At 42.2% G+C, this 72,089-nt stretch overlaps 1 protein-coding gene across 8 annotated transcripts; it reads right to left on the bottom strand.

Moving 5' to 3' along the window:
• Nucleotides 1–20,252: 20,252 nt before the first annotated feature.
• Nucleotides 20,253–49,637, bottom strand: LOC101041957 (paternally-expressed gene 3 protein). Of its 8 annotated transcripts, none has more exons than XM_074385862.1 (11): nt 49,474–49,637; nt 44,783–44,870; nt 43,223–43,264; nt 42,751–42,785; nt 34,618–34,780; nt 33,962–34,048; nt 32,927–33,010; nt 31,845–31,948; nt 28,778–28,880; nt 27,924–28,016; nt 20,253–27,756 (listed from the first exon to the last, which is right to left on the bottom strand). In XM_074385862.1, the coding sequence occupies exons 3-11, from the start codon at nt 43,236–43,238 to the stop codon at nt 23,789–23,791; spliced, it is 4,653 nt and encodes a 1,550-aa protein (XP_074241963.1). In that variant the 5' UTR covers nt 43,239–43,264; nt 44,783–44,870; nt 49,474–49,637; the 3' UTR covers nt 20,253–23,788. The 8 variants fall into 8 exon arrangements, with proteins under 8 accessions (XP_074241963.1, XP_074241959.1, XP_039321653.1 ...); XM_074385858.1 differs by having other exon boundaries at nt 49,469–49,557; XM_039465719.2 differs by lacking the exon at nt 43,223–43,264 and adding an exon at nt 42,096–42,226 and having other exon boundaries at nt 49,469–49,557.
• Between the last annotated feature and the right edge of the window lie 22,452 nt (nt 49,638–72,089).

Below are 72,089 nucleotides of genomic sequence, written 5' to 3'. Positions count from 1 at the left end.
GTGTAGTCACACTAAGGAATAGTATTCTAGCAATAGAAATCAATTAACTACAGTTATATACAACAATCTTGGTAACCTAAGTTGAATTTAAAAGGCAGATACCATATACCCAAAGGAAAATAAGCCATCCTACCAAAAAGACACATGCACTGGTATGTTCATCACAGCACTGCGCACAGTAGCAAAGACATGGAATCAACCCAAATGTCCATTTATAGTGGACTGGATAAAGAAAATGAGGCACGTATACACCATTGAATATTATGCAGACAAAAAAAGCAAAACCATGTCCTCTGCAGCAACGCAGACGCAACCAGAAACCATTATCCTAAGTGAACTAATGCAGAAATAGAAAACCAAATACCACGTGTTCTCACGTATGAGTGGGAGCTAAACACTGTATACACAGTCATTAAAAAGGGAACAATAGACACTAGGGAATACAAGAGAAGGCAGGGAGAGTGGAGGGAGGGTTGGAAAAAGCCACCTATTGAGTACCATGCTTACTACCTGAGTGACAGATTCATTCATGCTCCAAACCTTAGCATCATGCAATACACCTCTGCAACCTACATATGTATGTCCTGATTCCAAAATAAACGTTAAAAAGTAAAACACAGACTGACATCTTCAAATCTAACATTATCCTAAGGCAATAGGATTCTTACCTTCCTTAGCAAATCTGAATGTCTACTAACTAGAAAATTGTAACATGTATTAGAAAATGCATGGGATCTCCCCACTCAAATATGCTAATCCAATAAGCAGTCTTTATAAACAAGTAATGACAAAAATTAAAAATTAAAACTTGCTAGCCATTTTGCTCAAAATGTTATAGCAGTTAATGAACTTTTCTGTTGTTTCTAGTTGTACTTTGGCAATGAAAAAAATGATTCAAAGCCAAAGGTACATTGTTAGGCTGGGGTCTTAATCTGGCAATCATGGCTTCTTACGGCTGAGCTTTGCAGTGCATGTGCACCTTTCTGGAAGAGAAAAATTCCAAGTTTCTCAAAGGAGTCTGACTCAAAATATTTAGAATAGAGAGCAATCTCAGTTTTTCATAACCATTTTTTTCTTGTGCTTTATTTTACTTAACTAATACAGTTAATATTAGAATTAATTATTAATTAATAGTTAAATAACAGTTAATGTTACAATTAATAATACATTAATATGCTACAATGTCTTCAATATAATGGATAATCATTATTAGACAAAAAAAGGCCGGGCGCAGTGGCTCATGCCTGTAATCCCAGCACTTTGGGAGGCCGAGATGGGTGGATCACGAGGTCAAGAGAACGAAACCATCCTACGCAACATGGTGAAACCCCGTCTCTACTAAAAAATACAAAAATTAGCTGGACATGGTGGCATGTGCCTGTAGTCCCAGCTACTCCGGAGGGTGAGTCAGGAGAATTGCTTGAACCTGGCAGGCAGAGGTTGCAGTGAGCCCAGATCGTGCCACTGCACTCCAGCCTGGCGCCTGGCAACAGAACAAGACTCTGTCAAAAAAAAAAAAAAAAAAAAAAAAGATTGCTAAAAGAGAAATGTTATTTGATTCATTGTAAGAAAACTGAATTTAGTTCTAGAAAAGGTATTTATTTCAAGTAAGAAACACTATATGGTCAGTCATAATTTTCCAGTCACAGTCCATATTTAAACTATGGTGGTCATGTGGTAGTCAGAGCATTTTTTTTTTTTTTTTTTTTTTTTGAGACGGAGTTTCACTCTTGTTACCCAGGCTGGAGTGCAATGGCGCGATCTGGGCTCACCGCAACCTCCGCCTCCTGGGTTCAATGGACATTCAGGAGCTCACAGTTTCTTTTTCACTCGGGTCTCTGGATGCCTGTCGTAGGGAAGGTATATCAGGAGGGGAAGAGTCCTTTCTAGAATTTTCTTTCAGCAGGTTTACAATTGAGCTTACATTTTTGACTGTGAACATGAACAGGCTGTTTTTTGCTTTCTGCTTTCCAGACCCCGCAGCAGAGCACTTTTCACTCACTTGGGGAGGTTTCAGGGCGTCTTGTTCTCACCTTAACTCAGCCAGAAAGAGTCCCTAGTTGTGATAAAGGGAACTTGTGGAGGGCGGCCCCGGGGCCTCTCGACATCTCTGTCCTCCCTGCGCTGCTTGGCTGGTCACTGTTACTCTCACTTCCCGGGAAAAGTGCTCAGAACTGCTGAGCAGGAACTGGAAGGGGATCCATTTCGGGAGCTGCCCCGGTAGCAGCCTGACTGGGTGCAGGCAAGCTTGTGTGGGACAGGCCCTGGCAGAGCTGGTGCCGGATGTAGGCTCAGGTCCTGGGCATGACGGACCAAGCCACTGTGGGTCCCACCGATTGGACGGTTGTGTGAGCACCGGGCTGCCGCATGGCACTGGCCGCTGCCTGGAGCTTGTCTGCGCCGCAGGGCCTGCTACATGGGCAAGCTGCTGCTTTCCTTCTGTGCCGTTTTGTTGCCGAGGCGGAATGAAAGTCCTTAACTGGGGACTCTTCCTTGACCCCTCCTTTCGTCCCTTCCTTTATCCCACATATGCAATGACTTTTAATTTTCACTTTTGTAGTTTAATCCTTTGTATTACAACATGAAATATAGTTGCATATATGAAAACAGACTTGGAAGGACAGGTCCTGAATGTCCTTTCTCCATTGTAACATGTTTTACTCACAAATAAAATTCTTTAAGCAAAAAAAAAAAAAAAAAAAAAAAAAAAGCCTCCTGAGTAGCTGGGATTACAGGCACGCGCCACCACGCCCAGCTAATTTTTTGTATTTTTAGTAGAGACGGGGTTTCACCATGTTGACCAGGATGGTCTCGATCTCTTGACCTCGTGATCCACCCGCCTCGGCCTCCCAAAGTGCTGGGATTACAGGCTTGAGCCACCGCGCCCGGCTAGAGCATTTTTAAGACTGCTCTCTTACTGTTCCCAAATGTTTTCCTACTGTAAACTCTCCATTGACCCTCTTACTTTTATTTTTTCCATCTCATCCTTTCTAACTATTAGAGAAAATCATGGGAACAAACCTATACTGGAATAAAGAGTCTTGAGTTCTGCTATTAGCTAGTTGTGAGATATGGGCTAATTAATCTTCAATTCTCATTGTCTCATCTTTAAAATAAAGAAATCCACTACATTATCCTAAAGTTATTTAGACTCTAAAATTTTATAATAAAACATATAAAATCTTTTGATACTACAAAAATAAAAAGGCAGATATCAGAACATTACATAATACTATGATACTCATTTTATTAATATACAACTTTTGTGTTTTAACTGAAGATTTCTAAAACTTTTTATGCAAATCAACCACGAATGGATTAAATTAGGGCTTATATACTGGCTGCCCAGCACCTTCAGATGTGTTTATTTGACTCATGTGGTCCTTTTATCCTTTTTAAAAAAATTTATATTTGCTACCATAACCAAAAAATTCGGAAACGTCATTATTAACTAGTTTTGTAGATTCTGATTTAAAAAATTAGAAAAGTTCTATACTGTGTGTTATTGTTTTGTTTGGTTTTTTTTTTTTTTTGAGATAGAATCTCACTCTAGCCCAGGCTGGAGTGCAGTGATGTGATCTTGGCTCACTGTAACCTTTGCCTCCCAGGTTCAAGTGATTCTCCCACCCCAGCCTCCTGAGTAGCTGTGATTACGGCATGTGCCACTATGCCCAGCTAATTTTTGTGTTTTCAATAGAGATGGGTTTCACCATGTTAGCCAGGCTGGTCTGGAACTCCTGTCGTCAGGTGATCCTCCCAGCTTGGCCTCCCAAAAGTCTGGGATTACAGGTGTGAGCCACCATGCCTGGCTTGAAATTCTTAATATTCAAACATAAAGTACAATCAACATTTAAAATTTTTGAATTTCAGATAAACAGCAAATAGTTTTCTTGCGTAAGTATGTCTTAAATATTAAACATTGCATATTTATGCAAAAAATTATTGTTTCAACTTAATACGCTAAAACTTTATTCATACTTACATGAAAAATTTATTCGTGGTTTATCTAAAATTCAAATTTAATTGGGTGTTGTGTATACTTGCTAAATCTGACCAGCCTAAGCTGGAGTAATAGTACTACATTAGGCAGCAATAACTAAGTGGTTAGGATTGTGGACCCAAAAGCCAGACTGCCTGGGTTCATATCTTAGTTGTATTATTTAACAGCTCTGTGACCTTCAGCATATTACTTAGACTTTCTGCCTCCACTCCCTCATCTATAAAAAGGGGTACAATAATAATGTAAACCACATAAGGGTTTTTTGAATAAAATGGAACACTGAAAAAAAAAAACAATTCAAAAGACATGAAAAGAGGAAAAATATTAAATATACAGTATGTGGGATGGTGATAAGTACAACAGAGAAAAGTAAAGCATGGAAGGAGGATAAAAGAATCAGAAGGAAACAGAGTAGCCAGAAAAAAAGGCTCAGCAAAGTGATAGTTACATAAAAACTTAAAGGAAATGAGGAAGTGGTTTAATTAAATTAGGAAGTCCACAAATTAGGAAAGTAAGATCCTCATATTTGATAATCATGTCAGAAGAAAGCCTGACTCACCTGGGACCCAGCAGATGGTGGATTGTCTAACATCTCTGTGTTCCTCTTTTCTGCAGGGACAGAGACCTGAGCAAGGAAACCTAGAAGGGAGAGAGGAATAACCATGGAATTAAGTCCCGTCTGGCAGTGCTTAGAGACACAGTGGCCTGCCACCCTGTCCTGTCATGGGAAGGAATAGCAGTTCTAAGTTCCTATGGTGAGAAAGATGGAAATCATTTCTGAACTCAATATAACAAGTTCCAAAAGTGAGCTCTGGTTATTGCCCAGCTCTAAATGCTTTAATGGGTCCCAGAGCCTTCAAAATATAGTAAAAGCTCCCTCTAAATCAGTCATTTTGGGCCTCACTGTCCAATCAAGATCACCACAGAACCTCTGTTTCTCAACTGTAAAGAAGAAATAATGACAAAACCACTTATCTGAGGTTTTGCTTTCTGCAGTTTCAGTTACCCAGGGTCAACTGGGGATCAAAATTATTAAATGGAAAATACCAAAAATAAACAATTTATATGTTATAAATTATGTGCCATTCTGGTGATGAAATCTCACACTTTCTCTCTCTGTCCCATTTGGGACATGTATCATCCCTTTATCCAGTGTATCCACTCTGTATACACTAGCTACCTGTTAGTCACTTATTTGCTTGTCTTGGTCATCAGGTCAATTGTCATGGTATTGCAGTGCCTGTGTTCATGTAACCCTCATTTTACTTAATAATGTCTCCAAAGCACAAGAATAGTGACGCTGACGTGCTGTTATAATTGTTCTATAAATAGTTGTTAATATCTCACTGTGCCTAATTGATAAATTAAACTTCATCACAGGTACGTATGTAGAGGAAAAGACATAGTATACACAGGGTTTGATACCATCCACATTTTCAAGCATCTACTAGGGGTATTAGAATGTATGCCCCTCAGATAAGGGGAGTATACTATACCTCAAAGAGTTCTTGTGAGGATTAAACATTACATACGTAAGGCACACAGTAGTACGTTTTTGGTAAATGGCAGCTCTTATGATTAAGCCTTTCCTATATATTTTTCACTCATTGATTACTCATTAATTCAACCACCACCTTCCCTCCAAGAGCCTTAAGTTTGATGGCCTTCCTTGCCTATATCCAGTATTCTCTTTTCTGGGTGTACCCTTCATTAATCTGTTGTTTCTTTCTGGTACCCTAGGGAACTGTCTTTCCTTCTCACTGAACTCTAGCTTCATCAATAACTCAGTGCCTCTAGCCAAGTTTTTAGCCCCTGGAAAACACCCACTATATCCATATAAGGCACTCACTGCAACACTGTAATTAAGAGTACAGATGCTGGAGCCGGCAGCCTAAGTCTGAATCCTGACTGCCAATTATTAATATAAATTGTGGAACCATGGTCAAGTTACTCAAACTCTTTATGCCTCTGTCTCCTGGTCTACAAAATGAAGGTAATACCTATTTCACAGAGCTATTAATAGAGGAAAATGAATTAATATGTAAGAACACCTATGACAATACATTAAAACATTCTAAGTGCTCAAGTGTTCATTATTAGCATTTTAAAAATTCTTTTAAGGAATGTGGGAGCACAGAATGGGATTAATCATAATCCCTAGTTTATGATGTGCTATCTTAATTGAGCCATGCATAGCCTTCATCGTTATTTTAAATTTATTTGTTTATATTTTTAAGTATAATTAAGGTCTGTGAATTTACTATCCAACCCAAAACTAGAACATTCCCAATAACTTACATCTGCCTGTGTGCTTCTTTCATGTTCATGCTCCATCCAGCCTCCCCTCTAGAGATAACTATGGTCTGAGGTCTTCTGTTTATATTCATTGTTCCCTTGCTATATATATGCCCCAAACAATACTTCATTTTTAGTTAGTACTATTTTCTTCAAAGGACTGTAAGGGTCCAGTGGCTTTCTTCTCTCATTCTTGACATGTTTCCTTAACTCTAATCCAATAACTTGAGTTTCTAAGATACCAGTCAAATTTCGGCAGAAGTTGAACTTCCAGGCATTGTATCTCCCATATTTTACGCCCACTTGCATAAAATTTAGCTAATCATTCTTGTTCTTAATAGAAAGGCTAAATAATGTAAAGACAAATTTTTCCAAATTTACACTTAATATATTAATGCCACAAGCAATCCCAGGAGATTTTGTTTTTCTGTTATGTGTGTTGTTTTGTGTTGAAACTAAGGTTTGCACTGGATAAGAAATGTGAGGGGAACAAAGAAATGTGAACAAAGCTGGTACACTCCGAGAAATAGGAAATGTTAAAAGCAAAAGCCAAACCCACGCAGCCATAAAAAACAATGAAATCATGTCCTCTGTAGCAACATGGGTACAGCTGGAAGCCATCATCCTAAGCAAATTAACATAGAAAAAGAAAACCAAATACTACCTGTTTCTGCTTGTAAGTAGGAGCTAAACCCTGGGTTTAAACTACATGGACTAAACTACATGGACGCTAAGATGGGAACAATAAACACAGAGAATTCCAAAAGAAGGTAATGAGGAAAGAGGACAAAGGTTGAAAAACTGCCTATCCAGTACTATGTCCACTACCTGGGTGACAGTGACAGATTCATTAGAAGCCAGAACTTCAGCATCACCCAATATACTCAAGTAATAAACTTGCAAATGCATCCCCAAACCTAAAACAAAAATAAATAAAAAAAAAACAAATTTCTTTCATCTCAGAGGAGATTAGGCAGATGAGACTGAATGTATAAAATTCATTGTTTCATTCATTCACTCAGCATATTTGTATTCAGCTCCTATTACATGCCAGGCATACAGCAGATATTCAATAAACAGAAGCAGCCAGTTGCTTCCTCCTTCTCACGTTCCTTCTCACATGCCTGAATAAAGTCTGCCACCATGGTTCCTGCCTCCTTGCTGTTCTTGGGCTGTTTTGACCTGCCGCATGTCTGAATCTCCTCTGGCAGGGTGCTCAGAAACTGTGCCAGCACTATCATGTGCTCTATCATGTGCTCCTTGGTGTGGATCTCTGGCTGCACCCATTGCCAACAGAGCTCCTGGATTTGGCTCACAGCTTGATGAGGCCCATTGACTGACAGGTACTGAAAATCCCCAAACTTTCGATGAGAAACTTTCAGTGTCTGTTTCTAGTTTATCCTTTTGACCATGCACATGAAAGATGTAGGGATTCCTCAAGATGTCCGAAACCCCTGTCACATGTGGCATCTCTACACCTTGGTCCTTTGCAGGAAAGAGCTACTCTTAAAGGCAGACTACTCGAGAACACAATGCTGTGGAAGATGGTGGGCAAACTTGTATTAGATAAAAGGATACAAAGACCTCAGGACCTGCAGAAATTACATAGAGAGACAACTAGCCTGAACAGTTATGACTGGACAGTGGAGGACTGAAGATAATCTGAACAAGTATTACACAAAAGATGACAGCTAAATAGCCAATCAACACAAAACAAGGTTAAACTTCATTAGTTATCAGAGATATAGGAATTAAAACCACAATAGGATATAACTGTCCACCCTCCAAAATGTTCAAAATGAAAAAGTCAGATTATACCAAGTGTTGGCAAGGAGACAGAGCCACAGCAGGATGTTATATTTGTATACTGGAACGCTAAACAGGAAATATGAATGTACACTGCTCTTGAATTAAAGAAACCAGGCTCAAAAAAAGGTCCATATTATATGATTCCATTTATATAAAGGTCAAAAATAGGCAAAACCTAAAGTGTTGGAAGTCAGAATAGTGGTTGCTGTTTGGGGGAAGGGTGGTAATGACTGGAACCAGGCATGAGGGCTTCTGGAAAGCTAGGAATGTTCTATTTCTTAATCTAGAAACTCTTGATGTGGACACAGTGTATTCACTTTCTGAAAACTGAGATACACATTTGTGGTTTGCGCCCTTTTCCGTATGTATATTTTGCTAAACATTTTTTAGCTACATTATAGTTGTAGGAAAACATCTAGGTCATAATATCAAGGGGAAAAATACCTGTACATAACAATATATGCTTAACCATACAAAGCACAGAAAAGGTGGTAAATCAAAACACTGCAACAGCAGTTTACCTACGAGCAGTAAGATTATAAGTGAATTTTGTAGGTGATTTTGTACTTTCTCTCTCAAAACTATTTTCTAGCTTCAAAATGTTCTACAACAAACCTTCATTTCTCCTTAAATCAGAGAAATAAAATATACTTTTCTTCCATAAAGGCTACACTCACTCTAAAGAACCATGAACAAAGATGCTACTTGGGGGAAACATTTTGATTCTTTTCTTCTCTTCACTAAAACTTTTATTTCTATAATTTAACAGCTTTTCTATTTGAAAGCGTTTATTTTTTTCCATTATTATAAATCATAATGCAATGAACATCACTGAAACCAAGTATTTGTTCCCATCTCTGATATTTCCCGTCTAGGATATATTCCACGAAGTAAAATTACCTAGACAAAAGGCATAAACTTTTTTTAAAAAAGTTATTGACACAATCTGCCAAATTTTGCTTTTTTTTTTTTTTTTTTTTTTTTTTTGAGACGGAGTTTCGCTCTTGTTACCCAGGCTGGAGTGCAATGGCGCGATCTCGGCTCGCTGCAACCTCCGCCTCCTGGGTTCAGGCAATTCTCCTGCCTCAGCCTCCTGAGTAGCTGGGATTACAGGCACGTGCCACCATGCCCAGCTAATGTTTTGTATTTTTAGTAGAGACGGGGTTTCACCATGTTGACCAGATCGGTCTCGATCTCTTGACCTTGTGATCCACCCGCCTCGGCCTCCCAAAGTGCTGGGATTACAGGCGTGAGCCACCGTGCCCGGCCTAAATTTTGCTTTTAAAGGCTTCTACCAACTTCTTCTTCCAAACTCAATATATAAAATCACAAGTCTCACTCAGTCCACCTTACAAGCCAACAGACCAGCTTCACCAGCTTGTAATCAGGGCAGTCACAAGGGTCCCATTCTCACAAAGCCCACAGGCCTAGTTTAATGCTTCACTGTCACTCTCTTGAAAGGTTTCATAGTTTCTGAGACAAGAAGCCCTGCTTTTTCATTTTGCACTAAGCCCTGCAAATTATGTCACTGGTTCTGCCAATCGAGAACATTATCATCCCTCAAAATCGGCTATTAGACAGATTTAAAAATACATTGCTTCTTTATTTATTTATTTATTTATTTATTTATTTATTTTTTTAGACGGAGTTTCGCTCTTGTTACCCAGGCTGGAGTGCAATGGCGTGATCTTGGCTCACCGCAACCTCCGCCTCCTGGGTTCAGGCAATTCTCCTGCCTCAGCCTCCTGAGTAGCTGGGATTACAGGCACGCGCCACCACGCCCAGCTAATTTTGTGTGTGTGTGTGTATTTTTAGTAGAGACGGGGTTTCACCATGTTGACCAGGATGGTCTCGATCTCTTGACCTCGTGATCCACCCGCCTCGGCCTCCCAAAGTGCTGGGATTACAGGCTTGAGCCACCGCGCCCGGCCCATTACATTTCTTTTGATTAATAATACGACTTCCTTTGTTTCATATTTACAAGCCAATTACAAATTATTCTTGTTCTCTGTGCTTCTTTCCACTGAGGTATTTCTTTTTTTTCTTTTTTTTTTCTTTTCTTTTTCTTTTTCTGAGGCAGAGGCTTCCTCAGGCGCCCAGGCTGCCAGGCAGTGGCGGGATCTTGGGCCACCGCAGCCCCTGCCTCCTGGGCTCAAGTGCTTCTCAGGCCTCAGCCTCCTGCCTTGGGGTGGGCTCCAGGCCCCCAACTGCACAGGGCCGTCCTGGGTCCCTCCCTGCAGGGGCAGCGATTTTCGGGTAATCAGACGCAGCCCTCGCCTCTGAGGTGGCTTTTCCACCGCAAGCACCCAACAGGGCCCAACACACAGCCCCCCTCACGAAGCCCCACGCCGCCACGCGCTGGATGCGTCTCGCGCCCTCACGGCCACCGTGACCCGGCGCCGCCCAGGCCCCTGGCTGGGCTGCCCGCACACCAGCCACCCTCCTGGCGTGGGCCCCGCAAACTCACCTCGCATGCCTGATGCCCTGGCCTGACTGAGCGTCTCCACGCTCGGACTGCGTGCAAAGTCCGCAGCGCATGCGCCGTGGCTTGCTTGCGCGTGCGCTCCGCGATGCGCGGGCTGAGGATGGGCAGCCGCTCGCGGCCGAGCGCCCCGTGAGGCACGAGGACAGCGCTGGGACGGCGAGGAGACGCAGGGGGGCGCTCCTGTGACCTTCCTCCTTAAAACTAATGCCTTATTGAAGTTTCGGAGAGTTAATATACTACTTAGAACTTGGGGATAAGTGGCAAAAATAAAAAAATCATAAACTAGTTAATTTCAAAAATTTGAAAATAAGTGGGAGTCAAAATCCTTCCTCGCACCACGTGTGATCCATCCATCAAAAGTTTACCCCAAAAACATAGGTAACCACTGTAGCTTATCTAAAGTATCCTACTAAAGTTTCTTCATACCTGTAGAAAGTGTGTATATGTATATGTATATGTGTGTAAGACCTCCCTCAATATTCCTGGGGGATTGGTTTCAGGACCCCAGGATATCAAATTTTGTGGATGCTGAAGACTCTTGTAAAATGGCACACTATCCGCATATAACCTATGCACATGCTTATGCATACTTTAAATCATCTCTAGATTACTTACATTACCCAGTGCAGTCCCTACACATCACTTCATTCTTGTGGATTTGACAGTACTCAGCACACATGGCAAATCTAAGTTGTGGTTTTTGGAACTTGGTGGAATTTTTTTCCCAATTTTTCTTTTTCGTTTTTTTAACTTTGTTAGAGATTATGTCTCACTCTGTCACCCAGGCTGGGGTGACAGAACAGTGGTGCCCCTAAAGTTGGAAGCCACTGCTGCAGGTTGGCCCCACTCATGCCTCAACCTCAAACTGGAGGCTGATCCCTGCTGCACAGAGGATGGGTCCTCTAGGCCCAGGAATGACTAAGCAAAGCTTCCCCTCTGGCTGCTCAACCATTGGCAAGTGAGGCGGGCTAGCTCAGTGAATCTCCTAAAGGACCCCCAGGTGGTGGGGAGGGTGGGGTGGGGAGGCTGACCATATGCCCAGGATGAGCAGAACAAAGAGCAGGCAAATCAAAGTGCTACCAGAAAAGGGTCTTGATCCAGACCTCAAAAGAGGGTTCTTGGATCTTGCATAGGAAGGAATTCAAGGCAAGTCACAGAGCATGGTGAAAGAAGCAAATGTATTAGAAGCTATTCCATTACAGAACAGGGCAAGCAGAGGAACACACCATTTTCGTTTTAGGTTTTTAGGGTCTTGTCTACGTAAAGACTAAACTAAGCTGTGACTACGTGAGGGTGAGCTGAAAGCATGACAAAATTTATTATTCTATCGATTTAAAGAGGCTGGGAATGGTGGCTCGCCAGACATGGTGGCTCACGTCTGTAATCCCAGCACTTTGGGAGGCCAAGGCAGGCAGATAACCTGTGGTCAGGAGTTTGAGACCAGCCTAATTAACATGGTGAAACCCCATCTCTACTAAAAATATTTAAAACAAACAAACAAAAATTAGCTGGGTGTCGTGGCACATTCTTGTAGTCCCAGCTACTTAGAAGGCTGAGGCACGAGAATGCCTTGAACCTGGGAGGAGGCTGCAGTGAGCTGAGATCGTGCCACTGCACTTAAGCCTGGGCAACAGAGTGAGACTCTGTCTCTAATAATAATAATAATAATAATTAATAATAACAACTAAGCTTTGACTATGTGAGGGTGAACTAAAAGCATGACAAAATTTATTATCATTGATTTAAAGAAAACTGTCCTTAGAAAGGTGAGAGAGGAATTGAAGGGTTGACAGTGTAGACTACAGAACCAGGAAATGACCTACCAGCAAGTCTTTATGTGTGTGTGTTCTTCTCTATTTCTCTCTGTTTATTCCTCTTAGTGTTTGTTCTCTTATGCCTGTGAAAACCTCCTACCTGCCAATTTTTGTGAACTCAAGGAACTTGAAATTCTCCCTTCTTGAAAATGCCTTTCTTCTTCTCCTCCTTGTTCTCCCCCTCCTCCTCTGCCTCCTCCCTGAGGCCCTAAAGGCAAGGAGGCCTTGGCTGCTCTACTAAAAGGAGGACGATTCAGAGGCTTTGAGGTTAAGGGACCACTTTTTGGGGATTGGAAGAAATCTCCATTATGACATTAAGGTACCTATGGGAGACTATCTGAGACAGGGTGCCAGGGACGCCCACTTGGCCTCAATAAGACACCAGAGATGCCTGAGTGCAATGGTCAATACTGGTTTTGTGCACAGTAAGGAAAATTTAGAGCTCAGATGGTTAACCTGCTACTACAGAGTTAAGTAGAGTCTCCTAAAGCTCTGTATCTTCCTCTATTTTCTTTTCTGCTGGCTTTAAATATGCTGAAGCTGAAATAACACTTATTATTTATGGTCTAACTGAAATGGAAACGCTGGAAACCTGTTTTGAAACTGAAGAAAAAATGAAAAAAAAAGTTTTTACAATCAAAACTGCCATGACACAGCTTTCATTGAATTACCTATCAGGGTGAACAGAGAGTTTATCCATGCGAACAGGTTCCAATTTTGTTAGAAATAATCTGCATCCAGCTATCTTTATACAATGTTAAGTTTGTATTGCTATCTCATGGCTAAAATTCTGAGGTAAAAGCTTTTGGATCTGTGTGTGTGTGTGTGTGTGTGTGTGTGTGTGTGTGTGTGTGTGTGACAAAAACACGCAATGGGGAAAGGAGTCCTTATTTTATAAATGGTGTCAGGAGAACTGGTTAGCCAAATGCGGAAAATTGAAACTGGAGCCCCTCCTTACACCATATACAAAAATCAACTCAAGATGGATTAAAGACTTAAATGTAAAAACCCAAACTATAAAAACCCTAAAAGAAAATTTAGGCGATACCATTCAAGACATAGGAAAAGGCAAAGATTTCATGACAAGGATGCCAAAAGCACTAGCAACAAAAGCGAAAATTGACAAATGGGATCTAACTAAAGAGCTACTGCACAGCAAAAGAAACTATCATCAGTGAACAGACAACCTACAGCATGGAAGAAAATTTTTGCAATACATCCATCTGACGAAAGTCTCATATCCAGCATATACGAGGTGCTTAAACAAATTTACAAGAAAAAAAAAACCATTAAAACATGGGCAAACGACATGGACAGACACTTCTCAAAAGAAGACATTTATGTGGCCGAGAAACATATTTTTAAAAAGCTCCACACCAGTGCTCATTAGAGAAATGCAAACGAAAACCACAATGAGATACCATCTCACACCAGTCAGAATAGCTATTAATAAAAAGTCAAAAAACAATAGATGAGCCAGGCGTGGTGGCTCAAGCCTGTAATCCCAGCACTTTGGGAGGCTGAGGTGGGTGGATCATGAGGTCAAAAGATCAAGACCATCCTGGTCAACATGGTGAAACCCCATCTCTGCTAAAAATACAAAACATTAGCTGGGCATGGTGGTACGTGCCTGTAATCCCAGCTAATCAGGAGGCTGAGGCAGGAGAATTGCCTTAACTCAGGAGGCGGAGGTTGCGGTGAGCCGAGATCGCGCCATTGCACTCCAGTCTGGGTAACAAAAGTGAAACTCTGTCTCAAAAAAAAACCAAAAAACAAAATAAAAACAATAGATCATAGCAAGGTTGTGGAGAAAAACGAATGATTTTATACTGTTCGTGGGAGTGTAAATTAGTTCTACCATTGTGGAAGATAGTGTGGTGATTCCTCAAAGACCCAGAGGCAATCTCATTACTGGGTATATATCCAGAGGAATATAAATGATTCTATTATAAAGATACACGTGCATGTTCATTGCAAAATGTCTTTTCCAGGGACCTGGATGGAACTGGAAGCCATTATCCCCAGTAAACTAATGCAGGAACAGAAAAGCAAATACCACATGTTCTCACTTATAAGTGGGAGCTGAATGATGAGAACACATAGACACACGGTGGGGAAAAATACATACTGGGGCCTGTTGCAGGGTGTGGAGTAGGAGGGAGAGCATCAAGAATAGCTAATGGATGCTCGGCTTAATACCTAGGGGTAGGATGATCTGTGCAGTAAACCACCATTGCACATGCTTACCTGTGTAACAAGCCTACACAACCTGCACATATACCCCTGACCTTAAAAGTAGAAAATTTAAAAAACCCTACACATATACCTACTACATGATCTGGTGATTTCATTTTTTTTTTTTTTTTTTTTTGAGACGGAGTTTCGCTCTTGTTACCCAGGCTGGAGTGCAATGACGCGATCTCGGCTCACTGACCTCCACCTCCTGGGTTCAGGCAATTCTCCTGCCTCAGCCTCCTGAGTAGCTGGGATTACAGGCACGCGCCACCACGCCCAGCTAATTTTTTGTATTTTTAGTAGAGACAGGGTTTCACCATGTTGACCAGGATCAACCTCGTGATCCACCCACCTCGGCCTCCCAAAGTGCTGGGATTACAGGCTTGAGCCACCACACCCGGCCCTGGTGATTTCATTTTTAAGTATTTACCCAAAATCTGGAAACAGCCCAGGTGTCAATCAATGGAAGAATAAATAACCAAAGTATAGTAGATTGATATGATAGAATATGACTCAGCAAAATCTATACATGCAACAAAATGGATGAATATAGAAAAACATGCTAAGTGAAAGAAGAGTTACATAAAGAATGCATACTGTGCCATTCTATTCATGCTAATTCAACAACAAGCCAAACTAATGTATGGTGAAAATAAGTTAATGGTTGCCTCTAAGGAGATAGAGTTGGAGACTTATTGATGAGGAGCATATGGGAATTTGGGGATTGATAATGTTGTTTTGTATATTTGTTAATAGAGATTTAAGTTACTCAGGTGTACGTATTGTCCAAAACTCACTGAATAGCTTTAATAATTGTGTGTTTTGATGTATGTAAATTTGACCTTACAGTAAAAAAGAAAGAATCCTTAAAAAAATGAAAGAACTAGGTACATATAAATGGGAAAAATGCCTGTAGACAATCTTTTCATGTAATTAAAATGTTGTAATTATTTTGAATTGAATAATAAATGCTCATTAGATGTTGGGTTATTTCCAATAAAAAGGGATTATAATATGAAAAAAACAAGTTTCTAAAAATTATAGAATGGTTTCAGCTATAAAATGCTAACATCTGACAAACAGTTCAACATTTATTGCTTCCTGAGATTTCACTAAAATTTAAGAATTATAATAATTATGTGATTTGTATTCTTACTGAGAAAATAATTTTATGTAGTTTAGAGGTTATTTAAAATGATTTATTTAAAATGGCAGAAAGGAAAGAGTAAGTAAGAGAAAGAGATAAAAGATTTTTAGGTAGGCTGGGCGCAGTGGCTCATGCCTGTAATCCCAGCACTTTGGGAGGCTGAGGCGGGTGGATCATGAGGTCAACAGATCGAGACCATCCTGGTCAATGTGGTGAAACCCTGTCTCTACTAAAAATCCAAAAAAATTAGCTGAGCATGGTGGCGCGTGCCTGTAATCCCAGCTACTCAGGAGGCTGAGGCAGGAGAATTGCCTGAACCTAGGAGGCGGAGGTTGTGGTGAGCCGAGATCGCGCCATTGCACTCCAGCCTGGGTGACAACAGCAAAACTGTCTCAAAAAAAAAAAAGATTTTTAGATATACGTGTGTATTTTTGGTTAAGAAAAGTAAATAATTTCATATAAGAAAACAATTTCATATGGTGAACTTTTGTCCTAAAATAAAATAACCGATTATTTTAAGAGGTATTATAGAACAAATCAGAAGGTCTAAGCATGTTATAGATGATCTGTGCAAGTCATGATAAGGTCTGTGGAAGAAAATTTATCAAGGAAATTTTGTATATAATTAAGTTGGCTATAATTAATAAGAAATTATTCGTCTTTCTGAGATTGGTTGCCTACATTAAAACAAGGTTTATGATATTAATTTACTGTTAATGAAATTATTAAAAGCTTTGATTTTTAATTCTATAATCTTTGACCTACAGCTCCCTTATCCTCAGTGACCTCTGCAGGCAACACACTCCCTTTCTACCAATCACCTTCAGACTCCTCTCAGGGACTCAGCCCGGCCAGTACCCAGAGTGGGGCATTTACCAGCCTTACTCTATGATGACCCTTCCAGCAATTTCCCAGTGGGGTAAGAGAAATGGTTGCTGTACATTTTCCCTTCACAACTTCAGAGGTTTATAACTGAAAGTCTCATTCTAAAGGACTAAGGGAAGATCCTGAAGGGTTTAAAAACCTCATTCAGAATATTTTCAGACCCATGACCTCAATTGGGCAGATGTCCAGTCCCTTTTAATATTCTCTTCAGTGAAACAGAAAAATACCTCTGTTCTCAAAAAGGCTAGGGAGGAAGCGGACCAAGCCCAGAGAGAAGAGACAATCTTATTTTAGCTTTCAGAGCACAGCAGACATTACACATAAGCTCCAAAAAGTAAAATTGGAACTCAGTGCTCCCCTCTCAAGACTAGGAGACCTGGCCAGTAAGGTGTCTAACAACTGGGATAGGGAGAAGGAACAGAAAGAAGACAGAGAGGACAAATGACAAGCCCACTGACTGGCTGTTGCCCTTGAGTACCAGCTGGATAACTCACAGGATACCTATCCATAGAGTACCACAGCTCCAGTGAGTGATCTTTGGTCCCCTAACTAACAGAAAGGATCCAAAAGACCTAAGGGACTAGGACCAAACCAACGTGTCCTCTGTAAGGGGGAGGATCACTGGATCCTCCAAGTCTTAAGGGAGGGGGAAGGGGACAGGTCCCTCCCAGGTGCCTCACAGAGGCAGATGGTCCAAATAGAAAAAAGATTAACAGGGCCTGTTAACAGGGGACTCACCGATTTGAGTGGTCATTATTTAAGGCTTCAATGTATTTAGATATTTCTTTCATTCATGTAATGAAGAGCCCCCAATTAACAGATGCTTAAATATGACAGATGTTTATTTTTCATGTAAAAGCCTGGATAGGTAGTCAAGAATCATCAAATATAAACTCTTAACTCATTACTCTAACATCTTCAATACATGGCTTCCATCTTTTGATCCAAGATGGTTGCTCCAGTTCCTACCACCACATCTACGTTCCAGCTTGTAGGGAAGGGGAAGGAGAGAGTAGAAAGCTGGTTGTGACCTGGAAATGACACATACCTTTACTGTGCTTATCTCATGGGCCAGATGTTAGTCACATGCCTATATCTAGCTGCAAGGAACGCTCAGAAAATATTTACTTATTCTAAATAGCCACATAACTAGCCAACATTTAGGAAGAACAGAATGTATATTGGGAGATAATTAGTTGCTTTTGCAACTGCCTTCCTCCCCATACATACTGCTGTGGTCTGAATGTCTGTGTCCCCACAAAACACTTATGTTGATGTTCAAACCCCAGCCCAATAGTATTAAGAGGTGGGGCCTTTAGGAGGTGATTAGGTCATGAGGACTAAGCCAGAAACTGGATCTTATTGGAATGACATTGTGTAGCTTAAAATAGTGAGTAAAGAGTTAACAATCAGTCCTTCTAGTAGGACAGAAATCAGGGAAGACTCATCAATCTCAATAGGGGGAAATAATAGGCGGTCTTTTCTCACTGTGCCTGTAAGAATGACTCAGCTTTGAACATCTTCAGTCCATGTATTGCTGTGCTGAAGATTTAAATTCTTGGGTGAGGAAGTCTGACTGGCCTACCCTAAACTATGTAATTATCCCTTTGCTGGGATGAGGGAGGGACAGAGATAGTGACTGGAAGGAACAGGGGCAGGATAGTTCACCAAACCCATGCAGTGTGCTGTTATTAAAAGGATGTTGGGCATACAGAAGAGCTATCCCGGACAATTCACCCTTTGGCTTTGTGAAAGAAACCGTGCAATTATCCTTCAGAATCTTCTTGAACTACTTTGCTTGAGAGTAGTCTCCCCAGACTTTTTCCATAGTCCTCCTTGCCACTACATATGGCATGTAAGTGGTATGAGGCATTCAGTGAGTTGGCAGACATTCATGAGGCTGATGGGAAGGAAAAGAAAAATCTAAGCCCAGAATGATTTTCTATTCCATGAGACTACAAGATTGCCCTCTCTCTGGTTAGAAGGGCTTGGTACAATCAATCTGCCACCAGCTGTCTGCCTGGTATGGAGATATAGCACCAGTCCTGGCTTCTTTCTCACTTATGCCTTTCTAGAGAAGGAGTGACTTAAATTCCTTGAGCTGGCTAGCCCAGACAGCGTATGTTTACCCTGCAATGTTCTGATCCTTAGTCCATTTACCCAGGTAATCCATTTACCCTGCAATGTTCTGATCCCTAACAAATAGTGTTTAGATTTAACAGCCACTAATCCTTGAGAGGTTTGTCAAAAAATGGATTAACCATGTAACAAAAACCCAAGTGCAGGCAGTTCAGCCAGACTCCATAAGGCACTGGGGTAGGTGAGGCACCAGGAACTAGGATTCCTTCTGGCTTTATGGTTTATTTCCTTCCAGGACTGTTTGTTCATAAGTATATCCAGTCCAACCCATATGACCACCTAGGTAGCTCTCAGTCTCTTTTGAATCTGACTGGACACAGGGACAGGGAACCTATGGGCACCAATCAAACGATAGATACCAGGGAGAGGTCAAGTCTAACAGAATAAGCATAGCAGTAGGGGAACTTCGTTACCCCTTGAACTGGGTGTGGGGTGGAGGACGGAATTGCCCAGTATAAGGACTGGTCAAGCAACCCCTAATGACACTCACTTCATTCCCTTCCTTTACAAACTTCTGTAACACATTATTTAGGAAACGCATCCTTAAAAAGTCCTGACCCTCCCATCCTGACCTATGCTGATGCCCCCGTCACAGAATGACCATGGAAGCTGTGACCAAAACAGTCAGATGGCACAAGAGATAAAGTTCTAAGAACATGAAAGAATGCAACACTCCATCAAATCCTACTTAGAATTAATGACAAGTATACTTTTGTATCTTAAGAGCAAAATGCAATCATTTGACATGAAGGATATTAAAAGGGCATGAAGTACATGACCATCTCCTCTGACTTAGGGAACTGGGGAGACAGCAGCCACAAATTAGGTATGGTGCTACCCACTGTGGTCACCAATGGGGTTAGCAAGTTGGTTAAAAAGCTCTGATCATTACGGAATCACAGGCATGTTAAAAGATTACTATCACGGATGATGACCTGCTGAATTGCATGGGATGTTTCTGGTGGGGAAGTCAGGTTAAAGTGTGGTTAATGAACTTGGGGCAAAAACAGTACAGAGATAACCCCCTCAGGATAATTACTTTTTAACCTCAGGCAAGTCAGAAATAAATACCTGAGATTCGGTAACATAGTATTAACACTTAAGTGTTCATTATTGTCTGTGATTTTATTTATGTTTGAGACAATCCCACATTTCCAATTAAAAACACCCACTCAAGTAACTAATATATACTTGTGGTTATTATCAAGTTTAAAAAAATTGCTGGAATGTGTTTTAAAGGGCAGTTATAAAAATGCGAAATCAAACAGTATTTAAAAATCCCTTAGAATTAATTGTTGAAATAGATAATACTTAAAAATACAGTAAGATTTGTAAACCAAACTTTTTAGGCTTAAGGAGGGGCTCAGTTTTGGGATTTGTATCTCAAGAAAAGAACATATTTAACAATCCCAAACACAAAACAGACAAAAGAAGAGACTGAGAAACATTTATTTTTAACTTTATTTTTATTGTTGACACTATTACAGATAGATAGAATGATCACAACCATATTAACAAACCAAAAACCTGTGCACAGAAACAAGATGAAGTAAGATGTTAACCATGGTTTTTGGATGGTGAAAACATGGGTGAGTTTCTCTTCTACATTTCTGTAACTTCAAATTTTCTATAATGAACACATATTTCATATATAATGGAGATATATGTAATAAAGGTGGACTACCAAAACACTAGAATGATGAAGACCTTTTAAGGAAACCGAGACAAAATAACCATAATCCCACAACAACCACACAACTATTTGTTGTTTTCCATCTTTCTTCCCATCTTTGACACTTATGCATACTTATCATTAACAACCTAATAATCACAGACTAGTGTACAGATCAAGATGTTAACAGTAATTGTTGTTGGGTGTTGGGAATATGAATGAATTTTCCTTTCTTTACTGAATTTCCAGTTTTCTGTGAGTACGTATTATATTTGTAATGGAAAAGTACACACATAAAATTTATCACCAAAACACTGAAGATTATTTAAGGAATTTGAGACAAAATATTTAACCAAATTCCCACAATGACAACACTGTATTAGTTATTTTCCACATCTTTTCATTTTAGACTTTATGCACACATATTTAAAACTGTTATAATCACAAGCTTGTGCACTGAAACAAGATGGAGGAAATAGATCAAGATGTTAGCAGTAGTTGTTGGATGGTGGGAATATGGGTAATTTTTTTTTTTATAATTTACTGTATTTTCTAATTTTTCCTCTGGGTATGTATTACGCACGCAATAGAGACATAATACACTGTTATAAGGACATTATTATAAGGAGCATTTGAAAAAATTAAGATAAAAGTAACCATAATTCCACAAAAGTAACATAACAGCTATTTGAATATATATTTCAACAGTTATAAACTTGTGCACAGAAACAAGAATAAACAAGATAGAGAAGAGTATACATGTCTTTAGATAGTGGGAATATGAATTTTTTCCTCCACTTTTTTGTATTTTCCAAGTGTGTGATAATGAGTTCAAATTATGTTCACAATGGAAATGTGATCATAAACTTTTTAGTAACACTACCATAAAGAACACTCAAGAAATTTAAGAAAATAATGCTCAACTACAAGCCTACAACAACAACACCACAACAGCTTTTGACTATAAGCATACATTTTTAAACAGTTATAACTGCAGTATAAATATACTTTCGTGTCCTGCTTTCTCCACACTTAATATTCCGTAAATATATTTCCATGTTGCTATCTAACTCATGATTATCATTTTTAAACAGCTGCATAAGTGTCCATAGATAGGTTTACACACTCATTCTCTTGTTGTTTACCATCTGTCACTATCTTTTCACTAACTTAAGGTTGGAACAGATACCCTGACTTCTGGCAAGTTGCTTTCTGAAAGGGGCCTACAAATTAACACTGCCAACAATGTTAACACCAAGTAATGAACCTACAAAGTTCACCCCGACATCAACACTCATTCCTGTTTCAAAAGTCCTTTTCCTGTGTAGTACACCTCACTGCCCCTCAGCTTTCCTGACACCCATTCCAACCTCAGGTCTTCCTACGCAGCCAGTCCTCACTTACACCATGCCATCAAAGGCTCCTTCTTTTCCAAACTGCTCAGGACACCCCACTCAATTCATTCTAGGCAACCTGGCCTTCCAGTTTTTGCCTCTGGTGTTTTCTTTTGTCTGTCGCCTCTCCCCTCCTAGGTCTGGTGATACATTAGGACTCCCTTCTTTGGCTTACTCATTTCTGCTTCTTGCTCTCAGCTCTACAATCTTCCTAAACTTTGGCACTCTGCATCTTTTACATACTCCCAAGCCCTAATCCTGCAGATCTAGAAGAGTAAGATTCAGACACATTTCCCCCAGTGGGTTATTTTAATCTTGCTTGTTCAAATGATCTACACTTATCTTTTGCAAATCTTTTTTTTAGTTTTTTTTAAATTTTAATTTTTTTTTTTATCAGCCAACTCAAGGCCAAAAAAATCTCTTAATATAGTCATTAGGCAAAGGGAGGGGAAGCAAAGGAGCACAGGTAGTCCACAGAATAGGACACAGGAAACCTCAAGCTGTGAGGTCAATTTGTAATTAAAGGGAATGCTAAGATCAGACGAACATGACACTCAGAAATGCTAGGAAAGCTGAAAAAGAATAAACAGATGGTAACAAAACAAATTAAGGCTGCTGGGGAACCTGAGTCCATGTTAAGCTTGGGTTGACTGTAAAGAAAGCATTTTTTTAAAAATGCAAGTTAGACATGGAGTTAGAGGGTCAGATAAATGAAGAGAATTAAGTTAGCAATAGAAAGATCTAAGGATACTAGCTCCTGGGCACCTAGGGTGCAAACTGACTTGTGGCAGCATATGCTGATGCTGCACAGGGGACCCAAGCCATGTTGCTACTTGTCACTTAAGGCAGGAAGCGCACAAAGAAAGTGATGAAAGGTCATTAGCCTGCATCATTATTTACAGCATGAGAGCCTCTCCTACGGTTCTCAACCTTCATTAGGCACTACTGTGATCTAGTGATGGTTGTAACCCATTCTTTAAAGGCAAAGATGTAAGATTTACAGGGAAAAGCTTCGGGTTTTATCAATTCACTATTATCAAACACATATTGAGTTGGTTTTTTAAAAAAAACAAACTTGTAATATTTTTGCATGAGAACCACTGACACATACAAACAATGTGGCAACCAATCAATTTGGGTCATAAAAAGGCCAATCCATATATTATAAAGCCTTACACAGTATTAGGTTCCAAAGTGTTGGTGCAGACGAAATGGCTGCAGAAAGAAGCTCAAAGTACTTCTGTTTTCAAACAGCAAAGAGTAAAAGACATGTTATCTGTCATGCCTACACCTTCACAAGACTATTTAAGGGTAAGGAACAAAACAATTACTCAAAAAGATACTGACGGGGTTCAAATAATGCACAATAAATCTTTCTCAGGATCTAAGACACTTAGAAATATATTCAAATTTGTTGCTCTCCTCCTCCTCCCCACCACCAAAAAAAAAACCAAATTCAGAGTACCAGGTAAGGTACCTCTGCACAGTAAACTGTAACTGTGTATCATATTAAATCCAAATACATGTGATCACTGTTCTGCCATAATTTGCTATTTTATATACACCTCAGGAAACACGGTATTATCAGTTATGCAAGTGTCATTTACAGCTCATTGGGGCAATCTTTGTAGTCTAGAATACTCATAGGGTTTTCTCAATCTGATTACTTGGAAAGGTAAGATGTGTGCTGTGGCTTTCCCACATGTAGACACTGATGTCTGAAGGGGAAAGCTTAAGACTGAAATCTCTGTATTTAGTCTCTCTTCAATCTGAGTTCAGTTATGTTAAGTCAGGTGTGTACATGCTAAGTTAAGTCTCCTACTGATATTATCATGGACTGGTTTGAATTCTCTGTGGTTTGGTAAGGGTCAAGTCCTACTAGGTGAAGGTTTTCTAACCTTTACTCAATGCTGTCAGCCCGTGTGGGTATTCTGGTGTCTGGCGAGGGACAGGCGGTCACTAAAGAGCTGCCCACAGACGTCACATTTGAAGTACTTCTCATCGGCTTGATCGGCACCACCTGTGCTTGTGCTGGCAGGTTCAATGTAGCCTGAGCACTCTCCAAAGGCATTTGCAGGCTCAAATATAATCATGCTGGCATGGGTTTTCAGATGCTCGCCGAATGCTGCACTAGAAGTAAAGGTTTCTGTGCATTCATGGCAGTCATAGTATGGTTCTTCCACCTCAATCTCTTGATCTTCACTTTCTTCTGGGTCTTCGATTCCCGCACCATCAGGCTCGTCGGCATCTCCCTCTGGCTCTTCAGCTTTTCCTTCTGGCTCTTCAGCTCTTTCTTCTGGGTCTTCAATCCCTGCACCATCTGGCTCATCGGCATCCCCATTTGGCTGCTCAGCCCCTCCGTTCGGCTGCTCAGCCTCTCCATTGGGCTCCGCAGCCTCTCCATCTGGCCCTTCAGCCTCTCCGTTAGGCTCAGCAGCCTCCACCTCTGGCTCAGCAGCCTCCACTTCTGGCTCGGCAGCCTCCACCTCTGGTTCGGCAGCCTCTACATTTGACCCCTGAATCCTCAGAACTTCTTGTGGAACATGGACATTGGCTTCAACTTCCTGGGCTGCTGCTCCAGCTGCTTCATCATCATTATCATCATCATCATCATCTTCCAGATGAAGCTCCTTATGTTTAGTGAGGACTGTGCTATGAATAAAGGACTTGCCACAGTCCTTGCATTCATAGAATGGCATAGCTCCTTTGAGGGGCTCAGTAAGAAATGAGGTGTGAGTATAGGAGGACCCATACTCATAAGGCTCATTCTTATGAACAGTTACATGATCTGCAAGTTCTGCTGCATTGACAAAAGATTCTCCACAGACTGCGCATTCAAAGGGTCTCTCTTCAGTCTGACTTCTCTGAAACTCAGTGAGGGCTAAGCCTGGAATGATAGCTTCCTCAGCCATCTGGCTCTGCTCCAGTAAATCATCTTCCCTATGAAGTCTCATATGCTCATTAAGGGCAGAGCTATGAATGAAGCCTTGTCCACACAACAGGCATCGAATGGCTGACCCAGAAAGAGCAGGATTCCTCTCTGCAGCACGATTCCTCCGTGGCTTCACGGGCAAGAGGGCAATAAAACCGTCATCACATCCCTTCAAGGAATACAACTGGTCTTGTTCATGGATTCTCTGATGCTCGAAAAGGAATGAGCTATGAATAAAAGATTCCCCACACTTTGGACATTCATATAGCTGCTCTCCAGTGTAATTTCTCTGATACTCACTGATGGAATGGGTGTGACTTACAGAATGTGTGTACTCCCGACTGTCAACCAGGCACTTCCTCCTGTGGACTTTCTGATGGTCTGTGAGGTCTGTGAGGTCCACAAAGCCCAGGCCACATTCCTCACATTCATAGATTGTGTCATTAGGGTCATCCTTCTGAGGCTCTTCCATGTCTGAACCTTGAATGACAGGGTCTTCAATTATCTCCTGACCGTGAGTCTCCTCACCATGGGTCTCCTCACGTTGGATCTTCTCACCATTAGACTTCTCACCATGGGACTTCTTGCCATGGGTCTCCTCCCTATGGTTCTTTTTGCCTTGAGACTTCTTGCCATGAGACTTCTCTTGGTCATAGATTTTCTGGTGTGTGTTGAGGTCTTTGCTGGTACCAAAGGACTGGCTGAACTTACATTTGTTCCGTGCTTGTTCTTTAGCATATTGCTCTTGGGCATAACTTGTTTGAGGGTCAGTAGGTGCCAAGCTGTGAATGACAGACCATTCATAGTTTCTGCTTCCAGAGGGCTTCTCTCTATCATGAATCTTCTGGTGCTCAGTGAGGTCAGACCTATGAGCAAAGCACTCTCCGCACTCCTGACATTCATAGAGCATGCCTCGAGGGCGAAGTGTTTGTTGTTTACCAAAAGGTAGAGAGTGAATTACAGAGGTCTCATTGCTCCTATGCTCAATATATTTCTTTTTAGAACGAGCCTTCTGGTATTCACGGACATTTGAGCTGGGAACAGAGAATTCACCATCCTTCTTAAATTCACCAGATCCCTTTCCAGGAACACCTTTCTGAGGTTTGGCATGGGATACACTCCGTATGACTGAGTCTTCATAGTTGTAGTTGTAATTCTTACTGCTCCCTTCACAAGGGTTCTCTCTGGCAGGAATCTTCGGTCGCTTACCAGTCAGGTCTGAGATATAAATGGAGGATTCTCCATTCTCATTAGATTCCACCAATTCATTTCCATTGCGACTTTTTGGAGGTTTGGAAACCACTAAGCTATGGATAACAGACCTACTGTATTCCCTTCCTTCAGAGGTGTTCCCTCCAGCACGAACTCTCTGATGGTTGATAGCATCAAAGCTCTGAATGGTAGACTCTGCCATTACATTTGGTTTACTGGGCCCTGCTACACTGTGACTCTTCTGAGCTTCCACAGAGGCTAAGCTATGAATAACAGATCTCTCATATGATTGCCCCTCACAGCCATTTTCCTTAGTGGGACTCTTCTGGTTTTCATAGGGGTTAGAGCTAATGGTGAACGGCTTCTCATCCTCATCACTTTCAGGAGGTCTTGTTATAGTATGACTCTTCTGAGATTCAGTGAAGGGCATACTATGAATGACAGATTTCTCGTACCCTCTGCCTTCAAAGATGTTCTTTCGAGAATGAATTTTCTGATGCTCACTGAGCTCTGAGCTTTGCATGAAGGCATCCCGGCCATCTGTAAAGTCGTAGAGCTTCTCCTTATTGTAAGTTTTCTGACGCCTTTTAAGGGACTGACCAGGAATAAAGGTTTCCTCACACATTTTACCCTTATTTTCAAATGGGTTCCCTCTAGTATGGATTTTCTGATGTTCTTTCAGAGATGAGCTATGAAGGAAAGTCTCCCCACACACCTTACATTCGTATATTTTCTCTTTACCATACATTTTCTGAAATTCATTAAGGTTTGAGCTGGGCATAAAGGCTTCCCCACGCTCACGTTCACGTTCACGTTCACGGTCATTATCTTTGCCATCCCCAAAGTGGATTTTCTGGTGCTCAATAAGGGCAGAACTATGAAGGAACGTTTCCTTACACACCCTGCACTCATAGAATTTGTCTTTGCCATACATTTTCTGAAGCTCACTAAAGGTTGGGCTAGGCATGAAGGCTTCCTCATACTCCTGATCCTTACATTCCACGAGATACTCTCTAGCATGAATTTTTCGATGTTCGGCCAAGGCGGCACTCTTATTGAAGGTCTCCCCACAGTCCTTACATTCAAAACGTTTCCCTCCAATCTGACTTTTCTGAACTTCACTGACAGCCACACTGTGAATAAAGGACTCACCATACTCATAGAGGTTCTCTCTAGTATGCATGATCTGGTGTTCAACAAATCCTGAGATGACACTGAACGACCTCCCACACTCATCACACACATATGGCATTGCCCCAAAATCAACTGGCTGTGACTCGGTGAAGGATGGGGAGCTGAGGCTGCTTAGGCTGCTCATGCTCATGGCTTTTCTCATCTCACTACCACATTCAAAGGGCTTCTTCCTGGGACAGGCTTTTTGATCATGAGTCGAGCCCTTCCCATCTGTGTCAAAATGATAGCGCCTCTTTCTTTCAAGAATTCTCTTTCTGGAAACAAGGGTTGAATTGAACCTAAAGCCTCCCCTAAATGAATTCCCTTCATAAACCCTCTCCTGGATCACTGACTCCCTCTTGTTCAATGAAAGGTCCTTCCAGTTATCATCTGACACTCTGGGGAATCTCTGTGACCGGTTGCTTGACTCCCTTGCTCTTCCTGATTTGGAACTGCGTGACACATCCTTGATGAATTTTTCCATTATCACCCCGTGGGAAGATTCATCTTCACAAATCCCCCGCCGGTGGGTTGATTTTTTGGCTTCAGGCATAGTTTTCAGACCTGGAAAGAAACCCCAAATGTAAATACTCCCTAGTCCCCATAAGAATGACAGTGGGACTTGAAGGGGCACACCCTTCTATGATGTTTGGGAATAGAAAGTGTAGAAGTTTCTATGATAGCATCTTACTGGTTGTGTGGCTCCTCTGTGAGATGCGCCTCCTGCTTACCTCGACTGGTGCTAGGGTAGGCACTCCTCTTGGATCTTGATGAGTGGCCCTGTGTCATGTGGGAATGGCCATCATCTTCGGCAAGCTGCACTCCTGGTCACAAGAACAATACGGTTCAAATTCAAGCTGAAGACCAAGACTCATCCTTAAATTGGTCTTCCTTTTTCACTGAGCCACTAAATATGAGGTGGCCCATTTCTGATTCTTTGGCTGTCAGAAGACATTTGCTGTCTCATTTCCCTACTACCTATTCCCTAATCCATTACAATCTGCATGTAATTCTTGTAACTCTGCTCAGAAATGTGTACGAAGACCCCACATGTCCCTGAAATCAGTGCACTGTCTTGTAGTCTTTATCTTCTTGTAACCACTTTTTAAGTCCTCTTTTTCACTGGCCTTCTTCTTCTTACCTCATGACTGCTCTTCCTCCACCTGCTCCCTCCTTGAGGCCCCATGGCCTTATAGACCTGCATGGCCAACTATCTACCACAAACTTGGGCAGATGACTTCCAGGAAAGTCCACATGGGAACTCAGTATCCTATCCTGAATGTCTACTTAAAAACCTCTAGTGCTACTGCTCTATAAAAAGTTTCAACTCTTGTGGCAAAAAACATCTCCCTGCTTGTCCTCACCCTGTACAATGCATCTTTACCCAAAGCCAGAGGCATTTCTTAAAAACACAAATCTCACTATATACTCCCTCATTTGAAATCTTTCAAAGGTTTCTTATTACCCTTGAAGTCCAAATACAGGGTATACTAATGTGGACTCTAACATCCAACTTAAAAAGGAGCAAGAATACAAAATGCTTCAATGACTGGACTGGCAGTAACTAAGAGAAGGAGCTGCTTACCCAGGGAGAGCAGCTTCCTGTAGTTTTCCATGTTGTCCTGTATTGTGTTGTGAGGTTTCCTGTCCTCAGCGAGGTCCACCATATTTTGGTATGATTCGGCATCCTAAAACAGCAAACAAAGACCTCTCAATGGAGTCTGTCCCCACCAATGTCCAAAGACAGAATAACGTTGGCGATATGGGAGCTACATATACGAAGTTATATAAGAAGTGCTCACGATATTGGGGTTCTGAGTCATCCAAGTCAAGTGTTACTAGGGGCCTACGTCGTACCTACCTTGATGCTACACTCTGAGGCAGATCCCAAAGACGCATGACACATATTCCTTGCCCTCATGCAGCTTATAATTTGGTTGGAGAGAAAAGACTCATGAAACAATTAGAGAACAATAAACAATAAACTGGGGTACAGATAATAAGTGCTAAACGGTTTTTGTAGAGGGACAGTTCAGGGTGGGCCTGAACAGTGAGCAAAGGTTTGTGGAGGGCAGGTGGGGCTTTAAGTGGTGGGTTAGATTATGACTCATATAGAAAGGAATTGGTGGGAAAGCTTAAACAGACTAAATATCAAACAGACATGGAGTACTCAAGGAACAGAAAGAAGACACACTCAAGCAGACATCTGGTGAGGATGTGACTTAAACCTCCCTCCTGGTTTCTCCATGGCAAAGCATGGCTACCTTGAGGAAGTTTCCAGTTTGCAGAAATTCCAAATAACCCAGGAATAACTGTAAGCCCTGAGGGCATTTTTATAATTGCCTTTTTTGTTTTAATGGATAGTTACCTAAAAAGGAATTTAAAAACTCCTTGCATTACTCAGGAGAACTTTATACGCAGGATCCTAAAGGACCTTTGCTTATTGCCAGAGGCTGACTAGAACATCACTGGTTTCAGGGAGTCATGGTTATAGGAAGAATGGCACTGAGACTGAAGAGAGACTTGAGAAGGGAGATGGTGCTGTGGGAAGCCCATAGACTTTGGAGCTGGAGAGAACTCTGGGTCAAAGGAGCTCCCGCACCAATTATGAGCTATGCAACCTTCGGAACCGAAATCTTTTTGAACCTTTCTTTAAGGTTCTTCACCTGTAAAATGGGGAGAAGATAATCTGTCTGCTTTGGAATACTGTGGGTGAGGATTTTCTGCAATGTGATGTGTTGATTAAACAGTAAGAAAAATCATGTAAAGGAAATACAAATGTTTTGATATTAAATCTACCATAGTTCTATTGCTGGGAAGAGGCATTGAGCAACATGAAAAATGTAGCAAAAAAGAGAAGGTTTGCTGAATAAGGTACATCTACCAAGAAAGAAAAAGAGGTACGGGCATCTGGGTTTAAGAGTAAAGTCTTATTTATGCACTGCCTGTGTCCTGTCACAAGAAAGCAAAAACAACAACAAAAACTAATAGGGCAAGAAAATCAAGCAGAGCTCCATAGATGAAATTCTTTTTCACATGAAAGAAAAACCACACTTTGATTTGAAATTAAAATCTATGCAAGTGGGCAGCCCTAAACTGGTTGTTCACTTTGTGTTTGTAATCGACATGACACCTTGAAGTATACAAACTGCAATCAAGTTCAACAGAAGAGATGCTGTCCTGAGAACAATGCTAATACGGCACAATGTAATTTTCACAACATTTCCTACATGTGAACAATTAAGAGATTTACTTGTGATGCTAAAAGATGAGAGAATTTTCTGCTTTGTACACCTTCAAAATGTAGTTTATGTCATCTGCTGCTGGTGTTATTACCATACTGTGTCAGTAGGAATCAGTGGCTTTCAGACTTTTGATTATGCAGACATGGGGCTTGGATGCCAATTCTTCACACATTGTCAAGGGCGGGCATTGAAAAAGCAAAACAAGACAAAGCCCCACTACCAGGACACCAGTGGCCAGGCCCACACATGACTCCAGCCTTCTTCCCCTGTGTCGCAGCCACCTGACCCTTTAGTTCCTATCCCACGACTTTAGATGAGCCCTCCCTAATGCCTGGGGTTCCCTCCTGCAACATCTGACCCAGCCTGCTCCTGGCTCTACACGGCAACTTAATGCCTCCAAGACCTTTCCCTTCAATCCAAATCAAGGCCCTTGTTATAATTTCTTGCTAACTCTCTATTTTTCCTTGAGGGCACTGAGAATGATTAGCAGTTATATACAACATTTCTGTCAATATTTACTTGTACAACTGTCAAAAGCTTCTAAGGGCAGGGCCCCTTTCTGTGTTGCTCACTGCTGTGCCGCCTAGGGCCTAGGCCCACTGTCTGACATGGGGTCGGTACTGATATGTGAAGGAAAGGAAGGCCAAGCCTAATGGATCCTCCCTTCTTTGAGTCCTGTCAGTGCTGGGGTCCTCCTCTACACTCCACCATGTCTAGGTGGTCTAACTGACTTCTCCTGCCTAAAAAGCAAGCTCAAGTCCCACATTTTTTTCCCCTTCATGAATCTCCCTGGTACATGTTGCCTCTTAAACCACAATTGCCATAATTGTTAACATTTAACGGTGTGCCTACCTTGTGCCAGGTACTTTATCTATGTGTATGAGTGATTTCTCACAGCAGCCCTGGGAGCAATCCCTGTATCATTTTACAGATGAGGAAACTTAAATTCAGCTTAGTTGAGTAAATGGCCCAAGTCCACACAGCTACCAAGTGGCAGAGCCAGGCTTTGAACCCAGCTCTTGTCAGCTCCAGAGCCTTTGTTCTCCCTCACCAGTCTACTCTGCAGACCCACAGCTTTCCTGGCTCCCTCCTGAGGACCAGAAAGATCCCCAGAGTCACTCTGCTTCCCTGGCCCTGTAGAGAATGGCCAGTGTGACCAACCTACCAAGTGACACACATGCTGAGGGGGCAGGAGCTCCTTTGACCACACGGACGACACAGAAACAGGCAGCAGCAACCTAGGCTGCTTGTCATCTGTGGGATGGGCCCGGGCTCCTCCTGGAGTGCTTGGGCTCTCAAACCAGTGGCACTCTAGGGGGCAAATAAACACAGCATCTGGGGAAAGAAAGGCATCTCTGCCATGAAATGAAGATGGCCTTTCTAGAAACAGAGTAAACCTGAGCATACCTGAGATCGGGACTCATCGGCCCTGGAGTCCGTGTCGTCATCTCTTTCCATTTCAAAGCTTGTTTTTGCCATCACAGGAAGGGAAAGATCCCGCTGAGGCATCCCTGGGAAGAGAAAAGGCATCAACAAGGAGCAGGGCCCAGTCCATCCTGCAGGTCCCAGGTATGGCGGCCCATTCAACTGTGAAACCCGCTGTGTGGTATATGAGACCAAGTGCCTTTGTTTCTCTTCTCTGCCTTCTGAGGAGTCCATGAAACCAGTGGCCCTGCAACAACCCAGACCAAGGGCAGGACCAGGGGCCCCACCTTATCCTTCTGCTCCCAATCTCAGAGGTGGTTCAGATTGTGCCCAAGCTGTGTGGGTCCAGGTGCAGTGCCCGCCAGCTTCATCGTTCGGGCACAATCTCTGGGTCTCCCTAGCTGCAATGTGTAACATGGAAATGGCATCAGAGGCACCATCCCGCAGGATCAGGGCCCTGATCAGTGCCTAATGTGTTGTGAACCATCACTAGATGTCACTCACTCCTGATTTTCTTCTCCTGTCCAATTTTAGGGGTGCCCTGCTGCCCACAGCAGTGTTCTCCAAGTCCAGGAGCAACAGGAAATGATTCCTGGCAGTATGGACACCAACGATGTATTGGTGTGATGATTGGTTCCCTTCCAAAATCTCAGGCCTGGTTCTCACATGTGGCACTTCCCTAACACTGCAGGGAGTCGTGGCACACATTGCTAGTTAACAATATTGTTATGAGGTGTTTTTCATTCTTGTCTTCTGCCTATGGCACTTTATACTAGTTTCCAATTTTTGCAGTGGCATAGTATTTTATACAGAAACTTTTAGTTTAAAAAAAATGTACCAGCTTAAGAAGAACACTGAGCAAACAGTAATTTAGGTGGTGAAACCTGTGCTGGTGGTACTGAGTAGAACTTCACAAACAGGACCCTTGGACTAAACTTCTGGGGAAACAGAATATAGTCCAAATGGAGCAGCAGAAAATCCGAGGTCTGTCACCTTCCCCTTGAACCTGTGCACAGCACATATGCTATACCCTCCTACTGAGAAAGAAATTGGTTAAGACTCACTGCTTCTTGGGTTCCTGGTGTAGGACCAGCGGCCTCGTGGTTCCCTGTCTCTGCTTCTGCCCCTCCGGTCCCAATCCCGGTCACCTGAGCAAGTGAGACATTTCAGTGGTTAACAAAGCACTTCGATATACCTGTTTTCCCTGTATGTGTATAAACACACCTCAGGAAAGAGATGCTACCCTTACTCTTCCTGCAAGGAGACAGATCCAAAACTGAGGGCTCCAGATTCCCAGGCTCATCTGGCCCCTTCTGTATCCTATACCCGCAACATGGTTTCTGCAGGCTTCGCACAAGTGGGGCTTGCTTCAAAGCAAGTTCCAAAGCTCAGTCCAGTAGCTAACCTCTGCTTCAGACTCCTTGCTGGCTTCCCAGTTCCTAAGGGGCTAAGTCCACATTCAGGAGAATGGACTGCAGACCCTCTACTGTCTGGCAGCCCATCTTAAAGTGCACGTTATTCTACTACGAAAAACCAAAACCCAAGAAACAACACACACACCCTCCTTGAAAGCAGTGCTCCTTATAAATGCTCACTGACGCATCTTTAATAAGCCTTCCTGGAGAGGCTGGGGGTACAGCTGGAAGCTGCCTGTTGCAAATTCCTAATAGCTTTCAATACCCTATCATTCAATAAAATGATATTGAGTATTTAAGGCAGGTGTCCCCAAACTTTTTACACAGGGTGCCAGTTCACTGTCCCTCAGACCGTTGGAGGGCCGCCACATACTGTGCTCCTCTCACTGACCACCAATGAAAGAGGTGCCCCTTCCTGAAGTGCGGTGGGGGGCCAGATAAATGGCCTCAGGGGGCCACATGAGGCCTGCGGGCCGTAGTTTGGGGATGCTGATTTAAGGTGTCTATTTAGATATAAAAACGTCTCAATACGCCATCAATTAATTTACCCTCTCCTTAGATCTAAGTGAAGCCGACCACTTGGGGGTGGTGGATCATCTTCGTGGAGGCCCCAACCCACTGTGCCTCCATCGAAAGCATCTGGCAGTGCCTGCTCATGGGTGGCCAACGGGGATGGGTACTCACCACTGAAAGAATACGCTGAGCGAGGTGGTGGGGACTCTCCTCTGTTCCGGGTCATTTCGTCGTCGCTGGTCACGTCACTGTTGTCGTCTGAGAGGACACCAGATGCCAAGTTACTATATCTGACCCATATTCTCCCAATAGTTCTCCCCAACTGCTGAGACGCATCTCCCTGTCATACACATAGGGTTGGAGTGACCTGATCCTGACATTTGCGAGCTCAAAATCCTTCAGTAGCTTCCAACGACTCCTGACACCTAAAAACTGAGGGGGAGTATGGTGGCTGTGACCATCCTGACCTCACCCGAGACAAACGGGAGGCAACCTCCTCGTGCACCACACCAAAAGGGCAGGAGCCACAGGAGGTTTCTTCCCTTTCACAGAAGTGTCCCCTTTCCCTCTCCTGACTCAGGACAGTGGTTCTCAGCCTGGGTGGTTTTGTCTGCCAGGGGATACTTGGGCATATGTGGAGATACTTTTGGTGGTCATACCCAGAAAACCACAATGAGGCTCAATATCCCACAGTGCATGAGACACCCCCACCCCTGCCCACGACAGAGAGGGAACCAGCCCAGACCATGTTGGAAATGCAGCGGATGAGAGTCCCAGGGCATACCTGTGCCCTGTGCTGACCACCATCACTCCGTGGAGAGTCTCACCTTCAGGCTGGTGCATCTCCTTATAATTCTCTAGCAGAGTGATGAGCTTCTCGCAGTTCTCTGGCTTTTTTGCTGGCACCCAAGGCTTGAGCTTTTCAGGGATGATGGTCAGGTACTGCTCAGGGACCAAGAGCTCGATGATCTCCTTGGTGCAAGTCTCCGGCTGTAACCAATCAAGGCAGAGGTTTTGGAGTTTGATCAGGGTCTTCTGAGGTCCAAGAAATTCCACACAGATTAAGTTCCAAAACCTCTGATGAAAAAATTCAGAGTCAGCTGGGCCTTCTCCTATGAAGACGCCTGGCTCCTTAGTCAAGTCACTGTCTAGCTCATACGGATTTGGGGCCCAGGACTTCTTAGGTTTGGTGACTTTCCCTAAGTAAAATTTTCACTGGAAGAACCAAACATGAATCAACAGGAAAGGCGTGGTAGCCTGTGTCAGTACTCAGGGACCTATAGATCCTAAGGAGACACACACATGTCCCAGAAGTTGAGGACCAGGCAGCAGTGGGAGCCACCCTACCAGGGACATTGACAGTGCTTTAGGACATGACAGTCCCCGGTAAATAGACACACAAACAACTGCACAACGTTGGCCTCAGCACAGCAGTTACAAGCATGACCCCCCCTAGGCTTCACACAGACCTATTCTTGAGGAGTCGGCTCTACTACTAATTTGTTAAGTGACCATGGGCAACTTGTCTAATGCCCTAGGGTCTGTCTCTGTAATCTGAGAAATGAGTGCAAGAGCATCTTCATCCCTTTCAGAACAGTGAAGCTTAAATAAGCTAAGATACCTAAGACTTAACTGCCCATGCAAGGCACAAGAGAAATGTGAACTTCCCTCCCCAACAGACATGAATTGAAGCATAAAGTACCCCAGGTGGAAGCTATATATCAGAACAGTAGGCTTATAGAGTTCAACAGGAAATCAACTTTTTTAAAGAAAATACAAAGAGCCAAACCTGACTCAAAAAGCAGAGAAAAATATGACCACCAGGTAATAAATCTAAAAAGCTGAAATAATGTAAAGAGCAACTTCCCAAGTAAACTTTCTGTGAATAAAATATTTATTTACCGTATTATAAAAACCATTCCAGAGCACAGAAAAGAGATGGAGGACTTCCTACAATTAATTATGTGACCATAATTAAATGCCCATAAGTATCTCATCACAAGGTGAATGCTGACTTCTGTGCCAAAAAAATAAAACACATTGCTTTTCCTAAAGAAATTCAGGACTAGAGTAAACCTACACAATCTTCCTTTAACACATTCAAGATTTTCTGACCAGGCCAATAGAACTTGGCCGTTGGTCAATAAAGCACTGAAAAATAAATTTTTTTTTAACATAAAAATCTTAAAAAAATAAAAATCAAATTAGACCTGAGCTACTTCCCACCACGGCAGAGGAAACTCATTTGAGAGTAAAGAAAGGGCTTTGGAAACAAAACAATCAATCAAAAAGGTGGGTAACCTATGTTTGTATACGTATGAAGAAATAAGTATACTCATATACTGCTTGTGGCAATGTAAATTTTATAAAAATTAGAAGTGCACGTATCTTCCTCCTCCTATAAATTCTACTTCTATGAATTTACCTCAGAGATATGTAATGACCTATGTACAAGAATATAATCATTGACGTATTGCTGATAATAGACAAGATATGTTATATTCGTGTGATGAATTACTATGAAACCCTTTAAAATAAGGCAACTCTAAATAAATAAATAGGAGATGATCTCTAAGATAGTTAACTGCAAAACCAGACATAGCACTGTGTATATAGCATTCTAAGACACTAAAAACAGATATGCTTACACAGACGATTTCTAGAAGGATATGTAAGAAACTATTAATGATGACTAATAGCAACTGCCTTTGGGGAAGGGAATTTAGGGGCCAGTAAAGGGAGGGCAACTTATTTTTTCACTGTATATTCTCCTTTTGTTTTTATTTAAATTTTTTTTTTTTTTTTTTTTGAGATGGGAGTTTCGCTCGTTACCCAGGCTGGAGTGCAATGACGCGATCTCGGCTCACCGCAACCTCCGCCTCCTCGGTTCAGGCCATTCTCCTGCCTCAGCCTCCTAAGTAGCTGGGATGACAGACACGCGCCACCACGCCCAGCTAACTTTTTGTATTTTTAGTAGAGACAGGGTTTCACCATGTTGACCAGGATGGTCTCGATCTCTTGACCTCGTGATCTACCCGCCTCGGCCTCCTAAAGTGCTGGGATTACTAGGCGTGAGAATTTTTTTTTAATCATGAGCATGTATTAGTCAAAAAAATAAATTCAAAGTTAAAACACTAAACACAACTACGAGCAGAGGCCTTTAGAGACTGTACTGCCCACTGAGTGAGTGCAGGCAGCTGTGACATCTTTACACTGATGCTAAGCCCAGGCTCTCCTCCACTCCCCTGCCTTCACCAACTGTACCTTGAATCCATGGTCACACCCTAACCAGGCCATTTGCAGGTGACATGAAAGTCAATTTAGAAAACCCCAATGAATCAACTTTGAACCTCTTAGATCCAATACTTACGCTATTACAGCTGCAATTTGAATACACCTCTCAATTTTACCCAACAATTATCAATACATAAATACAATGTCATCCCCTATCTTGACAATCCCACTTCTGAAATCTAACTCACAGACCTATCTGCCCATGTGCACAAAGATACACACTCCAAAAGTGTATTCACAGAAGCACTGTTTACAATAGCAGAGAACAGAGACAGACAAATGCTCAAGCATAATTCCAATGGCAGAGACCACCGAAAGACCGCCACGTGGGAGACAGGAAAATAAAGATGGGCCCAACTTTTCTACATTATAAAAACCAACTAAAATAAAAACAAACCAAAAAGGAAGGGGGGAAAGTATTTTATAACATAGATGACAGTTAATATTTGAAATGAAAAAAGCTTTTGACATTAAGAAAAATAGCCCAATATGAAAATAAACAACACTAATACACAGAGCTCATAAAATTAGTGATAATAAAAGCCAGTTATTTAACATCAGAAATCAAAGAAATGTAAAATACTACAATAAACACTTTTCTGACCTGTCGAATGGGCAAATGTTAAAAAGATAAAAACTGATGTTAGTGAGGTTGTAGAGGAACTGGCTGGTGCAGGCATGAACCACATTTTTGTATGCCACATTGGCCATTGTTTAAAGATACTAAAAAAACCACCTATTCCTTTTGAACCATTAAGAAACATTTAAGAACAAATATAGCCAAGCAGATAAAATGTTAATAAGGAAAAACAGCTAAAAAGTCAGCTTTGGCCGGGCATGGTGGCTCACGCCTATAATCCCAGCACTTTGGGAGGCCAGGGCAGGTGGATTATCTGAGGTCAGGAGTTCAAGACCAGACTGGCCAACATGGTGAAACCCTATCTCTACTAGAAATACAAAAATTAGCCAGGTGCGGTGGCAGGCACCTGTAGTCCCAGCTACTTGGGAGGCTGAGGAGGGAAAATTGCTTGGACCTGGGAGGTGGAGGTTGCAGTGAGCCAAGACCGCACCACTGCACTCCAGCCTGGGCAACAGAGCAAGACTTCATCTCAAAAAAAAAAAAAAAAAGTCAGTTGCACACTACAGTTTAACCCTTTTATGTGCAGCTAATTTCTGGTTTGTAAAAGGTAAAACCTTGAGCACAAAGTAATGGCAGGTGACACATTTTACACATGGACTGGTGGAAAGGGATGAGCGCCACTGAGAGGAAAGCATGTTCTGTTGTTACATTATTGCTATGTAACTATAGTCCTAACACAAGTCACATCAGAACAATCCAGAACCAAAGGCAGGAACAAGAAGTGCTGGCCAACATTCTCCTGCAGGGGTACCTGACACAAGGTGCGCCATATGCCTTCCTGGCCAAGTGACCCAACCCTTAGTCTTGGATTCACACTGTCCTCTACTTACCGCCAAAAGGGCAACTAGCAATGGGGCCAGATGCTGAATTTGTACCTGCCAGGGCCCCATACTTATCTCACCCTGGCTGGGGAAGACCAGATCCCAGGTAACCTCCTTCTGTGACAGCAAGTCTGGCCAATCAAAAGCATAACTGCTCTACCGATTTGGCCCCCACTTCCCCAGGACAGCTTCTCCATGGCAACAGCCACGCCTACCACTGAAGAAAACAGAAGATAAGTGTTTGCAGACAGTTGAGAGGAAGAAAGGTCTAAAGGCTCATCTGATGCTATCAAATGAACTATTAAGGCTGAGGAGTTAGTCTGCCAAAGGGTGGCCTAAATGGGCCATCAAAAAAAGGGCAGCCAATTAATCAGAGCTGTGCTTGAAGATATGTGAATCCAACAGAACAACAAAGCACCTGTATTTATACCCTACTCCAAAGCCCCGTGGACAGGGCTCTGTTACCTCTTTCATCTCTATTTTTTTAAGTGTTCAATATACTTTATTTGCACATAGGTGCAAAAACATTTAATAAACCCAATCTAACAAAGTCCAAGTAATAGCCCATGACCGTGAAAGGCTATTCCAGGAATATAAGGAGGATGTCCCATCAGTGTAAACTATTATACAACAGATGAAAGGGGAAGGGGAGCCCATGAGCAGTATTTCAAGTTAAAAAACATTTGCAAACTTCAACAACCTTTCCTCATAAATTCTTAGCAAAGAATAAAAGCAGGAGACATCTAAGCATAATAAAGACTTATCTCAAATAAATGCAAACAAGCATATTACTAAACACTAAAAGTGTTCCTCTGGAAGTGGGGACAATGAAGGGACAGCTACACCATGGCTACAATTCAACATGACCCTGGAAGTCCTTAGCTAATGCAACTGAAGAAAAAGAAAAGTATAAATATGGGGAAAGCATTATTTTGAATTAAAAAACCTTATGAGTAAATACAGAGAGAAATAATTCCATTAATAGCAAAATAAATAAATCTCTGTAAATAAGTTTAACAAAGTATCTGCAACTTCTAACAAAATTTCAAAAATTTACAGAAGGAACATAAAAATTAGCTGGGTGTGGTGGCACACACCTGTAATCCAAATTACTCAGGAGGCTGACGTAGTAGGGGTGGCCCTGGGAGGTGGAGGTTGCAGTGAGCTAAGATCATGCCCCTGCATTCCAGCCTGGGTGAAGAACTAGACTGCATCACCAAAATAAATAAATAAATTTATGGAAGGGCACAAAATAAGTCTGAAATAAATACATAAAGACGTATAACACATTTAAAAAGCTCTGTTTTATTTTGAGGTGGGGAGTTTTGACAAACTGATAATCCAGTTCTTCTGGAAGAATAAATGTATAAGAATATTAAGACAACCCTGTACAAGGTCTATGGGGAGTGGGAGGTGGTTTGTCTGTAAAATCACTCAAACACATGAAAATAAAGTATTTTTTCCAACACAAGGATATAAGCACAAGGACAAAACCACTGGGGCATAACAAAGTCCAGAAGTCAACTGCGTGAAAGTCTATAGATACATCAGGACTTAACTGATAATAAAGTACTGGTAAATGATTTCTTATTTAAATACAGACTAGAAACTTTCTTACAACTAAAGGCAAAGGATAACTTTAACAAAAACGCCAAGACAGGACAGCTAACAACTCAGTGTTTGGTTACTCAAGCATGCATTTCTAGAATTAGAGTCAGCCTTGGATGTTAGAAAAGACCAATATAACCAGTGATGGCATGGAGCCTCTCCCAAGAAATGAGGTTATTTCAACTATACATCTCTGGAAGGCTAAGGCCACTAGGGCCAATGACAAACATACTTTGTTCTAAGTAAGTTACTGCATCCAAAAATCAGCATCCCTCCTAAGTTTTCATTAAACAGGAATGAAAACAAAGTATTTAACAAAAGGTTACATAACCATTCAGTCATGTTGTCAAAAAATGTTACAGCTTTAGTTTCCGATTATAAAAATAAAACACAGCACTACATTCAGGCATTGCAAAAATATTTACCATAAAAACTGCAAGTCACACCCACTAATTGTTTGTTGCCATTACTAAATCTTAAAATCTATACATACCTTGTTCTTATTGAAAATATTCCCATTTGTGTGTACATAGAGAATAATGAGAATGTCCACACAATGGAATATAATGCAGTTTTCAGAAGCAAAGCTATAGATGGAGGGTATATGTGAAATGCTTGAGTGTGAAAGGTTTAGTAAGTGGCATGATCTCACATGTGTAAAAAAATAGTTTCTTAAACATACAAACTAACCTGGAAGAAAACTCAAACTTACACTAAGACTATTAAGAAGGAAAATCTATGAAAATAAATGATTAATAATAATAAGTCTCTAGTTCTTTTTCCAACTGTTTAAAATGTTATTTTAACTTCACAATCCGGAAAAAAACTGAATATAAAAATGAAGTAAATTCAATTACTCCTTCCCAGGGTGTTTTTTTTTTTTTTTTTTTTTTTTTTTCCTTCCTGCTCAGCTTGTTAAAGTACATCAGACCGTCCCCTTTCCCTGCTGGGGTCCTCATAATACAACCTCCCTCTGACCCTTAAGCACTTCCACCCAGGGTGCCCTGTAGTCACCATCTGTACTTCCCCTTTCCGGTGACTGTACCTCTGAGCGGGCTAAAAGGGCATCTCCACACCCAAACCGTCACTTCATTGACAGCTGTCTATCTGTCATATGGCTGAAGAATGAACTCTGGCCACAGGGCAAACCCATCTCCTTCCTGACTTGAAGGAGGGCTCCCACACACCCCTCATTACTAAAGCTTCCGTATCTCCCTCTGCTCTCTCTCTTCAGAGCAGAACTCAGTGTTAAGTAGTAACCAAAAGCAGGTGGGGGCACACAGGGACTTGCTGACTCTGAGCCAGGGGACTGAGGAAAGCCACCAACTTCAAGGGGAGGGGAGAGAGGTGCCAAGTGATGGGGACACTACTAAAGAATCCCTCTACGCAGCGGGGCAGGAGGGGTGCTTCCAGAAGTCTGGCATTCTCTGATCGCCAAAGGATCTGTCGTTTACACTAGATGTCTAAGCACGAAATCTCTATGTATAAAGAATAAGCTTGGTGCTGCCTGCTGCATGACAGCATTGCCATTGGAGTCTGTATGGTGGTACTGATGCCAACCTTTGGATATTTTATGACACTTCTATTCCATTAAAATGAGTAGATAATAAAAGCATGGATCTCACAATTAATACATAACAAAGAGGAAACTCATCAGGCATCCTTGCCATAAATCAGGGAGGATCTTTGGCATTAATCAGAGAAATGATGGGTCAGTGTTCAGCTGAGCAGGGAAGAACTTAATTAAAGAACACATCATGCATGAGAATGCATCTGACACCATGTGTGAAAAAATCCTGTGGCCCAACTGGCCTCAGGCTTCCAAATCCCATCTGATGCAGGAGAAAATCCATCAAGTCTCCTTCAATCCCATTTCTATTTACTTACTTTGGTACCTCACCATGGTGCACCTAGGTTCAGCCCCCTAACTTGTTCTACCTACCTCATTAAAAGGGGGCTGGAATTGAGAACTTTAAAGTCAGGAACCGAGGAGGTTAGTCTCTTCGTCTCTCAGGGACAGCGTGGTATGTGGTCTCGTCTCTCTTCTTGTTTGCTCCATTCTCCTGCCTCTCTCTGCAGACCGACATTCTCCACTTCAGCACGCACATGGAGTAAGATGCTGTCCCAGCCCAGGCCTACCTCACCTCCCAGTGTAAATGCCTGACACTCAACTTCCCTTCATCCAAATTCTCAGTTTGAAAGTGCATGCTACAGCCTGATTCCTTCTAGAGCAGTGGTTCTCAAACTCAGACATGCAGAAGAGTCGCCTAGGGTGCTCGTGAAAAACGAAGCTACCTTTCCAGGTGGGATGACTCAGGAGGTCTGTGGCTCCCCAGGAAAGCAGCACTCCTACAACCACTCTAGGAGCTGTTCTTTCAGAACTACTGCTCTAAGGTAACTAGTCTGGTCCAATTGCCTATAAGGTACATATGGACACAGGAACTCTAGGGGAACAATTTTACATGGGAGGAAGGAGTAAATGACCACTAACTCCATTTCAGAGGCCACAACCTCTACCCTCCGGTCTGTTGGCTGGCTTCTCTCAGATAATCTCAACATCCTGGGCTTACTTCTATCACATTAAGCTTAGCACTTACCACACTGCAGCAAAATCTCCTTCTTGTTGTCCATCCTTGAGAGATTTCCCCAAAAGTTTAGAAAGAGAGGAAATAATATCTAAGTGTTCAGTCTTACGATCAGCATAAAATGGTTCAAGGCAAATAAAGCTACTTTAAAAAGACAAAATGTCTTCCAGAACAGTATGAGTTATTTGACAATTATATTCTAACAACAGTAATTGGCTGATCTTATTTTTTTAAGAGGAGGGAGTACTAAAAAGTAGGCCACAAAGCATGGGCCATTCAACCAGCTACAGGAGAGTGAACAACTCTCATCAGACCTAACTTGAATGGAGTTTGGGGAGGGCAAGGTTGTTAGGTAAGGGGCTCCTGGTATCTTGGTAATCCTAAGCAAGGGTTTCACTGTGACCACACGGCTGTACTAGGCTATGTTACAAACCAGTACTATTAAAGCTCACCCACATCCTCTTGGTTCTGATTCCATACTCACCAAGCAATCTTTTCATTATGGTTGTTTCCCATGTAGGTCTGCCTACAGGGAGAGAATTTGCTGATCATAACACACTGCTGAGTACTTAGATCCCTGCTACTGAATTAATAAACCAGAATTGTGGGAACAGGAACATCCTAATTCAAGTCACGTGTCAGTATGGTTTAAAGTCTCCTGAGCTTAGTTAAATGTGGATCTACCATGAGCCCTCAGGTAAAGGGGGTTTCCAAGTCTCCACGGCGTTAAGCACTATAACAGGTATCTTGAGCATTCACAGAGGCCAGGAATATACGAACTCATCCTAAGGGCTCTCTGCCTCTCCCCAAGCAGTATTTCACCACCACCACAGCCACCTATCTTGGTAAACACTTCCTTACTCTTCTTGTGATGGGAGTTTCCATTCAGTAGACACTGAGGCCAGGGATTATGTCACCTACTTTTGGAGAGTCCAAGCTTGGCATGATACTGTCCTGTTATCAGGCCCACTATTAATGCTTACTAACAAATGAACAAACAACCTCTGGCTATGTGTTTGCTTTCCCATGTCATGTGACTTACTGCATCTGCTCTGAATCAGTCAGCAGGCCATTAACAAAGAAAGTGAGTCTTGTGGAGTCTCCCTCCTCAGCACCTTGCAAATAATCTACCCACTTCACTACTCTCTGTGATGTGACAAGCCAAGCCGCCATCTCTCACCCAGGCCCAAGGTGGTCTCCCCACACCCACTGCATCCACACTTCCCTTCTGCACCCTATAACCAGATGATCGTTTTAAAACCACAAATCTGATTATCATGACACTCCCATGGTGAAAAGCGCTTCCCGCTGCACTTCAGGTCAAGCCCAGTTACTTATCACGGATTACAAGGCTTTTCACGATGAAGGCCCAACTTACCTTTTTCCTATCTCAGTCAGATGCCACTCAACGATTCCCTTGCTCTAGGAATACTGGATTTTCAGCTCCTCTCTCTGCATCTCTAAAGAACATCACTATCCCCTCTGCTGAGACTACTGTCTCCATGACACACACCACACCATTCACACTCCTTCAGGGCTCAGTTTTAACATTCTTGACCATCTCAGGGAGGCCCCTATGTGGCCTCTCTAAGATTAAGTTGGTTGTTGCTAGCAGATGTTTTCTTGCAAAGGTATAAATCAAACAATTATGTTTTCCACAGCTTTAATTCCCAAATAGACTAAAAACTCTGTGAAAATACTTCCTTTCCCCCAGTGGGGCTATTGTACACTTGATCAATATCCACAGATGAGTCAATGAATCTCTCATGCTTCTTTAATCACCAGGTAAGAGAAAAAAGAGTAAGCCTGAAGGAGTAGCTGAATATGAGGAAAAGAGAGAGGATACTGAAATGGATGGTGTGAAGACAAAAATAATTTCTAGTGAATGCACAATCCACCAGAAGAGTCTGGGTGTTCTCAGGAGGTACAAATGGTGTTGGGGTGGCTATGTGGAACATGTGTGCAGTAGGAAAGTGTCAGAGTAAGAAGTGTGGTGGTCACTCCAAAGATGGATGTGGCACTGTAAGGAGGAAGTTCAACTCACCTGGACCCAGCCACCTAGCGTCTGGACCTAGTCCCCCTTTCCTCTTGCTAGCCGTCTCCAGGAAGGATGGAAGATCAAGAAGACAAAGCTGTAGAGGAAAAGAAAATATGAGATGCCAAATTTATTTTGCAGTTACTAGGTTCCTCAGGCTGGAAACAATACCACAACAGTTCCACATTTATTGTCTATAATGGCACAGGTCAAATGAGACCCTGAAGAGTATCCTATTCAGATGAATGGCTATGGGTATAGCTCCCTTAAGCCACCTCACAGCCTGGGATGTACTCATAGACTTTCTCCAACAAGGCTATGTCAGAGGCATTCAAGCCAATTTCTGGGGTGTCTTAAAACCTTCTCTAGGGCCCCATTAAGGAATCAATTAAAGAATTCCATTTATGGCCCCAGCCATTCCTATGTTAGAACCACAATCCTATCAGTATTATTAGTGATAATCATGTCAAATATTTTAAGGGTTTATCGACATGCTCTCAGTGGACTAACAGGACAAAGTTCAAGTCCCACTGTACCTCACAGTATGTGTTTAATCAATTAGAGGTCCCACAGAGAAGGAGCTTCATGATTATGGGACTGGTTTATGTTCCAGGAGTCACGTGAGCATATTTTGGTGAGGTTAAAGAGCTTATTAAAAACTATTCAAGAGTTGGGCGCAGTGACTTACTGCATCTCTAAAGAACCCCTGTAGGAGAGCTAGTACTGGGAGGGCCCCGGGAGGGCCCCACCCAAACAAACTCAGCTTTCGAAGCTGTGCAGCCCTCTAGCGGCTCTGCGCATGAACAGTTTCTCCCATGGTCTCACCCTACACATGGGGCAGCCCCTTCAAATACACCCCGATCTGCTCAGTGCAGCCTATTTGTTCCCAGGCACTGCCCCTCCCAGGACCACCCGCAGCCCTAAAATTTTCTACCTCAAGCTGTATAATTTTGAGTGAAAGTCCTTCACCCCTAGAGCTTCTGAATCACCACCCACTTCTCTTATTTTCTCAATTAAAATCCTTGCCCGAATCTCTTAAAACGTTTACGGTTGGCCTTGGATCACACTTCTCTGCTCGATGCCCCAAGGCTGCGTAGCTGAACCCGCCCGCTTCCCAAGGCATGGCTCTGGCGCCCCCTGGAGGAAGCACAGTGCCACCAGCCTTGAAGGCACGCTGCCCAAGAAGGCGGGGCAGGGCTCAGCAGGCAAGCCAGTACAGCCAGCGGTCAGTCAGGAAGTCTCCCGCACAGGCCCCACCGCTGAGCCAGTGAAGATGGCACAGAATGAATGAACGTGGCTCTACGGCCCCGCCTACCATGAAATCCCCTCCGCCCCCTCCCAACAGCCCTGCTGTCACTCAAGATGGCGCCTGCGCAGTACGCCTCTGCCGCCCCACCTTTGGCAACACAAGTGGTGCTACGATGGGCGGGGCTCATGTCCACTCGTACAGCCAGGGCAGCTGTCATTCAACGTGGCGCCTGCACTGCGCACCTGCAGCATTGAAGCCTTGCTGCTCCATCAGACAAGACCCACATGCTATGGCCTCCATCAGTCATTCAAGCCAAGGCAGCCCCTCCCTCAGGCCCGCTCCTGCACTCAGTCCAGCTATCTATCATTCAGGACAGTGCCTGCACAGTACACCTTGGCTGCCACCTAATGGCCAACAAAGACGACACCACAGGGTGGGCGGGGCAATGCAGCCCCTGACAGTCACTCAGTCCTCTGCACCCAACCCTACAGCCGACCCAGCAGCCCTCCAAAACAGCGCCTGTGTAACAGTCCCCACGTGCCCCACTGTGGCCAAAGACTGCGCCAGGGTGGACCAGGCTAGGCGGCCCCCAGCAACTGAGACAGCCCTTCCTCATGTCCGCCCCTGGGGCCCACACAGGTGTCACTCAAGACGGCGCCTACGCAATCGACCTCAGGCGCCCCTCTGTGGCAAGTACAGACAGTACCAGGGAGGTAGGGGGTCCCCTCAGCTGGGTGAGTCCCGAAGGACGGCACGTGGCCCCAGCCTTCAACTCCGCGAGCAGGGCCCCTGCGCAACCTGCCTTGCAGCTTCCCCGCCAAGCCACCCTAGACACAAGATACAGCTAGATACATCTGAGGTGAACAAAGTCTTGGTCAGACAACAGGGGAAGAAGGGGTGAGCCAGAAACACAGCGGGCGCGCTAACAACACATCGCCGTGTCCTTGAGGACAAATGGCTCTGCGGACACTACGGCATACTTTAGCAACTCCTCCTGCTCCACCAGATGCGGGGACCTAGCCAGTCCCATTCACTAAACAGCCCCGCGACCAGCACAGACAGTGAGAGGAGCGCGGCACTCCACAGCTTTCCATGACTGTGGACACGGCCGGCGCGGCAGCCGCAGCCCGCCACTCCCTGCGGACAACCCCATACCTATGCGGCAAACCGCAGCCGCCCCCATCAATTATGGCGGCCCAGTGGGCGGGGCTTGAGCAGACAGTCAAGTCAATGCCACCTGCCGCCACTTCGGCTTTGCTCCGCCCTATCTGCCACCAACCAACCCAAGCAGCGCCTGGGCAGCAAACCTCAGCCACCCCTACAAAGATGGCGCTCAGGTGGGCGGGCCTCGAGCCCACAGTCACGTCCTATTCCAACCGCAACCACTTTGGCTTTGCCCCACCCAACCACCCAGCACAGCGCCTGCGTAACAAATCTCAACCTCCACCATTAAAGATGGCGCCCAGGTGGGTGGGGATTGAACAGACCGCCTTATCCAATGCCACCCAGTCACTTCAGCCTTGCCCCGCCTCATCTTCTACCAACCAACCAGGGCAGCCCCCATCAAACATGGCACCGCCCCCCCCGGGTGGGCTGGGCCTGAGTAGAACATTACATCCAATGCAAACCAGTCCGGTCAGCCTTGCCCCACCCCATCTGCCACCAACCAACCAGGGCAGACCCTGCGCAGAAAACCTCAGCAGCCCCCATCAAACATGGCGCCCGGGTGGGCGGGGCCTGAGCGGAACGTTACATCCAATGCAAACCCGTTTGGTCAACCTTGCCCCACCCCATCTGCCACCACCCAACCAGAGCAGAGCCTGCGCAGCAGACCTCAGCAACCCCCATCAAACATGGCTTCCCAGGTGGGCGGGGCCTGAGCATACAGTTACAGCTAATGCTACGCAGTCACTTCAGCCTTGCCCCTCCCCATCCACTATTAACCAACCAGGGCAGAGCCTGCGCAGTAAACCTCAGCAGCCCCCATCAAACATGGCTTCCCAGGTGGGCGGGGCCTGAGCATACAGTTACAGCTAATGCTACGCAGTCACTTCAACCTTGCCCCACCCCATCCGCCACCAACCAACCAGGGCAGAGCCTGCGCAGTAAACCTTAGCAGCCCCCATCAAACATGGCACCCGGGTGGGCGGGGCCTGAGCAGATGGTCACATCTAATGCTACGCAGTCACTTCAGCCTTGCCCCGCCCCAACCACTGCCAACCAACCAGGGCAGAGCCTGCGCAGTAAACCTCAGCTGCCCCCATCAAACATGGCGCCCGGGTGGGCGGGGCCTGAGCAGATGATCACATCTGATGCTACGCAGTCACTTCAGCCTTGCCCCGCCCCATCCACTACCAACCAACCAGGGCAGAGCCTGCGCAGTAAACCTCAGCAGCCCCCATCAAACATGGCGCCCGGGTGGGCGGGGCCTGAGCGGACGGTTACATCTAATGCTACGCAGTCACTTCAGTCTTGCCCCGCCCGATCCACTACCAACCAACCAGGGCAGAGCCTGCGCAGTAAACCTCAGCAGCCCACATCAAACATGGAGCCCAGGTGGGCGGGGCCTAAGGAACCTTACATGTAACGCTATGTTCACTTCAGCCTTGCCCCGCCCCACTTGCTGCCAATCAACCAGACCACCACCTGCTCGGCAAATCTCAGCCACCCTCCTAAAAGATGGCACCCAGTGGGTGGGGCTTGAACAGACCATTACATCCAATGCCACCCACAGTCACAGCAGCCTTGCCCCGCCCTAACTGCCACCAACCAACCAGGGCAGCGCCTGCACAGCAAACCCCAGCGCGTCCGAGAGGGCGGAGAAAGAAAATGTCCTGCAGGCAGGCCAGCCCTCTACCCCGCCCCTTGGGGGCCTTCGCCCCTCCCACCACCACTGCGGCAAACAAGTCCCGCCCCCAGAGGGCAGCTGGGCATGCCGGCACGGCCAGCCGGACGGCAGTGCGCACCAGGGGGCATCCTCGCGGCCCCAGACCCAGCCCGGGAAGCCCAAGGCTTTTAAGAGCCGCACTCTGGCGCGGCAACAGGCACGGTACTGGTGTCTGCCCTGCCGGACTCGCCGTGACAGAGCCCCCGCTGTCCGCCCCAATGCCCCAGGGTTGCTGCGGTGGCCGCGGAGACCCCGTAGCAGCCCCTCGGACCCCAGCCCGCAAGATGGCGGCACCGCTGTGGCAGCCCAGGCCGCACTCGCCCCTACCTGCGCCCACCCCTGCCCCGAAACAACAGTATAGACTGCCCGGCCGCCGCGGTGCCCGCTCTCGGCGCGGGAAGCGCGCAGCCACGTGCCGCGCCCGCCAGCCTGCCTGGCCACGAAGATCGCCGGCTTGCCGCGGGGGTCTTGCCGCAAAACAGCCGCTCTGGCCCAGCGCCATCGCGACACCAAGGTCCGGCGGGCAAGAGGCGCGTGGAGCGGCTGAAGGCGCACTCACCTCACCTCAAGGCAGCGCAGCCTCGGGCGCGAAAGGCCACCTAGCGCACCCACACGGCGCCCGGCGCCCGGCGGCGCCACCAGCCCAGGGTGGACATCTCCCGCGCCTGGCCTCCCAAACCTCTCCTCCTGCGGCTCCCGGGCGTCTGCACCGAGGGGCAGCTCGGCGCCTCCTAGTCAGGGCTCCTCTGCAGAGGCGGGGCTTCCGTGCCGGCCAATCAGCGGCCTCGCCGCCCTTTCCAGGCCCCCTCTCCGGGCCCCTCACCACGACCCCGTGACGTGCCAATCAGGCTGCGGTTGCCACAGCAACAGCTTGGCGCGAAGGCTGGGGGTTGACGTCAGGGAGTGGCCGTGAGGGATCCCAAGGCCAGGTCTGGAAAGGGGGGGCGAGGGGGTGAGCTGGGTGGTGGGGGTGCAGCCCCCAAACAAAGACATGGGAGTCGAAACGGAGGAAAGCCCACTAAGATGCTCATATGTAAAACCGCTGAGGAATAAAGGGACAAATGTACACATTTGTCTAAATGAAGAAAATGAAAATCCTGCCCGCAAAACACACATACATTAACTTCTAAAGACCTACGGGGAAGACAAGACTTTTCCGCCTGGGACACTGAGCTAATGTCCTTAATAAATGAAGAGCTCTTGGAAACCAACGAGATAAAGACCAAACCAAGCCAGAAAAATGGGCAAAGGGGAGAAAAACTGGCAATTCGCAAAAAAAAAAATGCAAACGGCTGGCCGACCTGCGAAAGAAACATCGCGACCTGACTACTTGCATAAAGAAATGCAAACCTGAAACACCGGGCACGTGCGGTTTATGGGAGCGGGCAGTCACACACTACTGAGTTGTTTCCCACCAGCCGTCAGTACAGACCTTCCACGGTGTGAGCCCACTGCATGCCATTTAGTAAAACAGCAAGAAAATGAGAGATAAAAATAATGAGGTAGCCTTGTATGGGATTATTAAGGACTGAACTCTCAATAGACTTAGTGAAATATACAAGTTACTGAAGTTTGTAGAAACCAACTGGTAAGTGTTTTCTCATTTATTTGTTTTTGAAGGATAAACGTAAATAAAGGTAAAACTTACCGAAAGATATGCAAGAAATTGTTAATGGGTTACCTCTAGGGACAAGGAATGTGGGTTGGAAGACGGATTTTTCCCTTCTGCCATCCACATTGTGAATTTCCTTGGCAGAAATAGGTATTTCTTCTCTGGCAGTAAAATCAATGAATTACTAAAAGTTCACTAATGTACTCTTTGGTCCAACTACTCCACTCTCAAAGAACTAAAAAAACAAAGAAAATACAGAGACATACAGAAGATTCTATACAAGGATATTCACAGGGCATCATTTTTATCGCCAAAAATGTGCTCCATGGAAAAGAATTAAACTGTATTCTACCAAATTTACACAGCACAATTTTAAGTGGCTAACAAAAATGCTGTATGATTTTAATTTTAAAGGAAAAAAATCTGTAAGACATGGTTCATTACCAAAAGGTGTTTACCCAAGGAGCACACAGACTTTAATACCTCAAATTAAACTTGCTAATTATATTCAAGGAGTTATCAGTGGTTGCTTGCTATACTGAGAATCTGCTTTATGTGTTTTAGACTCCCCAGACCATCAAGAGTCTCTTTTTGCCCCGCAGTGCCACATAAACGTAATATACGAATGAAAACACTGTGCTTATGAAAACACATCTTCAAAACAAGTTCTCTGGCAGAAAGACCGAAGGCAAAAGTGATAGCAGCCTTATTTAAGTTAGAGATATTCAAATCTGGCTACTCATCAGGCTCACCTGGAGAGCTGTTAAACAATGCAGATTCCCAGTGTCCACCAGAGGATCTTTGTTTTTCAGGTCCCCAGGGATCCTAATGTGTGGTTAAGGTTGTATAGGTGATTTTAACATGTTTTAAGGACTCCATCATCCCCCTCTCTCCTCAAAGGCCTCTATCTGCAATATCAGTTTCTCTCTGGATCCTGGATCATTCATTTCCACCAGACACTACATGCTTTCAGAGCTCCTGCATCTACTCCCCCCCTTGCTCAGCACCTCCTGGCCCTGAAAATGCCTCTTGATGATAGAGTGGTCTACTGTCACTGACTCAACGGTCTTACCGTACATTCTCTCCTATTAACATGCATGCCCCACAGGCTTCCATCCCTTCCAAACCCACTGAAATTGCTCAACAATTTCAGCGATTCCTTATGTGGCCAAGAAACTTGCTTTTAATCTCACCTGACTGCTCAGTAACATTCAATATCCTCATTAAAGCAAGCAAACAAAAACAAAATCCCACGCTATCTTCTCTTACTTTTGGTGACAATTACATAGCCCTGGTTCCCCCCACGGCAGTGGTCTCTTCTCAGTCATAAATGGCTTCTGCTCTGCTCACCATCTACAGACTGGAGGGTCTTACTTCAGAACTTAGTCATTAGTCTTCTCCATCAATGTCCATTCCCTAGGTAGCAACCCTTCCCTCCTCACCCAGTCACATGATTTAAATGCCACCTACATGCCCATGGCTCCCAAATTCCAATCCTCTGCCACAGGACTGTCCACAAAAGTGCAATCTTTTGCTTGGAAACTGACTACCCCCCTTGGATGTCTATCAAGCAACTCAAAGCATTTAAAACAAATATTAATTTCCCCTTTCCTCATTTCTGTAAACAGTACCAGTTGCTGAAGCCAAAAAAAAAAAAAAAAACCCTCACAATTGTTCTTGTTCCCCTTACCACCAACATCCAATTTATCAGCAGGTCTTGCTGATCCCTATATCTAACACAAATCCCAAATTTGACCCCTGATTTCCCTTTCCATGGTAGTCCTAAGCAACATCATCTTCCTGCAAAAACCCTTGGAAGCATTCCAAACCCTCGCTCCAGTATTCTCCACGTAGTATAAAGGGGAATTTTTCAAGGTAAAAAAGATGTCATGTTCCAGCTTGAATGATCTTCTGCTCCCCACCTCAACTGCACTTAAAGTCCAAAATCTGTACCATTAACAAAATCACAACAGCCAACATTATCTTTTGTCTTATAGGTGCTGTAAAATTTCACATTTTTATGTCTAATTTAAGAAATTCTTCCCCACACAGAGGTCATAAATATATTCAAATAGTTGTACATTTTAGTTTTCTTTACAGCTGTTTTTGCCTATGTTCTATGTTAGGGATCTAATTTTCCCATGACTTTGTATCATGTTTCTGTGTATGAGTGGGTCTGTGCTTAAACTCTCTTGCTGGTGCCCTGAACCATATCTGTATCTTGTGCATTAAGGCACCATATTATTACAGCTTTACAGTATCTTGGTATCTGAAAGAATAACTGTCCTACCTTGTTTTCCAAAAGTGTCTGGCCCTACCTTGTCTTTCAAAAGTATCTGACTCTTAGCCCACCATCTTTCAAATAATTTTTAGAAGCAGCTTTTAACGTTTGATGAACTATCCTATTGAGATTCTGACTGACATTTTATTAAATCCACCCAGCAATTTAGAGAAAACTGAAAACATATCAAGACCTCTCATCTTTGACCATGTGTCTATACTAGCATTTATTTGTATCTCCTATGGCCATCAACAATACGTTGTAAATTATTTTCCCTATATTAGGAGGTCCTTTTTTTCCCTATTAATTGTATAACTGGTTAATAGTTTCAGAATTACAAAAAGTTGCAAAGATAGTACAAAACTTCCCCACCCCATTTTCCCTGATGTTAATACCTTATATAACCTTGGTATTTTGTCAAAAAGAAGAGATTAATATTAGCACAAAACAAACTACAAACTTTTTTTGATGTCCCCCCTTTTTCCATTACTATCTTCCTTCTGTTCCAGGATCTTATTCTGGACTCAGCATTACATTTAGTGATTCTGTCTCCATAGGCTCCCCAAAGCTGTGACAGCTTCTGAGTATTTTGTAGAATGCTCCTCAGTTTGATATTTTCTCACAATTTGAGTTTGGTTATGAATTTTTGAGAAGAGTATCTGCTATTGCTTTATTTGCCTTTTTTTTTTTTTTTTTTAAGACAGAGTCAGGCTCTGTTACTTAGGCTAGAATGCAATGGCACGATCTAAGCTTACTGCAACTTCCACTTCCCGGGTTCAAGCAATTCTCCTGCCTCAGCTTCCTGAGTGGCTGGGATTACAGACACGCACCACCATGCCCGGCTAATTTTTGTATTTTTAGTGGAGACGGGGTTTCACCATGTTGGCCAGGCTGGTCTCTTAATTCCTGACCTCCTGATCCGTCCACCTTGGCCTCCCAAAATGCTGAGATTATATGCATGAGCCATACCCAGCCTGCTATTGCTTTTTATATGCTGGCTTTGGATCCAGTAAACTTGACCTTTTTTTTTTTCCTGTAGTTTTATTTGTCTATAAAAATTTCCTGTATTTTAAAAATATTAACATCTTAATTTTTCATGCTTTCATTTTTACTTTCACTGACAATCATACCCCATTTCCTTAACATAATGAATTGGCCAGGTCTTCTTGGTGATGAAACAAGTGTTGTCCTATATTTGAAAGGGGATACTCTTATCTTTACTATAAAGTAAAAACATTAATTGCAGGCTTGTTTTGTACACCCTCTTTATTGGAGATTAAGGAAATTTCCTTAAGTTCTAGTTTTTACAAAATTTATCATAAATAATTTTATAGAATGACTTCTCTGCATCGATTGGGAAGATTATATTTTATCATTTAACATAATCTGACGATATGGTGACTAAAGCAGATTTTCTTATGTTGAAAACGGTATTCCTAAACCCTGCTTGATCGTGATTATAAGGATCTCATTCATACACACATGCAGCTGGGTAATACTGACTTACACTTTTTTTATTACACTATCTTCGTCTGGTTTTGCTACGAAGATATAGCCTTATAGAATGCTTTGGATTGTTATCTCATTTCTTATATTCTCTACGATAGTTTATAATCTCCTCCCCATTGGGAATTATGTCCCTTTTTCTATTACTAATATTATTAATCTATCTATGGTTTCTCCATCAGTTTTGCTAAAGATTTTGACAGTTTTGTCTTCTTAAAATGACTTGATTTTGTTGACCACATTCTTCCTTCTTTTTAATTAATTTCTGTTCTTTTTATAGTTCTTTCTTGTTCAGTTCTGTATTTCATTGTTTCCACTAGATTTCTTCTTTGGGACATGAAGAAATGTGTAGGGGTCAAAGATCTTGGAGGAAAAAAACTATCTTTTGAATATAGATTTCTAAGTTAACTGTATTATACTCATAAACCATGGTCCATATGCTATTTCACATGTGTCAAAGCATCCTTGGTGATCTTAAGATATGGTTAATTTTAATTGTTCAATATATTAGAAAAGACTGAGTATTCTGTAATTGTTAGGTATCAATTTCTATTTATGTTCATAGCATCAACTTGTTAACTGTATTCATATTTTTAGTATTCTTGGTAATTTTTTTGTCTGCCTATCTGTTCTAGATATAATAAAATCTCCCAATATTCTCATGGTTTTATCCACCACTCCTTATTATTAATAGTTTTTGCTTTACATATATTTCAAGGCTATGTTTTTAGGTACAAACAAGGCTATTACCCTCTGTTGAGAAGCACAGGGAAGTTAATCTGTTTACATTTTACATTATTGATGTATTTCTTTAATATGCTTTTTGTCATTTATTTTTTCCTTTCCTGCATTCTACTGAATTGATCCAGTTTTCTTTAGTCTCCTCTTTTCCTTCTGCTTATTTGGGAGGTTTCAATTATATTTATTACTTCACTGTCTATCTTTAAGTTCCTAATTTGTACACAAGCATATTTAACAGACTATAAAGTACTAAAGCAAACATGCTGGCACACATTACCAGTTCACTCAATTTCCCATTCCCATCTTCATTAATATTATCTAGAATTTTAATTATTTCTTTTTTAAACAAACCAAAAGAAAACTATTTTTATAGTCAATGATTAATTATATTTACTGGTATTTTTATAATTTATTCACTCATTCTTGTTTCTTGAATCTCACTTCTTGTCCCTCTAGGTTTACTTTTTCTCACTGCAATAAATCCTTAAATGTGTCTTTCAGTAAGTGTATAAAGTAGTCTATTTGTACCAAAAATGGAATTCTTAAGTAACCTTTATCTTCCCTTCTTATTTGAAGATATTATTCCATTGTCTTCTAACATTCCTGATGAGGAGGTCTGCATCAACATAACGCTCCTTCCTAATAACATCTATTTAGATGTTATATATAGATTTTTGCTTATCTTGCTTAGGATTTATGTGACCGATGAATGTCTGTCTTCCATTCTGGAGAATTCTTGGCCATTGTGTCCTTAAATGTAACTTTTCTGCCATTCCGCTTCTACTCTTTTCAACCTATAAAGTATAATGACCCTTCTTAATTCATCCTCCATTTGTCTCAATCTTTATATTTTTCATATTCATATTGTTTTCGGTGCTTTTAGTAACTCCTCTTTTTAACTGCATCTGGTAATAGCATTTCCCTAGATGTTTTAAATACAGTAACTATGTTTTCTATTCTATGACTTCTAGTTGGTACATTTTTTATGTCCATCTTTCTCAAATGGATGAACATTTTATAGATACTATTCTTTATCGCTTCAAAAACCTTAAAGTCACCCTAACACTATTTGATTTAAATTGTGTTTTGAAAGGACTGAATTCATGTCTGATTGCTGGTTTTGTTGTCTTGTTCACTGTAAGCTTTCCCAACTCTAACGCAGTGCTTTTCATGTTGAGTTTCTAAGTGTTTTTCCCATGGGTTATCTTTTCCACCTCCTCTCTGAACTTTTCTTTCCTCCATGTCTTTTTGACCGTCTCTACCTCACCCATGAGAAATACAGTCCAGAGACAATCTTGTATTGTCAACAGAGGATTCTATGCCATGTGAAAAAGGGAGTATATTAGTCACTGAGCAAGATTAAAGCTTAGGCTGGGTCCTCTCTGCATGGTTCTGTTTTCTCACCCCTTCCCACCACGCATAATGTAAAAAACCTGGGTAACCATCACTGTTTGTTGTTGTTGTTGTTTCCAGGTTCCTTTTATGTCAGGCAATTCCCAATCCAGGGCCTGTTTGCCACAAATGAGCCTCAGAGACCTCAATATGCATGGGGTGCTTCCGGACCTCATTACCCAAGAGCAGTCAGCTTCTTAATTTCCTCTGCCTTCTTCAAGATAACTAGTTCAGAAGGTTTATGTTTTCAATTTCACATATCCTTGCATTTTCCTGTTCAAGTTTTGATCCATATGGATATCTTAAATATGCCTATCATAGTAAGTTTATTTTAGAAGGTTAAATTGTGAACTCACAAACGCATAGCATCATAGCACCATCTCAATCAAAAGTATTATCTTCTGTGAACTACAACAGTTTTCACTTCTTTCCGAAGTACAGAGTGGAGTTTGCCTGAGGTTATATGACCTGTGATATCATGACAAATTGAAGGCTGAAGCAGATGAGAATCCAGCTGTTTTCTATTAAGTTAAATGCTAAAGAGATTTACAAAGATGTAAAACAATGCCCCTCTTCTCAATAACCTTTGGTTTTGAAAATTGTTAATTTTTCATTAAAATGTTGCTTCCATTAACTTGTAATAGGCTTACTACTATTATTTAATAAAATGCACATTTTAAATGATTTAATTTTTTAAAGATGCAATTGATAAGTAAAAATTATATATATTTATGGTGTACAACATGGTGCTTCAATGTACATATACACTGTGAAAGGATATCAAGCTAATTAACATATCTATCACCTCACATACTATTTTTGTGTGTGAAGAACATTTAAGATTCACTCGGTTAGCATTTTTCAAGTATATATTAACTACAGTCACCAAGCTGTACAACAGATCACCAGAACTTTTTAATCCCATCTAACCGAAATTCTGCATCCTTTGGCCAGCATCAGCTCATCATCTCTAGCCCATGACAGCCACCATTCAACTCTCTACTTGTATGAGTTCAACTTTTTTAGATTCCACATATAAATAAGATCATGCAGTGTTTATCTTTCTGTGTCTGGCTGATTTCACTTACCATATTGTCCTCCAGGTTTATCCATATTGGCATAAATGACAGCATTTCCTTCATTTTAAAGGCCAGTGTACAGATTACGTTTTTTTTATCCATTCATCAATCCATGGACAATTAGGTTGATTCCATAACTTGGGTAATGTGAATAATGCTGCAATGAACATGGAAGTGTACATTGATTTTCTTTGGATATGTAGCCAGAGTGAGACTGCTGGGTCATATGGCAGTTTTAATTTTTTTAAATGAATTTTCATAATGACTGTATTATGTTCCAACCAACAATGTACACAGGTTCCCTTTCTCCATATCTTTGCCAACAGCTGAAGCTTTTTAGTTTGATTCAATTATTTTTGTCTCTTTTTGCTTTTTCTGCCTGTGCTTTTAAAGTCTTATCCAAAACTGATTGCTCAGACCTACGTCAACGTTTTTCCGATATGTTTTGTCCCAGTAATTTTACAGTTTCAGGTCTTATGTTTAAGTCTTTAATCCATTTAAGAGTTGATTTTTTAATATGGGGTGTCTAATTTCATTTCTTAATATATGGATATCTAGTTTTCCCAACCCACTTATTAAAAAAAAAGTCCTTTCCCCATTGTATGTTCTTGACACTTTTGTCAAATATCAACTGACTATAAATTATGGATAGATTTCTGGTTTTATGCCAGTAACATGCTGTTTTTATTACTGTGCTTTACACTCAATTTTAAAATCAGGTAGTGTGATGCCTCCAGCTTTGTTCTTTTCACTGAAAGTTTCTTTGGCTATTTGGGGTATTCTGTGGTTTCATATGAGTTTTAGGAGTATTTTTCTATTTCTGTGAAAAATGACATTGGAATTTTTGATGGAAATTGCATTGAATCTACAGATCAGTTTGGGTAGTATGGAGATTTTTAACAATATTTTCCAATCCATGAACAAAATATATCTTTCTATTTGTGTCTTCAACTTCTTTCATCAGTCTTACAGTTTTCAGTGAACAGGTCTTTCATCTTTCTGGTTAAATTTATTCCTAAATAATGTGATAGTATTGTAAACGGAACTGTTTTCTTTATTTCTTTTTTGGATAGTTTATTGGTAGCACCTGGAAACAATATTGGTTTTTACTGCAACTTTACTGAATTACTTTATTAGTTTAACAGTTTTTTTCGTGGCATCTTTGGGGTTTTCTATATATAAGACCACATCATCAGCAGAGGCAATTTCACTTCTGTTCCAATTTGTATGCCTTTTGTTTTTCCGTATCTTGCTCCTGATCTTCATGGAAAACCTTTCTGTTTTCCACCACTGACAGTGATGTTAGATGTGGGCTTGTCATATATGACCTATAATATTTTGAGGCACATTCCTTCTATACATAGTTTGTTGAGTTTTTATCATGAAAGGATGTTGAATTTTGTCAGATGTTTTTTCTGCATCAATTGAAATGATCACATGATTTCCATGCTTCATTTTGTTAATGTGGTATGTCACATTTACTTATTTGTGTATGTTGAACCATGCTTACATCCCAGTGATTAATGTCACTTAATCATAGCATATGGTTCTTTCAATGTGCTGTTGAATTTAGTTTGCTAGTTATTTTGTAAAGAATTTTTACATGTGTGTTCATCAGGGACATTGGCCTGTAATTTTCTGTTTTTGTAGTGTCTTTGCCTGGCTGTGGCAGCAGGGTAATGCTGACCTCATAAAATGAGTTTAAAAGTTTTCCCTCCTCTTTAATTTTGTGGAAGAGTTTGAGATGGCTGAATGTTAATTCTTTCTTAAATATTTAGTAGAATTCACCAGTGAAGCAGTCAGGTACCAGGCTTTTCTTTGTTGGGAAGTTTTTGATTACAGGTTCAATGTCCCTACTGTTTACTGATCTGCTCAGGACTTCTATTTCTTCATGATTCAGTCTTGATTGATAGGTTGTATGTATCTAATAATGTGTTCACTTCTAGGTTGTCCAATTTGTTGGTGCATACTTGTTCATAGTAGTAGTATTTTATGATCCTTTGTATTTCTGTGGTATCAGTTGTAATAATATCTCCTCTTCAATTTACAATTTTGAGTCTTCTTTTTTCTTAGCCTAACTAATGGCTTGTCAATTTTATCTCTTAAAAAAAAAAACAAAACAGATTTCACTATTATGATTGTAGTTTCATTGATCTTTTCTAATCTCTATTTCATTTATTCCTGCTCTGATCTTTATCTTTCCTTCTTTCTCCAGACTTTGGGCTTAATTTGTTCATCTTTTTCTAGTTTCTTGAGGTGTAAAGTTAGGTTTTTTGGGATCTTTGTTTTCCTTAATATAGTATTTAACACTATAAACTTCACTTTCAGAATTGCTTTCTCTACACTGAAGTTCTGGCATGTGGCATTTCCATTGTCTCAAGATATTTTTTATTTCCCTTTTGATTTTTTTTTTTTTTTGACCTACTGGTTGTTCAGGAGTGAGTGTGTTGTTTAATTTCCACATATGCGTTGTTTCCCAATTTTCCTCATTATTGATTTCTAGTTTAATACTATTATAGTCAGAAAAGATACCTGACACAGATATCAATCTTCTTAAATTTGTTAAGGCTTGTTTTGTGGCCTAATATATGATTTGTCCTGGAGAATGTTCCTTGTATGCTTGAAAAGAATGTGTATTTTTCTGCAGTTAGATAGAATGATCTGTATATGTGTGAGGTCCACTTGGCCTACAGTATTGTTCAAATCTACTGTATCCTTATTGGTTTTCTATTTGGACAATCTATACATTGCTAAAAGTGGGGTACTGATGTGGTTTCACTCTATGTCCCCATCCAAATCTCATCTTGTGGCTCCCACAATTCCCATGCGTTACAGGAGGGACCAGGTGGGAGACAGTTGAATCATGGGGGCAGGTCTTTCCTGTGCAGTTCTCATCACAAGATCTGATGGTTTTGAAAACAGTAGTTTCTCTACATAAGCTCTCTCTTTGCCTGCCACCATCCAGGTAAGACTTAACTTGTTCCTCCTTGCCTTCTGCCATGATTATGAGGCCTCCCCTGCCATGTGGAACTGTAAGTCCATTAAACCTTTTTTTCTTCCCAGTCTTGGGTATGTCTTTATCAGCAGCATGAAAATTGACTAATACAGTAAATTCGTACCAGTAGAGTGGGGCGCTGCTGGAGAGATACCCAAAAATGTAGAAGCGACTTTGGAACTAGGTAACGGGCAGAGGTTGGAACAGTTTGGAGGGATCAGAAGAAGACAGGAAAATGTGGGAAAGTTTGGAACTTCCTAGAGATTTGTTGAATGGCTTTGACAAAAATGCTGGTAAATGATATGACCAATAAGGTCTAGGCTGAGGTGGTCTCAGATAGAGATGAGGAACGTGTTGGGAACTGGAGCAAAGATGACTCCTGATATGTTTTAGCAAAGAGACTGGCAGAATTTTGCCCCTGCCCTAGAGATTTGTAGAACTTTAAACTTGAGAAAGATGGTTTAGGGTACCTAGCAAAAGAAATTTCTAAGCAGCAAGCATTCAAGAAGTGACGTGGGTGCTGTTAAAGGCATTCAGTTTTATAAGGGAAGCAGAGTATAAAAGTTCAAAAAAATTGCAGCCTGACAATAAGATAGAAAAGAAAATTCCATTTTCTGAGGAGAAATTCAAACCTGCTGAAGAAATGTGCTGAAGTAATGAGAAGCCAAATTTTATTCCCCAAGACAATGGGTAAAATGCCTCCAGGGAATATCAGAGGTCTTCACAGCAGCTCCTCCCATCACAGGCCTGGAGGCATAGGAAGAAACAAATGGTTCTGTGGGCTGGGCCCAGGGTCCCTATGCTGTGTGCAGCCTAGGGACTTGGTGTCCTGTGTCCCAGCTGCTCCAACCATGACTAAAAGGGCCAAGGTAGAGCTTGGGTCATGGCTTCAGAGGGCAGGAGCCCCAAGCCTTGGCAGCTTCTATGTGGTATTGAGCCTGTAGGTGCACAGATCAAGAACTGAGGTTTGGGAACCTCTACCTAGATTTCAGAGGATGCATGAAAATGCCTGGATGTTCAATCAGAAGTTTGCTGCAGGGGTGAGGCTCTTATAGAGAACCTCTGTTAGGGCAGTGCAGATGGGAAATGTGGGGTCGGAACCCCCACACAGAGTCCCTACTGGGGCAGTCCTTACTGGGGCACTCCCTAGTGGAGTTATGAGAAGAGGGCCACTATCCTCTAGACCCCGGAAGGGTAGATCCACCTACAGCTTGCAATGTGCACTTGGAAAAGCTGTAGACACACCAGCCCATGATAGCAGCTGGGAGGGAGTCTGTACCCTGGCAAAGCCATAAAGGTAGAGGTGCCCAAGACCATGGGAACCCACCTCTTGCATCGGCATAACCTGGATATGAAACATGGACTCAAAGGAGATCATTTTGGAGCTTTAAGATTTGATTGGCCAGCTGGATTCTGGGTTTGCATAGGGTCTGTAACCCCTTTGTTTCAGCCAATTCCTCTCATTTGGAATGGCTGTATTGACCCAATACCTGTACCCCCCATTGTATCTAGGAAGTAACTAATTTGCTTTTGATTTTATAGGATCATAGGCAGAAGGGACTTACCTTGTCTCAGATGAGACTTTGGACTGTGGACTTCTGAGTTAATGCTGATACGAGTTAAGACTTTGGGGGACTGTTGGTATGGCACGATTGGTTTTGAAATGTAAAGACATGAGATTTGGGAGGGGCCAGGGAAGGAATGTGGTTTGGCTCTGTGTCCCCATTCAAGTCTCATCTTATGGCTCCCATAATTCCCACTTGTTAAGGGAGGATCTTGGTGGGAGATAGCTGAATCATGGGGGTGGGTCTTTCCCATGCTGTTATCATGTTGGTGAATAAGTCTCATGAGATCTGATGGTTTTGAAAACAGGAGTTTCCCTGCACAAGCTCTCTTTGCCTGCCGTCATCCATGTAAGACTTGACTTGTTCCTCCTTGCCTTCTGCCATGATTGTGAGGCCTCCCCAGCCATGTGGAACATTAAGTCCATCAAACCTCTTTTTCTTCCCAGCCTTGGGTATGTCTTTATCAGCAGTGTGAAACTGGACTAACATAGATATTGAAGTCCTCTGACTTTATTTCTAGTTTTTAAAATATCTAAAACTGTACATATTGATAGATAAAAGCTACATAAGCAAACATTCTTTGGGGTCCTCATTTTCAAGAGTGTAAACTCTCAAAAAGCTTGAGAATCACTGGTCTACAATAAATCTGTAATAGTTTGGGTTATTTGGGCAGATTGGATGGAAATCTGTCTTTTTCACTATTATGATCTCAAGGCCCAGCACAAAGCTTAATACACAGAAATCTCCCAATAAATGCTTATTCAGCTGTTGTTTCAACAAATATTTGAGTGCCTGCTATCTTATTAGGTTGGTGGAAAAGCAGTAGTGGTTTTGCAATTAAGAATCTAGTTCTTCAGTATTTAGAGCTCATGTGCATATATTCAGTGCTGCTAGATAAGTATCTTCATATACAAATTTGTACGCCATTCCTCAGTAATGCAAATCTAACGAATTTTCCTTAAGGAAAACTTTTATTTTTTAACTTTCTCAAATAGGAGTTTTAGGACAATATAAAGCCAAATATTCATATTAAAGTAACTAACCCTTTCACAAAAGCTGCTCCTAAGTCCAAATATTAAAAGAATAGTTGCCAAAAGCAATTAATTACATACAAGTTTAAAGATAGGCAAAAGACCACCCCCATAATGAATCAGATGTTATAAAAGGAAAATATGTCAAGTCTAGTAGACAGTTAAGGTTCAGAACTAAAGTTCAGCTTATATGTTCCTGTCCAAAAGGGCACGGGACACTAGTTCTCATAAGAAGCTAAAACATTCAGAAGTCAAGCTATAACATGGTAACCAAAGTAGTATATATAGAAAACGTAAGGTTACTCATACACTTTTTGCTCAAGTTGGTTTACCAGCCAGAAAGCTCTAATCCTGAATTTGCAAAATGGTAACTGTTCACTTATCTAACCATCTAATAAACAGATAATGAGTATCAACTACCTCTAAACACTAGAGATACAGTAAAAAACAATGGAGACATAGTCTCTCCCTTCATGGAGCTTATAGCCCACTGATGAAGCCAAACAATCAAATAAGCATGCAAATAACATGAAGTAACAAGCAAGCAATGTGATGAAAGAAACACCAAATTATATAACACATATATCAGAGAGCCTGACCCAGTCTAGGTAGTAAGGAAAGACATTCTGTGCCTAGTTAACAGTCTGCACAAAGGTAATGAGGCAGACGGAATACAGAAACCTGGGTAGCTAGAGTACAGAATAGCGTAAGATAAAGGCTACAGAAGGAGAGAAGAGTCAGACCTTACAAGACCCTGTAGGCCATTTAAGGACTGGAGATCCCAAGACTCTCACAAGACAACCACAACTGTAGCACACTACAGGAATTTCTCCTAGGTGAGATCAGCACTCAACTCTCAACCAGGTCCCCTGAAAAACAGCATGATTTCCACACATACTCACATGTCAATGCCTGAGGACAGGACCAGAATAATCAGGAGAGGTACTCTGGCTTCCACAATGCAGATCATCATGCAGACAGAGAAAATGCATTTTTATCTGGTTGGTTTTAAAGGCCCATGATGAAATAAACCTAAGAAAAATGGAGAATAATAATTGAGATAAAAGTAAAACGAATCAGAAAGCAGAAAAACAGCTGGAGGTAAGAGATACAGGTTTAACAAAGTCTAACAATAAGTAAAATGTTCACAAAGAGGAGACTGGATGAATAAATTATGACACATATATTTAACAGAAAAATCTACAACCATAAAAAAGCATGCAAAAACTCTTATGGAACAATCACCAAGATACACTGTTAAATGAAAAGCCAAGGTGTTGAACAGTAAACACAGTATACTTCACTTATTAAATAAAAAGAGAAACATACTGTATACATATTTGCTTCCGTAGGCATGGAAGAACACTGGAAAGATAGTCACAAAACTAGTGACATTGGTTATCTTTTTTTTCTTTTTCTGACTCAAACACATCTTCTGAGACACTTGTTATCTATGCAGAGGGAAACTGATGGCTTGAAGATGGGATGTGGGGAGGAGGAATTTTCTCCTTTTTGAATTCCAAGCCACACAAATATATTACCTATTAAAAGTTTTTTTTAAGTTAATATTCAGTATGATTTTAGAGGAGTACATATGAATATTTTAATGAAAAGGAACATTTTTAAGGAAAATAAAAATTACCAAACTGACTACCAAAGGAATGCGGGGGTGGGGGGGAAGATAGGAAAAGTCTTCTTACAAAGAATCCTGTATGTCAAAACTTTCTAGTACATATTAATAATCTAGCCCCCACAGGCTCCATGAGATAAAACTAACACTTATTGAATATGTCCTGTGTGCTATGTACTGTATCAAGCATTACATGTATTTGCAGCTCATCCTTACAATTTCTCTGAGATAGGTGTCCTCATCACCTCTATTTTACATATAAGGAAACTGAAGCATACCCAGTAAATAACTCCAGAGGTCAGACTCTGCAACAACTATCCTACATTAATTCTATATTAATAAACTGGAAAACCTTAAATAAATGCCTCATTTTCTACGGAAACAGAAATTACTTGAAATCTGTTTGACTGGAAGTGTTCTTCCAATGCCTAAGGAACAAATTATTCTTAGTCTGCACAAATAGTTACCAGGACATTAAAAAGAAAAAGACGAGGGCTTGCCAATTCATTGAACTAAATTAGAAGAGTAGCTTTCAGGAACATATTTCTTATGATGAAAATATGTTACAAGAATAGCTGTCTTGTATGGGACATTCACCCTGTGCCAGGCACTGGGAAAAGTGTTTTATAAAAGATCTGGGTGCCACTTGGAAAACAATCTGGCAGTTCTTCAAAAGGTTAAACATAGAGTTACCACATTACCCAGTAATTCTACTGGTAGGTAAAATTAAAACATGTTCACACAAAAACTGGCACATCAATGTTCTTAACAGCATTCTTCATAATAGCCAAAAAGTGGAAACCACCCAAATGCCCATTGGCTGATAAACAAATAAATAATATATGGTATATCCAAACAATAGAATATTATTTGACAATAGAAAAGAACAAACTTCTAATACATGCTACAGCACAGATGAAATTTGAAAACAGTATGCTAAAAAAAAAAAAAAAAAAAAAGGCAGTCACAAAAACTTATACATTGTATGATTACATTTACATGAAATGTCCGGAACAGGCAAATCTAGAGACAGAAAGTAGGTGAATGGTTGCCCAGGTCTGGAGGAAGAGGGAAACGAGGAGTGAAGGGCTGTTTTTTTTTAGGGTGATGAAAATGTTCTCAGGTTGATGGCACTGATAGCTGTTCATCTCTAAACACTGAACTGTACACACTGTAAACAGGTGAATTGTATGGCAGATGAATTACATCTTTATAAGGCTGTTATTAAAAATATATCTATCTAGGTGTATTTTCCCAACAGCCTTAATGAAACTAAAACTAATATACTTACTTTGTAGATGAGAAATCTGCAGCTGAGAGAGGAAGCTATAGACTCACAGTCATAATCTAATTAGTTGAGAAAGCCAGAATTCAAATTTGACTTTTTCTGTCTATATTGCTTTACTATCTCCCAACACAATCCTATGTTAAGTGCACTGCAAATCTTCAAGAAATGGCCCCCTTTTTTCTTAGAAAACAAACTTATGACTAACAGTTTCATGAAGGCAGCCTCGTAAGAACAATTAATTCATATACAGTTGAAAATCTCAAATTCAAAAAAATCAGAAATCCAAAACACTTCTAGTGTCCAGTATTTCAGATAAGGAACACTCAACCCATACTGCTATTAAGCATCTCAAACCTAAAGTCAGAGGGAAGCTGTCCATTTAAGAAGCTAGCAAATGGCTTTCAAGTGCATCCTACTTCAAGAGTGCCCTGGAGAATAAAACAAATAATATATATAATTTATTAAACTTTTACAATGGGTAAGGCCTGGCACCAAGCACCTTATGTGAATTATTATGTTTAATTATTATAACAACTTAATAAAGTAGATACTATTATTATCCACGTTTTACAGATGAGACACAAGCCTTCAAAGGTATCTTTTCCCAGTTACAAGCTAAAGGGTGGTAGAGCTAGAAATCAAACCCAAATCTGATGGATTCCTGAGCCTGAGCTCTCAGCCACCACTGGGTACATTTCTAGGCTATTAAATTTGAAAGCCATAATGAAATGGATCGTTCTTGAAAGGAAGAGAGATAATAAAAACTTGGCAAATGTCAGGGGAGTACTTTCCTCAAAAAGTACTCCAAGCCTTTGCCATTTATAGGCAACTTTCTTCATACTTCCAAAGAACAAATAATTCTTATGCTTTACAAATTGTGTAATTTCAGCAAAAAGAGACAAGTGTTTCATTTGAACAAAGCACATGGATCTTCAACTCCAAAGATAGCTTACTTTGAAATAAGAATGTATATGTACCAGGAATGTGTCTAAGCACTTTATAATTGTTAGCTTTTTAAATCTGCATGACAACTATCTAAAGTAGGTACTACTAATAACCCCTATTTTACAGATGAGGAAGGGGAGGCACAAGGAGCGTAGATGACTGGCACAAAGTCCCATGGCTAGAAAGTGGCCAGGATTAAAAACCAAGGCATCTAGTTCTACCCTCCAGCATTTAGTCTGCTCAACCAAATCTCAAAAAAGAATATGATATCGCTAATATATGATTCACTGGACTCCGTTCATATGCATTATCCCAACCTGACAACCAAGAAGATAGATAAATTTACTGCCTATTGCAAGATGAAGACCATGAGGCTGAGTTGCCCAAATACACCCAGTTAAAACATATCAGAACCAAAATTGTATTAAATCCATGTCTTTCTGACTCCACATCATACCACTAGTCACTATGTCATGAAATACTATGATAAGGGTCAGCAAACTACAGCAAGCAGGCCAAATCCAGTCTGCTGTGTTTTTATACAGTTCACACAGCCAACATACAAATATTCAGTTGAATCAAAAATAGATGGTTGTATTTCATGAGAAAATTAAATGAAACCTAAATTTCTATGTTCATGCATAACACTGGCTGTGTTTTATTGGACCCAGATACACCTATTTATTTACAGCTGCTTTCACACTATAAGGACAGCTGAGTAATTTTGACAAGACATTAGTATATCCCACAAAGCCTGAAATATTCACTATTTGGCCTTTTACGGAAAAGATTTGCTGACCCTCTTTGTTATTAAATTTAAAACTTGTATTATAATGGAGGAGTACACAAAAAGTACCCCCCAAAAAGGAAGGAAAAGCATGGCCTCAAAAGGTGACTGGAGTAGGAATGGAAACTAACTTCCAACTTTCAAGGAACAAACAATGTCTCTGTTTCATAAAGTGTTCCAAGGCCTAGAAAACAGTGGAAGGCTTCCCAGTTCATTTTAATTAACTGGTTCACAGAGGTTTACAATCCCTAAGCTGTTTTAATTGGAAAGAACTCCCACAATGGAAATAACAACAGCTGGCAGTTATGGAACTTTCCCTATGCTGCCAGGTGCTGTGGTTAAGTAGAAGATTTCTATTTAATCTTCCTGACAAGCAGAAAGGTAGGATGCCATTGTTATCCAATTCCAGGGATGAAACCAGGGCCTCGGGATGTTAAACAAATTGCCCAATGTTCCACATCTAATAAATCCTCAGCACTCTAACCCTCATATCTGCCCCCCAGAGATTACAGTCTTAACACCATTTGCTTTTAATCTAATAAATCTGTAAATATAAGGAAATACATAATTTCCTGAAAAAATATAAAGTACCAAAAGTAATTATCAAAATAATCTTGGTGAGCTGTATACATTTCCTACCAACTCCCAGTAAGCAAATAAATATGTGTCAAAAATTGATCTGGATCATAAGAAAACAGACAAGTTTTAATACCCTAGCCCACTGGGTTGAAGTAGCACTCATCTCTAACTCATCACAGCTCTCCCCAAACTTAAAAAAAAAAAAAAAAAATCCATGCAGGATGATAGCTAACATTTTTAGCTGAACTATATGCCAGTCACATTTCTAAACAATTCGCATGCAATAACTCATTTAAACTAGGAATAAGTATCCCCTACAGACTAAGACATAGGGAGGTTGAATGGTTGTCCAAAATGACGCAAGCGAGAGAGGCTGGATCCAAATCCAAGCCAGCAAGTGAAAACACTCGGCATCCTTAACAGACTTCCAGCTAATAACTCTGAAAATCCTAATTAAGCATGTTCAATCCAGGAAAAAAGCAATTGGCAAAACTGAGCCAAATTTAAGGGGAGAAAGGGGTGGGTGGTATACCTACAGCTTTCAATGTCTGCAGTCTCCACAATCCACTCAGCGAGGCAGTTCTGAACCAAAACTATCCTCCTCTAAAAGAGGTGAGACCGAACTCCACAAAAACGTCACAATATGGATGAACTTCAAAAGTATTATGCTAAGTGTAAGAATCCAGCCGCAAAAGATCATGAATCGTACAATGCCGTTTTCATGCAACGTCCAGAAAAGGGAAATCTCAGGAGGCAGAAAGCGGGTTAGTGGTTGCCTGGGGCTGATCCTCAAATGGGCTCCGGGGAACTGGGGATGGTGGGATTGGTTGCTATCAAGACTCTAAAAGTGGATTGCGGTGATGGCTGTGCACCTCCATACGTTTACTACAAAATATCGAGTTGTACACTGGGCACATTTCGACGTAAACTGCATCCCCGCAAAAACGGTTTGAAAGAGGCCGGGAACCCGAGCAACCGCTCCTTGTGGAAAGCCATGTCCTATACTCCGTGCTAGGCGTCTCACAGGTTTTACCCCCGTCAAATCGATGCCAATAGTGGGAAATGCCAAGTTCTGAGAAATGCTGGCGTCGAACGGGCGCACTAGGGGTCAGGGGATGGGCCGCAGACTTCAGCCGCCGTTCCTGGAAGGTGCTCGCCTTTTTCGAAAACCCCAGCGGCGAAGCTGGAAGCCGTCGGTGGCGCCCGGCAGGTAAGAGGCCACGTCCCGCGGGAGAGTCCTGTGACCGTCCGGCCTCCCCCGGCTGGCTCTCCGCGCGAGGCCAGCAACCTGGCGCGGAATGGAACGCCCAGCACTGCCGTCTGGGGGATATCAGAGGTATCACCCCAAGGGAGGGAAAGCCCATGTGCCGAAGAGGCCTGACTGCGCGAATCCCCCGACCTGAGTGAACCCAAAGAAAGGCCAAGCATCCCGCCCGCGGCGGCCCAAGATGGCGCCAGAGCCCGAGGCCCTCTGCGCCTGCGCCCCGCCGGCCTTCCGGTCTAGCCGGTTGACCGTTGTGGTTTCGTTTCTCGGTTCCTCTGAAGGGGTTGGGCAGGAGAACCATGGCCTCCACTGACTACATCCTCAGAGTCGCAGCTCTCGAACTGCAGTCACAGAGAAGGGTTCCGGGAAGACCCAGGCAGAAGCATTTCCGGTCAACGAGGCCGTGGGTAGTGCGCATGCGCGCAGTGCAGGTGCCTGAAGCAAGAGCCCCTGGGAAACTGTGAAGTGACACGAGCCCTGCCCTCAGGGAGCTCACTGCTGACTGGGAAAGAGATAGGACCTCCGTCAGCGATGCCCAAAGGGCTGTGATAGAGCTTGGAGAAATGTGCATTTGGACACATTATTTTTATATTGTCATCTACACAGTGAGGTAATCTTTTAAAAAGTTTTAGAATTATATTAAATTTCAGTTTTAGAATCATATTTCATTATATTTCGAATAAATTTTGTATGGGTTTTTTGTTTTTCCGGTTTGAGACAGGGTCTCGCTGTATCACCCAGGCTGGAATGCAGTGGTGTGATCACAGCTCACCCAGCCTCAACTTCCCAGGCTCAAGTGATCCTCCCTCTCAGCCCCCTGAGTAGCTGGGACTACAGGCACACACCATTGCACGCAGCTAATTTTTTTTTTTTTTTTTAAATAGAAATGGAGTTGCACCATGTTGCCCAGACTGATCTCAGACTGCTGGGCTCAAGCAATCCGCCTGCCTCGGCCTTCCAAGATTTCATTATGTTGTGGGGGAAAGATATATGATTCTATGACCAGAATGAAAGCTCTGAAAGGACAGGCACTGATGAGTGTAGGTGCATTATCCTCTGCGCCTTGCATGGTAATTGGCATGGAATGGATGCTCCTCCAGTGTTTGTCAAATGACTGAATGGAATCTTTGAAAAAGGCACCCCGAGTTACTGTTAGTGGACAGAGTCCCTAATAATTAGCTACTGTTAATCGAATAGATTGGCTGATGACACCAACTTTTGATTTGAATCAAAGTGACCTAGTGTGAAAAGTAGGGTTATCAGATTTAGTAAACAAAATATACAGGATAACCCTGTCAAATGTGATTTTCAGTTAAACTAAACAATTTGTTAGCATATGTCCTATTTGGGTACACTGGGTGTCCTATGTTTTATCTAGCAACTTAGAAGACATGTTAAGGTGGGGAGGAAAAATGACTGTGTTCCTCTTAGAAAAAGAACTGGAAGACAGCTAGGCACAGTGGCTTATGCCTGTAATCCCAGCACTTTGGATGGCGGAGGCTGGCGGATCCCCTGAAGTCTAGAGTTCGAGACCAGCCTGGCCAACATGGAGAAACCCCGTCTCTACTAAAAATACAAAATTAGCCAGGTGTGGTGGCATATGCCTGTAATCCCAGCTATTCGAGAGGCTGAGGCAAGAAAATCACTTGAACCCAGGAGGCGAATGTTGCAGTGAACTAAGATTGCACCACAGCACTCCAGCCTGGGCAACAATGAAACACTCTCTCTCTGTCTCTCTCTCTGTCTCTCTGTCTCTCTCTCTCTCTCTGTCTCTCTCACACACACACACACACACACACAAACACACACACACACACACAAACTAGAGGAGAAAAGAAAACAGTACCTGAAATTTGTAAATAAGTACCTCCAAACAATTATAAAGCAGATCAGAAAACTACACTTGATAAACTGTGATTTATAAAGTTTGTGCTAAGTGTTGTATTTACATCATCTTAATTGAAACCTCCTACACAGTAGGATGATTAATTTATAAGTCCAGAAAGCAGCTTAGAGATAGAAGGCCACCCTTGTCCAAGTTCTAGTATTTTCACTGTCACCCCCAAAAATATTTGTTGCCTCCTGGTGGCTCACGCCTGTAATCCTAGCACTTTGGGAGGCTGACACAGGCAGATTGCCTGAACTCAAGAGTTCGAGACCAGCCTGGTCAACATGGCAAAACCCCGTCACTACTAAAAGGACAAAAAATTAGCCAAGTGTGGCCATGCTACCCTGTAGTCCCAGCTACTCGGGAGGCTGAGGAGGGAGGATTGTTTGAACCCAGGAGTGGGTGGTTGCAGGGAGTCGAGATCATGCCACTTCACTCCTGCCTGGGTGACAGAGTGAGACTCCGCGTCAAAAATAAATAAATAAAATAATAATTATTATTTATTGAGAACTGACTGTGTGCTTCTGGTCCAAGATTTCTATTCCACATAATCTGCCTCCAGAGCTGGAAAATTCCAGTGTCTGACCATTCCTCAGC

This window comes from Saimiri boliviensis, chromosome 14 (assembly GCF_048565385.1).
Source record: "Saimiri boliviensis isolate mSaiBol1 chromosome 14, mSaiBol1.pri, whole genome shotgun sequence".
In the NCBI taxonomy this organism is placed as follows: domain Eukaryota; kingdom Metazoa; phylum Chordata; class Mammalia; order Primates; family Cebidae; genus Saimiri; species Saimiri boliviensis.
The sequence above is the reverse complement of the archived record's forward strand: the minus strand, read 5'-3'. Positions and strand labels throughout refer to the sequence as shown.

Bases quoted from the DNA above. Each gene is read 5' to 3' on its own strand.
- LOC101041957 (XM_074385862.1), bottom strand. The intron at 31,949-32,926 runs GTGAGTCTTAAC...TTCTCTTCCCAG, and splicing joins CACCAGGAACCCAAGAAGCA to GGATGCCTCAGCGGGATCTT. The intron at 28,881-31,844 runs GTATGCTCAGGT...TTGCTGTTTTAG, and splicing joins CCGATGAGTCCCGATCTCAG to GATGCCGAATCATACCAAAA.